This window comes from Mobula hypostoma, chromosome 1 (assembly GCF_963921235.1).
Source record: "Mobula hypostoma chromosome 1, sMobHyp1.1, whole genome shotgun sequence".
NCBI lineage: Eukaryota > Metazoa > Chordata > Chondrichthyes > Myliobatiformes > Myliobatidae > Mobula > Mobula hypostoma.
Genome location: NC_086097.1, coordinates 155,633,809 through 155,705,897, shown reverse-complemented (window position 1 = coordinate 155,705,897; position 72,089 = coordinate 155,633,809).

Below are 72,089 nucleotides of genomic sequence, written 5' to 3'. Positions count from 1 at the left end.
CAGAAGCCTCAAAACAACAGAAGGACAGCTGACTTTTGAATTCAGCTCGGCAATGTTACGGGACAGTTGGTTACTACAATCCTTTAATACTGCAGTCCTGCCTCGGCATAAAAGATGAACACTCTTCCTCTCTCACACACATCCACAAGGAACAACAAAGCTTTTCCAAACTCTGATTAAGCTTAAATGATTAAATGGATTTACTTCTCAAAGTGAATGAAAAAACAAATATTTAATGGGGATACAATGCAATAAAGAAAGCATTAATCAGACTGACTTCAAGGCACAAGTGTAATAAAGTTAGCTTTAATCTTTATTTATTAACATGCGAGTCTTTAAATAGTAATGTATAGTCATTTTAGGGTAGTGATGAGTGAACCTCTGAATTCCCTCCTATAATTTGTTATGAAGGATGGCTTCTAACCCTACTGTTATAAGACTTTTCTAAATCCACTGTTATAAGTTTCAAAAAAAGCTTTAATCAACATGTTACAAAAATTACCGGAAGTTTGAAAAATCAATTTTCATGCCATCAGGTTGGAAGCTACCCAGGCAGAATATAAAGTGTTGTTCCTCCAACCTGAGTGTGGCCTCATCACGACAGTAGAGGAGGTCATGGATAGACATATCAGTGTAGGAATGAGAAGTGGAATTAAAATGTGTGGCCATTGGGAGATCCCGCTTTTTCTGGTGGATGGAGCATAGGTGTTCGGCGAAGCAGTTTCCCAATCTATATCCGGTCTCACTGATATACAGGAGGCCACACTGGGAGCACCGGACACAGTATATGACCCCATCAGACTCAGAGGTGGAGTGTTGCCTCACCTGGAAGGACTGTTTGGCGCCCTGAATGGCAGTGAGGGAGGAGGTGGCAGGTATAGTGCTTGTTCCACTTGCAAGGAGGGAGATCAGTGGAGAGGAATGAATAGACAAGGGAGTTGCGTGTGGAGCAATTCCTGGGGAAAGCAGAAAGTGGGGGGTGGGGGAGGGAAAGATGTGCTTGGTGGTAGAATCCCATTGGAGATAGCAGAGGTTACAGAGAATTGAGTGCTTTCACAGAGGCAGGCGGGATGATAGGTGAGAACAAGAGGAACCCTATCATAGAAACATAGAAACATAGAAAATAGGTGCAGGAGTAGGCCATTCGGCCCTTCGAGCCTGCACCGCCATTTATTATGATCATGGCTGATAATCCAACTCAGAACCCCACCCCAGCCTTCCCTCCATACCCCCTGACCCCCGTAGCCACAAGGGCCATATCTAACTCCCTCTTAAATATAGCCAATGAACTGGCCTCAACTGTTTCCTGTGACAGAGAATTCCACAGATTCACCACTCTCTGTGTGAAGAAGTTTTTCCTAATCTCGGTCCTAAAAGGCTTCCCCTCTATCCTCAAACTGTGGCCCCTCGTTCTGGACTTCCCCAACATCGGGAACAATCTTCCTGCATCTAGCCTGTCCAATCCCTTTAGGATCTTATACGTTTCAATCAGATCCCCCCTCAATCTTCTAAATTCCAACGAGTACAAGCCCAGTTCATCCCTGGCAGGGTGCAAGAAGATGAGGTGAGAGCAGACATGCATGACGTGGAAGAGATGCATTTGAGGGCAGCGTTGATGGCGGAGGAAAGGATAGATCAGTGGATAAGCTGTCTCCAGAGACAAGGACAGTGAGATCAAGAAAGGGGAGGGAGATGTCAGAAATGGACCAGGTAAATTTAAAGACAGGGTGGAAGTTAGAGGCAAAGTGGATGAAGTTGACAAGTTCCATATAGGTGCAGAAAGCAGCACCAATGCAGTTGTTGATGTAGCGTAGTAGAAGTGCGGGACGGACACCAGGGTAGGTTTGAAACATAGACTGTTCCACATAGAAGACAAAAAGGCAGGCATAGCTGGGACCCAAGCGAGTGCCCATGGCTACACCTTTTGTTTGAAGGAAGTGGGAGGAGCTAAAGGAGAAATTATTAAGAGTGAGGAAAAGTCACGCTAGGCAGAGCAGAGTGGTGCTGGAGGGGAACTGGTTGGGTCTGACATCCAGAATGAAATGGAGAGATTTGAGGCCTTCTTGGAGGGGGATGGAGGTGTAATGGGACTAGACCTTGTTACGTACCCCGTAACTGGGTTGCCAAACCAGCAGAAATGGATCACTCAGTTGGAGTCTGGAGTACTAGAACTAAGAAAGTTTTATTAAAGAAATAAGCAACACAGTAATCGAAAGGATAATAAATGCAACAGTTCAGCAATGATAACCACACATGTGCACAGAATTAAGATAACAGCATCAATCAAGCTCTATCGTTGTCTAGGGGTAAATGACCAAATTTCAAAGTGACTCAAAGTTCAGTCCAGTTTAGTAGTTCAGTTCGCAGTAATCGTTGCCATGGCGATGGACAACGTGGGGGGAGAGAGAGAGGGAACAGGAACAACTGATCATTCAGACACGGCTTCACTCACAGACCGACGATATGGCTCACAAGCAACTTTTGGGCGGGTCCTTGGTGATGTCACCTGAGGTCACCGACTGTGACCCCTCCTCCAGATGCGGTCGATCCTCTGCAGTGAACCCGGCACCCAGGCAAGGGCGGACACACACCGGGTTCCCGCTGATCGTACCTTTCCACCCTGGCCGTTGTCTGGTACTTCCCACCGACTCGTGAGAAGCATACCGCTTCCAGGGTCTCGTTACCTCGGGTGGCGTGTGTGTTGCCTTAGCGAACTGGTCCCTTTTTATCCCCCTGCTGGGGTATCGCCTGTCCATCACTTCAAACAGTTCAAGGTTCAAAGGGGGGAGCCACTCCAGACAGCTCTCTCTCCCCCGTCCCTTCATTACACATCTCCAGACACTGCTCCATTGTTCCTTATCTCTCCTTCCCCTGAGGGCAGGTGGCAGACCACTTGCTGATGTCACTGATGCTAACCCAGGCCAGCAAACATCTTAATTTTATGTGTATTCTCGTCACAACCTCCATAGTAAAAATAAGATGGTGAAGGCCTGGGGACCTGAAATCATTGAAATGTGTGAAGTGTCACAGATATAGGTAGGAAGGGACTGAACAAGGGAGAATAAAACAGGGTCGAGGTATGCAGATATGAGTTCTTGATTCTGTTTGTCCTGCAGAAATACAAGCTAATTAAGAAATGAAACAGCTCATTCATAGAACATAGAACATGAGTACAGTACAGGCCCTTTGACCCTTCATTATGTAACAGCCCTTTAACATACTCCAAGATCAATCTAACCCTTCTCTTTCACATAACCCTCCATTTTTCTATCCTCAATTATCTATATTTGAGTCTGTTAAGAATCTGTGATATATCTGTGTCTACCACCACCCCTGGCAGGACGTTTGAAGCATGTTCATGCTTTAGTCTCATGAAATCTCTGTGTAAAATAACCTCCCTCAGACATTCCTCCCCCCCCCCCCCAATTCTTTCATCCTGTCATCTGAAAATACATCTTCCTGATTCAGCTATTGACACCCTGGGAAAAAAGGTGCTGGCTGGTCGCTCTATCTATGTCCCTTATCATCTTAACACTCCATCAAGTCTGTTCTCTTCCTCCCTCACTCCAAAGAGAAAAGCCCTAGCTCACTCAATCTTTCCACATAAGTCATGCTTTGTCTTAGGTTATGGGTGAGGTTATGGAGTACTTGGTGAGGCAGGATAAAATAAGACAAATTCAGCATGGTTTCCATAACAGAAAGTCTTGCCTGACAAACCTGTTGGAATTCTTTGAAAAGACTACAAGTAGAATAGATAAAGGGGATGCAGTGGATATTGTATATGTGGACTTTCAGAAGACCTTTGACAAGATGCCACACATGAGGCTGCTTTCCATGGCATTGCAGGAAAGTTACTGGCATGGTTAGAGCATTGGCTGATCTGATAGGAGGCAGTGATTGGGAATAAAAGGATCCTTTTCTGGTTGGCTACCAGTGACTAATGGTGTTCTGCAGGGGTCGTTGTTGGGACAGCTTCTTTTTATGCTTAATATCAATGATTTAGATAATGGAATAAATGGCTTTATGCCAAGTTTGCAGATGACACGAAGATTGCTGGAGGAGAAGGTAATGTTGAGGGTACAGGCAGTCTGCAGAAGGAATTAGACAGATTGGGAGAATGGGCAAGAAAGTGGGAAATGAAATATAATGTTGGAAAATGCATGGTCATGCACTTTGGTAGTAGAAATAAATGTGCAGACTAATTTCTAAACAAGGAGAAAATCCAAAAATCTGAGATGCAGAGGGACTTGGGAGTTCTTGTGTAGAACAGCCAAAAGGTTAATTTGCAGGTTGAGTCGATGGGGAGGAAGACAAATGCAAAGTTAGCATTCATTTCAAGAGGTCTAGAATACAAGAGCAGGGATGTGATGCTGAGGCTTTATAAGGCACTGGTGAAGCCTCACCTTGAGTATTGTGAACAGTTTTGGGCTCCTTATCTAAGAAAAGATGTGCTGGCATTGGAAAGGGTTCAGAGGAGGTTCACAAAGATGATTCCAGGAATGAAAGGGTTATTATACAAAAACATTTGATGGCTCTGGGTTTGTACTCACTGGAATTTAGAAGGATGAGGAGGGATCTCATTGAAACCTTTTGAATGTTGAAAGGCCTAGACAGATTAGATGTGGAAAGGATGTTTCCCATGGTGGGGGTGTCTAGGACAAGAGGGCATAGCCCCAGCTAGAGGAGTGTCCATTTAAAACAGAGATGTGGAAAGATTTCTTTAGCCAGAGGGTGGTGAACTTGTGGAGGTCAGGTCATTGGGTCTACTTAAGGCAGAGCTTGGTAGTTTCCTGATTGGACATGGCATCAAAGGTTATGGGGAGAAGGCCCAGGAGTGGGGCTGAGGAAGGCAAAAAAGGATCAACCATGATTGAATGGTGAAGCAGACTCGATGGGCCAGATGCCTATTTCTGCTCCTATGGTTGCCACAAGAGGACACAGGTTTAAGGTGCTAGGGAGTAGGTACAGAGGAGATGTCAGGGGTAAGTTTTTTTACTCAGAGAGCGGTGAGTGCATGGAATGGGCTGCCGGCAATAGTGGTGGAGGCAGATATGATAGGGTCTTTTAAGAGACTTTTGGATAGGTACATGGAGCTTAGTAAAATAGAGGGCTATGGGTAAACCTAGTAATTTCTAAGGTAGGGACATGTTTGGCAGAACTTTGAGGGCTGAAGGGCCTGTATTGTGCTGTAGGTTTTCTATGTTTCTATGTCTTATGTTTTCTAATCCAGGCAATATCCTGGTAAATCTCATCTGTACTCTCTCCAAAGCCTCTACATCCTTCCTAAAGTAAGGCAGCCAGAACTGATTATAATATTCCAAGTGTGGTCTGTTGTGTGAAATCAGGTTTGCAAGTTCAGTGAGTGGGGCAGAAGACACTCACCACCGATAAGTGAGTTAGCTATTTACTTACAGGACAAGGTAAACACTGTGTATATAGTGTAACTATTCAAATTACACCCATTTATATATATATATATATCTGAAGTGTTTTCTTGGGTGCTCTCTCACTGCTGCTCATCTCCACTGTCCCTGTGGCACCAGTCATGACCAGTCTGTTGGTGAACCATTGAAGCAAAGAGACCGAGTGGTTTTAGTGCACTAGATTTATATGCTACTAGTACCACGACTTCATCAGCCCGTACACTATGCCAAAAGGCAACCAATGGAAAGGCCACAACGCTCATTAAACAGGCCAATTCCTAGCTAGCACTGGGGAGGAACTTCTGACAAACAGATAAGTTTAACATTTATTGCAATACAGTTTAACATGTGTTTTATAGAACTATAACACTATCATCTAGCTTTTGAAATGAATCCTTGACTAATGAAGTCCAACAACCATACTTTTTAACCACCTTATCAACTTGTGTGGCCACATTGTGGAGTTTATGGCCGTGAACCTCAAGATCCCTCTATTCTTCATCACTGAAGTTATTAATCAGTTATGAGTCTAATTAGATTCTTTCTACAATATTGGCTTAATCATACAATGCAGAGGTGTGTGCAATTTGTCAAATGCCAAGACTAATAAGATGATCTAGAAAGTGAAAAATAAATTACTTCATCCATGCCAGTTGTTAATAATACCTTAAAATTGCCTGTTCAAGATTCAGGATTGCTTATTGCCATATTTCAGTACACAAGTGTAAAAAAAGATTAAATTATCTACACTTTGGATTCAATGCAGCATAAAAAGAACAATAAGCGTAAAGAATACAATAAAAAAACCCACCATAAATATAAACATAAAAGCAATCCTATAAAACACAACATTCAAGTAACTATTACATACATAGACTGATTGAATGTACATAATGTAATGCTAGGTGATGTGTATGGCGTGGTGTTAATGGGTGGTGAGGTGGGACAAAGGGTGGAGCTGTTGATCAGCCGGATAGCTTGCAAGAAGTAACTGTTTTTGATTTGTAGGCCTGGTGTGGATGCAATGTAGCCTCTTCCCTGATGGTAGCTGGACAAATGATCAATAAATAAGGTGGGTGGGATTCTTCATGATGTTGCAGGCCTTTTGCTGACACCCTTCTGTATAGACGGTATGTCCTTGTTGATGGGGAGGCTGATGTTGGTGATGCATTGGGCAGTTATAACTACCCATTGTAAACCCCTCCAGTCCACCACAGTGCAGTTTCCATTCCATACCATGCAGTGATGCAGCAGGTTAGGATACTCTCCACCGCGTATTTGTAGAAGGCCAATGTGTAGACTGCTGACAGTATAACAGTTTAAGATGAATCTGGCACGTGGACTGCAAACAATAAGCACATCACCTCAATTTTTCAATAATCTTGGTGCATCCAAGTGGAAAAAAAGATGCCTTTAATGATAAATAATTTGTAGGCATTATATTGCATTATATTGTTATATTTTAGAGCTGTGAGGCAAGGATCATAATTTGATTTCTCTAATCTATAGGGTTTTTGCATTAACACTTTCACTGGCATTTAATACTTACATCCCATTTTGCAGTAGCAAAGTTTGAAGTAAGTTTATTATCAAAGTCCATACATGTTATCATATACTACCTTGATATTCATTTTCTTGAAGACATTTACAGGGAAAAATAAAATATAATAGAATTTTACAAAAACCACAACCAACATGCAAAAGATGGCTGTGTAAATAAAAATAATACTGAGAACATGAGTTGCAAAGATTTCTTGAGTCTGTAGGTCATAGAATCTGTTCAGAGCAGTGGTGAATGAAGTTATTACTGCCAGTTCAGGAGGCTGCTGGTTGATTTAATATCTAGCATCACTGATAGTTTAGAGAGCTATCCTTAAATGTCAAGAAGCAGAATTAAATTGGCTTAAAGTCTTCTTTGACGAGTAGGCTAGATGCAGCAGTTGTTATGAACTATGTCCCAGGTCTGATAAAACAGCATATTGCTCAAAACAGTGCAGTATTGCATTGTTCAGAAAGAGCCTGAGGAGTTCTCGTCAATTCTGAGACAGCAAACAATGTAGGGTGCAGAAAAAGTCCACCACAGCAAGCAGTACTGGTGAATGCGCAAACTTTGACAAATGGTTCAAGATTTTTTAATCTTATTTCTAGTACACAAGTGCCAAGGAGACTGAAATATAGTGGATTCTGGTTAATGGGGATACATAAAGGCCAATATAACTTGGCCCAGTTAAGTGGCTGCCCCAGTTAGCTGAAGTTTCATGGAAATAATTAAAAGGCGTAACAAAGATAAACTACTGTTTGACTGAGTAACAAGTTATGTATCTAAATGAAATACTGAACAAATTAGAGCACTACCAATTCTACTACAGTAGCATAAAACAGTGTATTAGTTCCTAATAATTATCAGCAGAGGAATTCATCTTGTGTATACATTCGTGTCCTTTTGATTGACTGGAAATAAACAAAATGAGTGCAGATACCTAGCACATACAATGGACTGCTTTCATTGTCTTCCTGCATAGTCAAAATAAAAAAAATACAAAATCATCAAAAATCACTGCTTTTTGAATCGGTGTCCAATGTCGATTTGTCGATTTACTTTGTTCAGTTTATTTAAGGATGTAAAGAATTTTTTTAATTTACCAACCTTTTGGCCACACAAACTTTCACAACGCAAGAAAGTACATTACTTCATAGTGTTAACAATTGTTTTCTTTACTTTAGGCAATGGTACACAAATAGGGCTCAATCATACGGCTTCATTGACATGCTCAGGAGCCAGGAGCAGTGCGTCTGAATGCATTTCCATTATATTAATTCCTGAGAGTTGTACCAGTAATTACTTGTTGAGACAGCACTTCAGGTATGCTCAGTCATTCCATTCTTGCTCTATAACTGTCAGTGCTTTAGAAACAGCTGCAACAAACATAATTTTATGACATGAAAGTGAGCAGGATACATAATTGTAAATACTTCCATTGTTAAATATGTAAATGTTTTATTTAAATACAAGTACAATATGTTGGGTATACATCGTGCTTTCCTACTAAGTAAATTTAGTTGCAGGTAAATTCAGTGTTTCAGCTCCACTGGCTAACCAGAAGTAACCTACACTCGTCTTTTGGCTGCGAGAAAACAAATAAGTTGCAATGGTCAAGACGGCGCCTGCGTACAATGCTCCCTCAGCTGACATCTTCTGGATAGATCATGAAACCATACATTTCACTTTTTTATGTATTTTATGTTTGTTTTTGTCTTGGATGTGATTCTGGAACTGTTGGAGTCTGTGATTTGCCATTTGGAGATCTTTTGGGCCATCTAGTTCTCTGCAGTCTCCAAAAGGATTCTGGGAGGCAGAGGCAGCATGCATGAACCTCATTTTCAAGCAGCCACAGGACAGGGTGCAAACCAATGTTCGACTTCATTTCGTCAATTAAAGCTTCCATATCTCACTGATTAAAGTGATGAAGAGATTGAAACATCCAGGCGAATGCAGAAGTTTGGAGATCATTTGGGTGCTTCAGCACTCTGCAGTCTCCAAGAGGATTCTGGGAGGCAGAGATAGTGAGCACAGACCTTATGGTGGCAGGCTGCAGGACAGGGCACGAGCTGATGTTTGACTCTATTTCGCCGATTAAAGCTTCCATTGCTCATCGGTTAAAGCGATGAAGGAGATTGAAACATAAAGGCAAACGTGGAAGGTGAGTGCCAACTGCCTGCCTTTTGATCGCTGAGAATCATTCTGTCATGCTACCGGAGAGGGGAGAGCCTGTCACTCTGGAGAATATCACCCAGGTTTTCTGCATTTTGGATATGTACTTGGACTACAGACTATTTTTCAATCTTGCAGTTTTTTTTTATATTCTGTAATCTTTCTCATTTTTATGCGGAGTGGGTGTTTTGGGGCTGATGTGCCTGTTCCATTTTTGCTCACTTTTTTTTGTGTGGTGAGGGGAGATTTGGGGGCTGTTGATCATGGTGCTGTTCTTTTTCTTTCTTCATTGTATGGCTACCCAGAGAAGAAGAATTTCAGAGTTGTATGCTTTGATAGTAAATGAACCTTTGAGCTACCGTATTACCTGCCATTATTTTTGATATGTCTTCCTATTTCCACAAATGGAAACTCTCCTTGATAATTGAACAAGTTCTCAACCGTGTGTCCTCCATTCTGTATGTCCCTGCACTCACCCTTCCCTCCTATTCTACATTAACTTCCTCAATTATTTTAATTAGGGAGTCAAATGAGTCAGGGATCCTTATTTGTTGATGATCCAAGGCTAGACGACAGCGTAAAAGGGATGCAAGAGGACTGCAGGGGGATATAAAAAAGTTTGGTCAATGGGTAAGGGTGTACAACATTGAAAATACTATATGAAAGTGTTAAAAAGTGGCAACACAGAACCTATTTAATGATGACAAAATGAAAAGTGTTGGTGTTCAGAGGTGTCTGCATATTCTTGCACACAATGGCTGAAAGTTAATATGCAGGCATGGCAAGCAGCTAAAAAGGCAATGATATCTTGGTCCCTCGCACCTTAGAGTTGCAGAATGATACAGCATGGAAACAGGCCATTCAGACCAACAGGCCATGTCCATGTCATTAAGTCCGCACACATCCATTTAATCCCATCTTCCATCACCTGACCCATTGTCTCCACTCTCTAGATGCTTTAAGTAATCATCTAGATACTCCTTAAATGCTGATAACAATAATAAAATAATAACTTATTTATAGACTACTTTTCATATAAACAATGTAGATCAAAGTACTTTAAATGGTATAAAGTTCAACCATAAAGATAAAAGATAAAATGAAGTTATCTAAAAGAATGTTTAATTATATAGGCTTTAAACTAGACTAGCACTTAAGAGCATTAACTGAGTCTGTATCCCTTATAGTTTTAGGTACTGAGTTCCTCAATTTAGGAGTGTAGTTTAAAGAAAAGCTGATCTGCCAATTTTCTTTTGAGGGAGATTGTTTAAATTTTAGAGTCTTGTGGAAAAAGATCCGAGAGCTCAAGCAGTATTATAAAACAAAAACAATTCTGTGATGTACTTCAGTCCCAGACCATGGACAACTTTGAAAACAAGTAAGGGAACTTCAATATAATTTCTAAAAGATACATGAAGCCAATGCAGTGTAGTTAGGATGGGAATGATATACTTCCTCATCCTGGTTTTAGTTAAAATTTTAGTAATGGAGTTCTGAATGATTTGAAATTTGTCAATAGATTGCTTTGAAAGGTCAACGAAAGGGCATTAATCTACTCTATTCATTATAAAGGCATGAATTATTTTCCATTATCATTATGTGAAAGAAACGCATGTACCTTCACAATATTTCTTAACTGTAGAAATGCTGCTCTGGTCCCTTTCTATATGTGGGTTTTAAAATTCAAACCCGAATTAAGAACAACACCCAGGCTTGTTACTTCTGATTTTACTAAGGGAAGCCAAGTTCCAAAGTTTATCAAGAAGATTATCTTTTTTGGCTTTGGGAGCAACTAAAACTGTTTCAATTTTATCTTTAAACAACAGGAATTCTGCAGATGCTGGAAATTCAAGCAACACACATAAAAGTTTATTTTTTATATTGATAAAAGTTTATCAATTTTATCTTCATTTAGTTTTAGGGAATCCATTCATTTGTTTATTGCAGTACTGTCAGCATCTCCAAAGCAGAATATTCCAGGTACATGATATTCTCCAGGTGAAAAAGGTATTGAATCCCCTCTAAATTGCTAACATATTACCCTAAATCAAGATCCTCAAGTCTTATTACAAAATGGTTGCAATACTGGAATAGAGACGTATGCTCAATTATGTAAAGTTTAGTGAGATCACATCAAGTATGCACTTCTCATCTTGCTTAAGGTAAAATACTGTAGATTTACGTCGTCAATGTTTTGAAGTTTCACCATATTGATTCCTGGGATGGTGGTTTTATCACTGGAGAAAAGTTTAACCTGACAGAATTTATATTCTCAGAAGAGTGGAAGATTCAGAGGTGAACTCATTGAAACAAGCCAAAATCTTTTGAGGTTTGACGGAGTAGAGAGAGGATGGTGTTTTTGATAGCTGAGGTGTGTAGCCCCCTTGGCCACCCTCAGGGTCGCTCAGCTCGCTGTCGTCTAGGGAAACAGCCTCGGCCCCGCCAAACTGGATAATTCCTTTGTGTGGATGCTGTGTGAGGTACCCCACCCCGCCCAAATATCAGACAATACACCAGATGCAATTAAATGATTTACAGTTTATAGATATTACTGGAACTATATAATTAAAAGAGAATAAAATATAAAAGGAAAATAAAAGGCGCCACACTTATCAAAGTTCAATCTCTTCGTGCACAAAAACCGTTGGAGCTCAAGGACCTTCTTCTTCACCCTGCGACCCCCTCGGACCACCTCGACCGGCCGCCTGGGACCAACAACGGTGGTCGACCAGACGCTCCACATGAGTCCGTCTCCTCGCCGAACGTCCCGCTCGGGGTCCGACCCCGTTAGCAGACTCACAGCACCTCGTCCATCCTCTGTCTTGCTCTCCCGCCTTCTGCCCCAAAACCCCGCGCATACAGTATCTTCAAATACACCAAAACCATAACAACTATCCCAATTAGTTAATAACGTATTTCTTATCACCCTCTAAACCACAATAAGCTGCTAGCGCAAACTTTCTCAGCGCTTAACACAACAAAGCCGTATTCCCCAGATTAACATAACAAAGACGCCATTTTAATTAGCCTCCGCAGTAACATAAAAAATCGAAACCCCCTTACAGGTGTTCTTGAACCAAGGCTCACAAACTCAAAATAAGCAATTCATCATTTGGGACCGGGTTAAGAAGAAAGTCCTTCACAAGGGGTGTAGTGAATCTTTGAAATTTTTGATATAAAAATTTGATAAAAAGGCATGATCTGAGTATAGACGTGAGAGCTTTTTTTTAAAAAAAAGGTATGAATAGTACAAAGTAGCAGTGCTGAGGTAAAAGATCACCCTGAACTTACCGAACAGCAGAGCAGATACAGAAGGACTAAGGACCTCACTTGTTTCCATATCCTTTGTTTGTCTACCACTGTCAATCACATCTTCCTCTCTTTCTTCTTTCTGGAAGCAAAATCTCCTTCCTATCACTCTGGTTCATTCTTCAAATGCCACCATATCCTCTCCTCCTCCCAATGCACATCCCAATTCAAATGCAAATCCTGAAATGTTCCTTCTCTTACAGCATCATAGGAATATGTACAACATTTTAGTATTCTGTACTCAGTAAACATGATTCAGTCATTCCTACACTGGGGAGACTAAAGGCGTATTGTGTGATTGCTTTGTCGAGTTCCTCTGCTCAGTCTGCAAATGTGGCGCTGAGTTATGGGTAACTTAGCATTGCAGTTCTCTGTCTCACTCCCACCATCTTGTTATAACATTCCAATGAAATTCATTGCAATTTCAGGGAACAGAAAGTTCAAGTACAAATTTAATAGTCATTCAACCTTACACATGAATACAGCCAAACAAAGCAGTGTTCTTCTGGGTGTCACAACAACCACCTCAGACTCAACATCAGCAAGGCCAAGGGATCGATTGCAGAGTTCAGGAGTGGGAAGTCTGGAGAACTCACACCAGTCCTTATTTAGGGGTCAGCGGAAGAAGGGGAGATAAGCTTCAAGTTCTTGTGTGTTTGTGTCAACATCTTGGAGGATCTATCCTCGGCTCAAAACACTGAAACATTTAAAAGAGTGTACGCCAGTAGCTCTATATCATAAGGAGTTCAAGGAAATTGAGTATAGAAACATAGAAACATAGAAAATAGGTGCAGGAGTAGGCCATTCGGCCCTTCGAGCCTGCACCGCCATTTATTATGATCATGGCTGATCATCCAACTCAGAACCCCGCCCCAGCCTTCCCTCCATACCCCCTGACCCCCGTAGCCACAAGGGCCATATCTAACTCCCTCTTAAATATAGCCAATGAACTAGCCTCAACTGTTTCCTGTGGCAGAGAATTCCACAGATTCACCACTCTCTGTGTGAAGAAGTTTTTCCTAATCTCGGTCCTAAAAGGCTTCCCCTCTATCCTCAAACTGTGGCCCCTCGTTCTGGACTTCCCCAACATCAGGAACAATCTTCCTGCATCTAGCCTGTCCAATCCCTTTAGGATCTTATACGTTTCAATCAGATCCCCCCTCAATCTTCTAAATTCCAACGAGTACAAGCCCACTTCATCCAGTCTTTCTTCATATGAAAGTCCTGCCATCCCAGGAATCAATCTGGTGAACCTTCTTTGTACTCCCTCTATGACAAGGATGTCTTTCCTCAGATTAGGGGACCAAAACTGCACACAATATTCCAGGTGTGGTCTCACCAAGGCCTTGTACAACTGCAGTAGTACCTCCCTGCTCCTGTACTCGAATCCTCTCGCTATAAATGCCAGCATACCATTCGCCTTTTTCACCGCCTGCTGTACCTGCATGCCCACTTTCAATGACTGGTGTATAATGACACCCAGGTCTCGTTGCACCTCCCCTTTTCCTAATCGGCCACCATTCAGATAATAATCTGTTTTCCTATTTTTGCCACCAAAGTGGATAACTTCACATTTATCCACATTAAATTGCATCTGTCATGAATTTGCCCACTCACCCAACCTATCCAAGTCACCCTGCATCCTCTTAGCATCCTCCTCACTGCTAACACTGCCACCCAACTTCGTGTCATCTGCAAACTTGGAGATGCTGCATTTAATTCCCTCATCCAAGTCATTAATATATATTGTAAACAACTGGGGTCCCAGCACTGAGCCTTGCGGTACCCCACTAGTCACCGCCTGCCATTCTGAAAAGGTCCCGTTTATTCCCACTCTTTGCTTCCTGTCTGCTAACCAATTCTCCACCCACACCAATACTTTACCCCCAATATCGTGTTGAGTATGTCACCCAACACCCTTACAAATTTCTATAGTGGAGAGCGTACTGAATGGTTACATCAGTATGGGATGATGGCTCCAATGCACAAGAATACAAGAGGCGGCAGAGGTTTGTAGATTCAGCCAGCTCCATCATGGACACAATGCTCCTCACCAATCAGGACAGCTTCAAGCAGTGCCTCAGAAAGGCATGATCCATCACCAAGTTACTTCACTATCCTGTACATGTCTTCTACTAACATCAGGGAGGTGATACAGGAGCCCAATGACCCACACTCAACAGTTCAGAAATAGCTTCTTCTCCTCCTCCAATAGATTTCCAGATAATCCATGAACCAATTGTTAATACCTCATTATTCCATTCTTCTATGGACAATTTCTTTATTTCTGTAATTTATGATAAATTTACATGCTGTACTGCAGTTGTAAATCAATAGAATTCACATCATACATCAGTGATAATTAATCTGATTCTGCGTCAACATTCAATTAAGGCACATAACAGCCTACAGATTCAAGAGAATTCAATAAATATAGACCGTGTCATTGAGTCACAGAACAATAAAGCACAGATATATGATTTCTGGCCCAACCAGTCCATGCCAAGCCCATTGTCCAGCCAGTTAGTTCCAACTTCCTGCATTTGACCCATATCCCTCCAAGTGTGATGGCACTGGGCTTGCTGACTTCGAAGTTCTAAACTCAGACAAGTACCTCAGGCCCTATCAGATATAAAGATCCACAAGTACTCTCAATAAAAGATTATACTGCAGCTACCCAATCTTCAAAGAATAGTTTACTTCCCTATTTATTCTTCATGGCAAGTTTAGCTGCTGTACCCACTATTCGAGCAGGGGGTGTCATGGTCTTGGTAGGCAGCCTATTTTTGGCACACCAATTCCCCAGAGTATGGTTAGCTGCCATTGTCCTTTAAGACACAGACTTCCAATTATTGCCTACCATATTCCTATATGGAAAGTATGTACCTAAAAGCCTTAAGCACTCAGTTTTCGACTGTCAGAGTTCAACTTCTAGTATTACTGTTTGTGATTTCACCTTTGGATTTCATTTGAGTGGTCTTGTTTATTTCGAGTCTGAGTCAGAGTCTCTGCCTGAGTCTGAGTTTGAGCTAGTTCTAGACCTCATTCTGCACTAGGGGTCACCAGCATCCATAGATCTCTCGTTACGTTGTGTCCCATCTCCCTAACAAAGAGAAGATGCTTCCCACTAGTTTAAAACACAGTTCATTTATTTTCAGTAATATACGTTTAAATCCAAACAACATCCTTAGAACACATTTAAAACTGTCAAAGGATTACTATTGTAAACGATGTCCAAAATACAACTACAATTCCTATAAACTAAAAAGACATATTGATGATGTGGATGAACAAATCATCTGTCACAGAAATCAAAGCCATTTCTACCCTTTATCTTCCACTCGGGTGCCTTCATAAGCATTTGATATTTCTTCAGATATCCTTTTTTACACAAATGGCCTAAAAACCTTTTGGAGGCATAGTTCTCAGCTACCTATATTCAATGGTATAAAGCTAACTTCTGAGTAAATAAACCTTCCAACACTAATAGATCATTTACTTAATATGTTGAATGATATTATCCACCTGATCTGCAAGCTTCCTTGAATCTTAATCAGTTTGTCTGTTTATAAACAAGCTAAACTAAATAACTATCATCTTGTATGGCAACTCTTTGAGCAGCAATAAGCCACGGATGGTAAACTACCTCCCGCTCTGCAGACAGAGCTTGTTTTAACATTAAACTGATAACTGTTTTCCATTTACATTTTAACAACTGAATACTGACTCCGTTTATGACCAAAAGTTATACCATTAGTTGATCTTTACAAGTGGTAGCTGCAGTGTTTAGAAAACAAGCTTTGCAAAAAACCCGGAGGCCGACGAGTCCAGGAAGCAGATTTCCATCACACAAATCCACCCCTCTATATACTGATCCAAATGCCTATTAAATGATACTATTGCACCTGCTTCAACCACCTCCTCTAGCATTTACTTCCCTGTATTCACTAACCTCCGTGTGAAAAGCTTACCCATCAAGTCCCTTTTAAATACTTCTTCTCTCAATCTAAACCTATGTCCCATAGTTTTGGCCTCTTCTAATCTAGAAAAAAGACTTATCATCCACCTTATCTGCGCCTCTTATAATTTTAAAGACTTCTACAAACTGTCACCCCTGATTCTTCTTCATTCTACGGAAAAAAACCTAGCCTGTCCAACTCAGGACAAGCTAATCCTGACAATGTCTTTGTAAAGCTTTTCTGCACTCTTTCCAGTTTAACCATGTTGTTCTTTTTCAACAGAGAGTGACCAAAACCATACACATTATTCCAATTTCAGCCCAACCAATCACTTACACAATTGTAACATGATGTCTCAGCTCCTATAATTAGCGGCCTGACAGGTAAAGGCCAGTGTTCTAAATGCCCTTTTCATCATCCTGTCTATCTGTGACACTTTCAATAGACTATGTGTTTGTTCTCCTATGTCCCTTATGCTATGTCCATTACACTCCCTAATGCCCTAATCTTCATAATACAAGCCCTATGCTCACATAACGTTTCAATATGCATCACCTCACACTCACCTGTATTAAATTCTATTTTCCATTCCTCAGCTCACTTCTCTAATTGCTAAATGAATACCAATCTATGATTACTTTCTTCAGTCAGCAATCAGGTCTGATTCCCCATACTTTCTTCCTTTCCAATGCTTCCTCCTACATATATTTTAGATACTATAATTAACCTTAATCCATGTCAGAAAGGTGCATCGGCTATGATTTATAATATTATTATGAAACTTAGGAAAGCTCCATTTGATAAGATTAGGGTAGATTGGGAACAGGAATTGAGTTCTATCATTTCCGTGGATGACTGGGGGCAGATTTTACAATTAGTCAATACTTCCTCTATCTGTGCTAAACATTCCCTAATTCAATTTAAAGTTGTTCACAGAGCACACATGTCCAAAGATAAAGTAGCTCATTTTTATTCTCATATTAATCCTTTTTGTAATAGATGTCCGGGGCAGATAGCCTCTTTAACTCATATGTTTTGGTCTTGTCCTATTCTGGAAACTTTTTGGAGAGACATTTTTAATATTATCTCAAAGGTATTGAATATAGATATCTCTCCTCACCCTATTACTGCTATCTTTGGATTACCTAAAATTTCCAGTAATCTTTCTCCTTCAGCCCGTAGAATGACTGCATTTCTTACTTTAATGGTGAAAGGATGTATCTTACAACATTGGAAAGAGTTTAATGCTCCAACTACCTTTTTTTGGTTTTCTCAGACGATATTATGCTTGAATTTGGAGAAAATTAGAAGCAATCTCTATGATTCCTCACTTAAATTTGAACAGACCTGGAGATCTTTTATTCAATATATTCATTTAATGTAATTTTTTTTCTTCTCTTTTTTCCTCCATATTTATATTCTCTTCTTGTTTTTTTTTACTGTTTTTAATGGAGGTCGGGTTTGAGGACGTGATTTTAAGTTCTTTAACACTACTTGGTTCCAAGTTAGCCCATTGCTTTGCTTTGCTTTTAGTTTAGTTGCACGGTGGGTTTTTTTTGGGGGGGGGGGTTGGTTTTTTTTTTCTTTTCTCTATTGATATATATATATATATATAAATTAGTATACTATTATGTTACCTTATTATGTTATGTTTAAATTACATTGTTTGTATCATTTTTTTATCTGTATTAATATCTCCTGTAATTTTATTATATACTAACAGTGTATTAGTGCCTATATGGCTTACCTTTTTGTATACTTATTCAATAAAAAGATTTAAAAAGAAAGAAGAAAGGTCTGATTCCCACTGCTCTCTATAAGTGTTTGTATGTTCTCCCCATGACCACATAGGTGTCCTCCAGGTGCTCCAGTCCCAAAATATCTACTGTTAGGGTTAGCGAGTTGTGGGCATGCTATGTTGGCACCAGAAATGTGGTGCCCAGTATAAACCTAGCCAATTTGATATGATGCCAACAATGCATTTCCCTGTATGTCTCAATGTACATGTGACAAGTAAATTATCTTTAACAGCTCCCAATTAACTTTGTTTTCCTCTCCCCAAATATTGCCTGGGCTGCTGGTTGTTTTATAAAATTTTCATGCAGAAAATTGGAGAATTCAGAGGAAATTTAAGCCATGCGGATAAAATTGGAGGCTTCTCCATTGCAATCACTTTTTGATCAGCAGTGAGATTGAACATTGAACTCAGTGAGTACTCGTGGATTGTTTGACTTTCAGGAGTTCAATCCAGACCTTAATTGAGATTTCAAAGTAAGTGTATTCTAACAGGGAATGCAGCTGCTGGCAATTGAAACACTGATTGGTTTCTTTCCCATTTTTAATCCAAGATTAAATGTAACAACAGCACAGTTTTAGCTGACATCTTCACACTGCACACAGAGTTACTAATGATAACTGTGGACAAAAGTTGAAACTATTTGTTTAAAAAAGTGTCTATCCATTGACTCCTGTAAAAGGAAAACAGACATTTATCAGGTGAACATGTCTCGTACTGTATACTTGCACTAAAATCAGCAACCATGATTCTGCAGTTTTTGGTCATATCTCACTGCACAACTACTCCAGAGAAATTGCAGCCACCTTGTGGAATTGACTGCCACCTAGTGTAATGAATACTAACACCATTAAAACATCTCCAAGCAAACTCCATAATTTTGAAATTATACTGAACTAAAAGGATATCATATTGCTGTCTTAAGAGATCGACAGTGTTCATTGTATTTAAAAAATGACAATTGTTGTCAATATTATATTCTGAAAAACTTGTAAATTTTTGCAGATGACAATTTTGTTATTATAAATTTGTTACACAAATAATTGGAGAATGTGAGTTTAAATCCAAAATGGCAGATTGCAAAATAGAACTACAGTAGGTTCCGGTTAATTCAGCCATCAATTAATCAGGGTAGTCACTTATTTGGGACAACTTTTAAAGAACAAAAATGCTTTGAAAGGTAGGTCCTGCCTCACCAAGGACCTGGACCCACTGCAATTTGTCTATTGCCACAATAAGTCCATAGCAGATGCAATCACAATGGCTCTTCACACAGCCCGAGAACATCTGGACAATACAAACAGGGTGCTGTTCATTGACTATAACTTAGCATTTAACACCATCATTCCTACAGCCTTGATCGAAAAGCTACAGAATCTGGGCCTCTGTACCTCCCTCTGCAATTGGATCCTTGACTTTCCAACCAGAAGACCACAATCTGTGCAGGTTGGTAATAACATCTCCTCCTCACTGACAATCAACACTGGCACACCTCAGGGACATATGCTTAGCCTCCTGCTCTACTCGCTCTATACCCACGCCTGTGTGGCGAGGCATGGCTCAAATGCCATGAGTTTACTGATGATTCGACCATTGTTAGCAGATTCTCAGGCGGAGACGAGAAGGCATACTGGAATGAGATATACCTGCTAAATGAGTAGTGCTGCAGCAACAACCTTGCACACAATGACTGTAAGACTAAAAAGCTGATTGTGCACTTCAGTAAGGGTAAGACAGGGAAACATAAACCAATCCTCATAGAGGGATCTGAAGTGGAGAGAGTGAGCAACTTCAAGTTCCTGGGCATCAATATCTCTAAGGACCTAATCTGGTTACAACATATCTATGCAACTATAAGGCAGGACAGTGGCTATATTTCATTAGGAGTTTGAGAAGATTTAGTTTGTCACCTAAAACACTCGAAAACTTCTACATATGTACCGTGGAGAGCATTTTGACAGGCTGCATCACTGTCTGGTATGGGAGTCTTCAGCATGGGACTGAAAGAAACTACAGAAAGTCAACTCCATCATAGGTACCAGTCTTCACAGTATCATATATATTTTCTATATTTATCATGAAATGCATTGTACTATTGCCACTAAGTTAACAAATTTCACAACATATGCCAGTAATATTAAACCTCATACTGATTCTGAACAGAAACTAAACAGCCAGGATTCCCTTCATTTAATGGGACACTATGCTGCTTAAAGTGGATAGATTTGACAAATAGTTTCTAACTAGCATCATCTGTGTGTTTGTGATTTTGCCACTGACAGTTGGTGGGAAATAAGCAGAAAGAGAATTCAGAGTCATTTTGCTCACTGCAGTTTCAAGCATTCAGGTTTGGAAATGACTGAAATGGCCAGGTGTGAAACTGAAATTACCTCACTACTTCAAAGCTTGAGGAACTGTGAAGAATTTGAAGGTGTTGGCGATCATGAATGTTGCTTATGGTTCCCATTCAGCTTTCACCGGTGGCTACAAGTAACCAATGGCATGCAACCATGGCCACAGCCCAGTACACCACTTCCACCAAGCTGGCTAAACAAGGTAAAGGTAGCCAGCGAGTCTCATAGCCCTGTAAAATAGGGACATGCCAGTCCTAGTATGCTAAGTCAACACTGGCGGATTGGGTTGGTGAGATCTACAATGGACATCTAACAGCCAGGAAGGCAGTTCTGCGTCATTCAGTGGAGAGAAAAGTGCATGACAAGGCACAGAAAAAGCTATGGTCATCCACTACTAACAAGCAAGAGCCCAGTTATGACAGCTATTCTACCACTGGGCCCGGTCAAGAGAGTGGAACTGTCTCAGTGCAATGGCTTTTCCACTGTAGCAACCCTCCCTCCCAAGTTTTTCCTGTCATCATCAGATGCCACAGACAACCATTAGTATTGGTGGTGTACTCATTTGTTCTGTATTTCACTTAAGTACAGAATTTGTTACTCAGTTGAAAGGTAGTTTGTATTTTTATGCCTTTTTAACTATTTCTATGAAACTTCAACTAAATGGGGCAGTCACTTAATTGGTACAAAATGTATTGGTCCTGATGTGTCGCAATTAACCAGAATTCATTGTATTAAAAATAATGAGAAAATAATGAACTATTATCAAAGAATAAGAGTTTGAAACTATCAGAATATTGCAAACCTAACTATATCATTATTGTTCCAAAAGGGAAAACATTGAACATTATTCGCTCTCTGATAATTCAAAATCTTCACCGAAGTGCTGGGCTTGTACACTATGAAAGCACACGGAGAGTTGAGATTGAATTAAACGCTTTCGTTGCCAGCAACACATAAAGCCTATGTATGTGAGTTTCTATCATATTTCTGGCAAGATTTAGGTGAAGGGGTCACAACAGTGAATCATAGTTATCAAACAGCTACTTTTTGGATTATCTGGTCATTATTTTACACAACCCGCAGGACTTTGAGAGTTTCAAGGTTTCAAGAAATTGAATAAATATCAGAAAGAATTTATAAAAATTGCATTGGCAGTAGCTAAGAAGACTATAGCAGTTACTTGGAAATCTGATTCGTATTTAAGTATGGATCGTTGGAATAATGAAATGGCTAGTTCTATTCCACTTGAAAAAATTACTTATAATTTAAGAGATAATTATGTAACATTCTTGAATATTTGGCGCCCTTATTTACAAAAGATAGGATGTCATATTTAAGTGCTCCGACAAAGAATTTGGTTACTTGGGGAAAGTAACGAATAATTATACCAAATTTATTTTGAATCCCATGGAGCATGTGGAAACCTTCCAATACCCAGGCGGCTCTTTTTTTTTCTCTTTCTTTCTTTTAGGTAGGACTATATATATGGGGGGGGAGGGTTAAGGGGAGGGGGGGTGGATAGATTTTATCTTTTCATGTATTCTTTTTGAAAATTTAATAAAAATTATAAAATAAAAAAGATTTGTGGCTGATTAGAACTTGATTAATTGGCTTTAAGGATCTACAGTATATTAAAATCGTAGCCTAAACTGAGAGGACAGTGGATTATTCCCTATTTAGGTTACCCTCCCACCTTCATGATCTGCCAACCGCATCCCCCTTGCATTCCCTATATTCCAAAGTCCACTGTACCCTCTAATAAAATTTCTTATTCTGCAGCCATTTACCTCTTCCACCCATCACCTCCCAGTTTTTTTAAACATACCTCCTATCATCAATCCACACATCTTGCCCCTCATCTGATCCCTCCTATCACCTGCCAGTTGTACTCCTACCCTCCCACACCTTCTTATTTCAAATTATGCCCCTTTGCTTTCCAGTCTGATGAAGGTCTCAGCCCAAAATATCAACTGTTTTCCCTCTAACAGATACTGCCAAACTTGCTGAGTTCCTCCAACATTTTGATAGTGGCTGAGGGATTGGAGCAGGAGGCAGGGATTCAAGTTTTTGGATCATTGAGACCTCTTTTGGCACAGACGTGACCTGTACAAAAAGGACGGGTTACACTTGAATCCTAGGGGGACCAATATCCTGGCAGGGAGATTGGCAAGGGCTACTGAGGTGACTTTAAACTAGAATGGTTGGGGGGTGGGAATCAAATTAAAGAGGCTAGGCATGAGGAGGTTAGTTCACAACAGGGGGATGGGAACCAGTGCAGAAAGACAGAGGGGTGTAAAGTGAGGGTAGAAGCAAAAAGTACTAAGGAGAAAAGTAAAAGTGGCAGGCCGACAAATCCAGGGCAAGCATTAAAAAGGGCCACTTTTCAACATAATTGTATAAGGGCTAAGAGAGTTGTAAAAGAGCGCCTGAAGGCTTTGTGTGTCAATGCAAGGAGCATTCGTAATAAGGTGGATGAATTGAAAGTGCAGATTGTTATTAATGATTATGATATAGTTGGGATCACAGAGACATGGCTCCAGGGTGACCAAAGATGGGAGCTCAACGTTCAGGGATATTCAATATTCAGGAGGGATAGACATGAAGGAAGGGGAGGTGGGGTGGCGTTCCTGGTTAAAGAAGAGATTAACGCAATAGAAAGGAAGGACATAAGCCGGGAAGATGTGGAATCGATATGGGTAGAGCTGCATAACACTAAGGGGCAGAAGATGCTGGTGGGAGTTGTGTACAGGCCACCTAACAGTAGTAGTGAGGTCGGAGATAGTATTAAACAGGAAATTAGAAATGTGTGCAATAAAGGAACAGCAGTTATAATGGGTGACTTCAATCTACATGTAGATTGGGTGAACCAAATTGGTAAAGGTGCTGAGGAAGAGGATTTCTTGGAATGTATGCGGGATGGTTTTTTGAACCAACATGTCGAGGAACCAACTAGAGAGCAGGCTATTCTGGACTGGGTTTTGAGCAATGAGGAAGGGTTAATTAGCAATCTTGTCGTGAGAGACCCCTTGGGTAAGAGTGACCATAATATGGTGGAATTCTTCATTAAGATGGAGGGTGACATAGTTAATTCAGAAACAAAGGTTCTGAACTTAAAGAGGGGTAACTTTGAAGGTATGAGACGTGAATTAGCTAAGATAGACTGGCAAATGACACTTAAAGGATTGACGGTGGATATGCAATGGCAAGCATTTAAAGGTTGCATGGATGAACTACAACAATTGTTCATCCCAGTTTGACAAAAGAATGAATCAAGGAAGGTAGTGCACCCGTGGCTGACAAGAGAAATTAGGGATAGTATCAATTCCAAAGAAGAAGCATACAAATTAGCCAGAGAAAGTGGCTCACCTGAGGACTGGGAGAAATTCAGAGTTCAGCAGAGGAGGACAAAGGGCTTAATTAGGAAGGGGAAAAAAGATTGAGAGAAAACTGGCAGGGAACATAAAAACGGACTGTAAAAGCTTTTATAGATATGTAAAAAGGAAAAGACTGGTAAAGACAAATGTAGGTCCCCTGCAGACAGAAACAGGTGAATTGATTATGGGGAGCAAGGACATGGCAGACCAACTGAATAATTACTTTGGTTCTGTCTTCACTAAGGAGGACATAAATAATCTTCCAGAAATAGTAGGGGACAGAGGGTCCAGTGAGATGGAGGAACTGAGCGAAATACATGTTAGTAGGGAAGTGGTGTTAGGTAAATTGAAGGGATTGAAGGCAAATAAATCCCCAGGGCCAGATGGTCTGCATCCTAGAGTGCTTAGGGAAGTAGCCCAAGAAATAGTGGATGCATTAGTGATAATTTTTCAAAACTCGTTAGATTCTGGACTAGTTCCTGAGGATTGGAGGGTGGCTAATGTAACCCCACTTTTTAAAAAAGGAGGGAGAGAGAAACCGGGGAATTATAGACCAGTTAGCCTAACGTCGGTGGTGGGGAAACTGCTGGAGTCAGTTATCAAGGATGTGATAACAGCACATTTGGAAAGCGGAGAAATGATCGGACAAAGTCAGCATGGATTTGTGAAAGGAAAATCATGTCTGACGAATCTCATAGAATTTTTTGAGGATGTAACTAGTAGAGTGGATAGGGGAGAACCAGTGGATGTGGTATATTTGGATTTTCAAAAGGCTTTTGACAAGGTCCCACACAGGAGATTAGTGTGCAAACTTAAAGCACACGGTATTGGGGGTAAGGTATTGATGTGGATGGAGAATTGGTTAGCAGACAGGAAGCAAAGAGTGGGAATAAACGGGACCTTTTCAGAATGGCAGGCGGTGACTAGTGGGGTACCGCAAGGCTCAGTGCTGGGACCCCAGTTGTTTACAATATATATTAATGACTTGGATGAGGGAATTAAATGCAGCATCTCCAAGTTTGCGGATGTCATGAAGCTGGGTGGCAGTGTTAGCTGTGAGGAGGATGCTAAGAGGATGCAGAGTGACTTGGATAGGTTGGGTGAGTGGGCAAATTCATGGCAGATGCAATTTAATGTGGATAAATGTGAAGTTATCCACTTTGGTGGCAAAAATAGGAAAACAGATTATTATCTGAATGGTGGCCGATTAGGAAAAGGGGAGGTGCAACAAGACCTGGGTGTCATTATACACCAGTCATTGAAAGTGGGCATGCAGGTACAGCAGGCGGTGAAAAAGGCAAATGGCATGCTGGCATATATAGCGAGAGGATTCGAGTACAGGAGCAGGGAGGTACTACTGCAGTTGTACAAGGCCTTGGTGAGACCACACCTGGAGTATTGTGTGCAGTTTTGGTCCCCTAATCTGAGGAAAGACATCCTTGCCATAGAGGGAGTACAAAGAAGGTTCACCAGATTGATTCCTGGGATGGCAGGATTTTCATATGAAGAAAGACTGGATGGACTGGGCTTGTACTCGTTGGAATTTAGAAGATTGAGGGGGGATCTGATTGAAACGTATAAAATCCTAAAGGGATTGGACAGGCTAGATGCAGGAAGATTGTTCCCGATGTTGGGGAAGTCCAGAACGAGGGGTCACAGTTTGAGGATAAAGGGGAAGCCTTTTAGGACCGAGATTAGGAAAAACTTCTTCACACAGAGAGTGGTAAATCTGTGGAATTCTCTGCCACAGGAAACAGTTGAGGCCAGTTCATTGGCTATATTTAAGAGGGAGTTAGATATGGCCCTTGTGGCTACGGGGATCGGGGGTATGGAGGGAAGGCTGGGGCGGGGTTCTGAGTTGGATGATCAGCCATGATCATAATAAAAGGCGGTGCAGGCTCGAAGGGCCGAATGGCCTACTCCTGCACCTATTTTCTATGTTTCTATGTTTCTGTGTTGCTTGAGTTTATTATAATCTGCACAAGTACATATATGCACAGATGCAATGAAGAACTTCCTTGCGGCGGCACTGCAGGGCATATAGCATCACACAAGCAGCATTCACATGAAAATGCATGTTAAACATAAATACAATTTTTAGAAGGAGAAAAACAGAGAAAAAAAAATCGAAGTCCATTTTAGTTCCAGGTGTTCAAAGAGATCAGAGTGTTGCTAAAATCTAATGATTAGAGTTGTGCCTGTTGGTTCAAGAACTGAATGGTTGAAAGGAATTAGCTGTTCTTGAACCCAGTGGTGTGGAACTTCAAGCCTCTGAACCTCACATCTAGTAGTAACTGGGAGAAGATGACATGGCCCAGATGGTGGAGATCTTTAATAATAGATGTTGCCTTCTTGAAGCAGCACCTCCTGTTGATGCCCTCAGTGGCAAGGACAAATGTGCCCCCTACATTGGGCACTACCCTCTGCAGCTGCGCAAGTTCCCTGTGCATTTGCACTGCTACATTGGACTATGATGCAACCAGTCAGGATATTGTCAATTGTATATTTCTGGAAGTTTGTTAAAATGTTCAGTGACAAGTTGAATATCCTTAATCTCCTAAAACAGTAGACACTAGCTTTCTCAGAATTCTTTGCGCTTTACAGAAACAATATCAAATAATGGACACTGAGCCAAATGAGAACTAACCACAAACTTGGTTGCATAGCCTTGTACAAAATATCCAATTAGAAGTCTCGGATTACATCCAGATATTGTTTTTCCACAAGTAATCAATATGAAACCATTAGAATGGGATAAAAAGAAGGTTCTTTGTCAAAATGCAAGCAGAAAAAGAACTGCAACATTATCAAATAGCTCTTGATTTACAAGTGATTTTCGTTTAGTTTTACACTTCATTGATTTAGCAGCACAATTGTTTATTTAGTTTGTTGATAACATCCTTCTAACCTGCTTCTTTCTAAGAGGCTGAGGTTACTTATCTGTTTGTCATTTAGTGAGTACCAGTAGATTTTGGCACACATTTCTTCATGGAATAATCCACCACAATTTGTAACTGTAAAGTCATTATGGTTATTAAACAAATAATTTCTACATTCAGGAGTTTTATGAAGTTGGTTAATGATATTGTCATTCTAGCCTAACAAAGGAAGGAAAAGGAGTTGCATCTACCACTTCCTCTGGCAGCATGTTCTATATCCCCAACACTCTGATTGAAAAACTTGTCCCTCAGGTTATTTGTAAACAGAGTGGTAAGTTCTTAGAATGCACTGCCAGGTGTGATGGTTGAGGCTGATACATTAGGGACATTTAACACAGACACACAGATGAGAGAAAACTGGAATTTTGTGGAAGGAGAGGTTAGATTGATCATAGAACAGGTTTATGCAAGTCAGCACAACATCATAGGCAAAAGGCCCACACTGTGCTATATTATTCTATGTTCTATATTTTTAAATCTTTCCTCTTTCGTCTAAGATCTATGCCATTTAGGTTTGTGCTCTCCTGTGAAGAGACTTTCAATCTTTTGCAAAGTGAAAGCTGAGCTGATTTGTACTGAAATTTACTGAAGAATTTTGTTAATGAGGATCTAAATTGTTTCATATGAAAAGATACAAATTAAAAACTGCACTGTCAAGTTCTTAAACGAAATGTCTAACCCTCCTTTTGAATCTACATCTATAAGGTGATTTCTCAGAAAGAGATATTGTGAACTGATAGTAGCCACAGTCAAGTAATTTTGTCTAATACAAGGTAACACTTTATGAAAATTAAACAACCGCAGATGGCATAAATCTAAACTGAAAATAAAACTTGGGGCCAGCACAGTAGTGTAGAGGTTAGCATAACTTTATTACATTGCTAGCGATCATGGTTCAATTCCACCACTCTCTGTAAGGAGTTTGTGATTACGGGGAGAATGTACATGGGTTTCCTCGTTTTCTGGTTTCTTCCCACATTCCAAGGACAAATAGGTTAGTAGGTTAATTGGTCACACAAGTGTAATGGGAGGTGTGGGGTTGTTGGACCAGAAGGGACTGTTTACAATGATGCATCTGTAAATAAAAAATAAACAAATGTTCAGTATATCTGCAGCAGCTGTGAAGAAGGAAGCACTGTTAAGCTACAGATCACTGAATTTTGATCAGAACCAGAAGTTAGAAAGCAAATATGTTTTAGGTTACAGAGAAAGGATAGGACACAGAGAATGTCTTTTAAAATGGTGGAGGTCAAGAAAGACTGAATTATGCAAATTTTGATAATTTACGCTGAGAGAAGATGGTGACGGTTTGTTAACTGCAAATTATATGCCTGGAAGAAATGCAAATGGAGGGAGACGAATAAGAAAAGAGAAGAGACAAAAATTACATAAGTGATGGGACTCTGAAATGTAAAACACAGCAGTTGCTAAAACATCCAAACTAAGAGTCTGCTGAAAAGTATTTATAGAGGAAGTAAAATTGAGTTATCATTACAGATCAATGAACTTACAAGAGAAATGGCCAGTTCTGATACAAAAGAACAAAATATATAAAAATACAGGAACAGGTATAAGCCATCTGACCCCTCAAGCCTTGCCTCCTTGTCCATGCCAAATCCCCAGAGTGCTCAATCTCCTGATCTTTCAAAAATTTATTTATATCTACTTTAAGAACTTCTATCACCCTAGGGCAGAATTGTCAGAGATTCCTTTGGGTAATATGTCCATACTTTGGATTTAAATTACCAATCTCTTATCTTAAAATTATATCCACTCATTCTACATTTCCCATTAGGAAAGTATAGGCAATGAGATCATCCCCTCATCCTTTAAACTCCAAAGAATCCAGTTCCTGTCTGTTTAGCCTTTCTTGACAGACAATCCTCTTATCCCAGGAAATAGCCTGGTTAGTAGCTTTGAAACTGCCTTATCTGGGGGGGGGGGGGGGCGGGGGCGGGGGTGATATTTGACAAACTTAATGCACACTGCAAAACAAATCAAACTGCAATTGCTAGAATTGGAAATAAAAGCAGAAATGCAGGAGGAACTTATCCAGTGACGTATCTATGGAAAGAGAAAGCAGTTAGCACCTTGTGTCAATGATTCTACTTTGGAAATGGAGGGTGGGAGAGTGGAGCATTTGAAGTTTTCAAAGCAGAGCTAGGGAGGGATACAAGATATATCAGCTGTCTTCCCATGTCCAGTACCTTCCCATCTAAATCCAGTAGGCCCTATGTGCCCTTCATTCCATTTGGACTGAAATTGGTACAATTTGTCTTGCCCAGTAACCTAAAGAGGGCCATGATTCATCTATATATAATGCTCTTGCACTGATTTTAATCAATAAATTGAACTGGATGTAGTCTAAAACATCCTGCAGATGTACAATCACCCATTTTGCTGTGTACATACATCTACTGATGCCTCTGGACACATCTTCAGTGATGTTCCTGGAATCATTGGGTGTTTCGGGTCTTTCAACATCATACACCCTCCTCCAGGTGACCCAGCCAGGGCTGATCAGACCCCAGCTTGTGTCCAGAGGGCTAGCTACTTATGACTCCATGGCTCCCCTCTTTTGAGCCACAGCAATCTTGAGGCCCTCTCTGCCGCATTGGTGGTACTGCGGATGGCTCTCCTCTTCCCCTCTCCCTCGATGCCCAAATTGCTGAAGGCATTTGCTAAGGAACGGGCTGCAAATCCCCTACAACCAGCCTCCACTGGGAGACACCTTGCTCTCCATCCAGCCTGCTGACAGTTACTGACCAGTCCTGCGTACTTGGAGAGCTTCCTTTCAAGAGCCTCTTCCAAGCGATCTTCCCATGGGACTGTCAGCTCCAGCAGCACCACTTGCTTAGTAGACTCAGACACTAGGACAACGTCTGGTCGCAGGGTGGTGGCTGCAATATGGTTGGGGAACTTCAGTTGCCCTTCGAGATCCACCAACAGCTGCCAGTCCCTTGCAGAGGTCAGAATGCCTGCAGATGTTCTTTTGACGGGTATTGGCTGCTCCCTAGCTCTGACAAAGGCAATGGTCTGCTTGGAGGGTCGGGACCGCTTCACCCACTCAACTCCTGTGCTGACGGCTTCAGCGGTGGTCTTCAGGACCTGATCATGCCTCCACCTGTACCGTCTCTCACCAAGTGCCCTTGCACAGCCGCTGAGGATGTGCTCCAGGGTTCCTCACTTGGAGCACAGTGGGCACGCAGATGACTCTGCCTTGTCCCATGTGTGCAGGTTTGATGGGCTTAGAAGCACATCGTACACTGCCTGGATGAGAAATTGGATGCGGTGTTGTTCAGCTTTCCAAAGATCAGCCCAGGTCACTTGCCTCTCAATCGCATTCTCCCATCTTGTCCAAGCTCCCTATTGCTTCATTCCCACCACCATGCAAGTTCTCGTCTCCAGGGATTTGAAGGGCAGTTGCAGTTTGTGGTGGTGTCTATAAAGTGCCATGCTGCTCAGGTTCTTTGGTAGCTCCAGCCATCTCCTGAGGTGGTTGCTAACCCTCTTCTCTAAAGTTTCGACTGTCGAGATCAAAACTGCATAGATGAGGAGGGGCCATAGGATTCTGGGAAGAATGCCATGCTGATACACCCAGGCTTTAAACTTCCCAGGTAGGCCAGACTTGTCCACAGATTTCAGACAGCCATCTAACTTGGTGCAGGTCACCTGAATGGATGTCGTGCCCCTTAAAGAGCTGTCAAAAACCTTGCCTAAGCTCTTGACAGGCTTTTCTGTGGCCACTTGATCCGCTTCTTGTAGGCCTTATTACCAGAGTCAGTACCAAGTCGGCATGAGAGTTCCAAAAACCCTTTGAGCTAAGTGCAAACCCTGAGATATTTCAGCTTCCTTATTTTTTTTTTCTTTTAGGTGTTATCACTACTGGCAACCTCCAGACTCCAGAAAATGTCAAAAAGAAGATATGATTTCATTCTTGTGCAACGAAAGCAAGCTCAGATTTAGCGTTAAGTACCAAAAGCTAAAGTTGCTAATTCATTTACCAATTCATATTGAGTGAAATGGTTGTCTGGCCTGCTAAGCTCCTTGGAGCTTGTGATGATAAATGCCTTGAGCTGCCGGTTGGCACAGTCTACTTCCTCAAGCTTACCAGACTACATCTGTTCGTAAGATATCTAAATTGCTCTCAGAAAGGCTTGAAAAGGGTCATATTCCTTAGATAACAACCTGCATACGGAAATGACTGATTGCCACTTTCGTTTAAAGTCTGCATTCATTTATACATCATCCTTCTAATGCCTGAGTGAATAATTCTGTGTTAATTAGGATATCTTCCAACATTTTCTTTCTTCAACGAATATTGCTGTTAATTGAAGCATCCAATCATAGTGGAGCTTTGATCCTTCACTTGGGTTTCTTGATACAGAATCATGGCCAGCACAAGACCATTTGGCCCTTCAAGCCTGATCTACCATTTCAGTGCCATCATGGCTGATCCTTTAGCTTAAGACAATATGTCTGCTCCTCGGGCCTGATCCACCAACTCAATACCATTTTTTTGCTCTCCGCATTCCCTTCACACCTTTTAATTCTCGGTATATTTCTACTTCCTTAAATATATTTGAGAATTTTGCCTCCATGAGCAAAGACAAAACACTCTCCTCAGAAAGTGGAGAGTACGTGGAATAAGCTGCCAGAGGAAGTGGTAGATGTGGGTACAATTACAACTTTTAAAGATATTTAGCCAGGTGCATGGAATAGGCAAGGAAAAGAAAAGAAGGATATCGGCCAAATGCAGGTAAATGGGACTCGCTCAATTAGGCCTCTTGATCAGCATCCTCTTCATAATCTCACCAATTTTCTTACTTAGAAAAATTATAATATAGGGGATTATAGAATAATCCCTTACCCAAATCCTATAAATTGTGATTTGGAAATAAAGCTAAAATACTGCAGATGCTGGAAAGCCAAAATAAACACATGCATACAGAATGTTGTAAAAATCATCACACAGATAACACATAAAGTAATATTATCACAAATAAATTAGGAGGAGAAGATGGCGACACGACGCAGCGTGTGTGGCTGTTCTGAATGATATCGATATGTGTTAACTAGGGGGCCGTGCACAATCCTGATTTGATGGAGACAGCCGTGAGAAGCACAGAGGAACATCTGGAGAAACTTCTGAAATGCTCGCTTTGCTGCCGCTGCTACTGTGCAATCAAGAATCTCTGGAGGGAAGGCCCCAAATCCTCGGCTTTGCCTGTTGCCTGTTGCCGGGGCCGGGGCCGGGGCCGAAGCGCTCGGCAGAGATGGTGCTCGGTGTCGGAGAGCTGGTCGGAGGCTCAGAGTTTTCAGACGGACTTGGAGTCAGACTGTGGTCGGATGCTTCCAGGATGCAGCATCGGCAAGTTTGGTTCACCATCTGCGTGAGATGATGGGACTTTCGAGAGACTTTGAGACTTTTACTGTGCCCATGGTCTGTTCTTATCAAATTATGGTACTGCTTTGCACTGTTGTAACTATATGTTATAATTATGTGGTTTTTGTCAATTTTTAAGTCGGTTTGTCATGTGTTTCTGTGATTTCATTCTGGAAAAACATTGTATCATTTCTTAATGCATACATTACTAAATGACAATAAAAGAGCGCTGCGTTTTCTCATAATCTAATCTAATTCTAATCTAATTAACAAATAATAATGTGCATATATGATGCAAGTTAAATATGCTACTGGTGCTTCATAGGTGATAAGACCTGAATAATGGGAGGAAGTTCAGTCATTTTACAGCCTGGGGCCAGAGGGAAGAAGTTGTTTCCCATCCTAACAGTTCTTGCCCTAGTGCTACAGCACCTCCTGCCTGATGGTGGGGGCCGGGGGGGGGGGTTGGTTGTCAAAGAGATTTTTAGACAGATGGGAGGGATCAGTGGCTAAGAGCCCTGCGTATGCATTTCTCCTGATAAATATCTCTAACGGGTGGAAGAGAAACCCCAATGATCCTATCAGCAGTTCTCGTAATCCTTTGTCGGGACTTGCAGTCAGATACCTTGCAATTCCCATACCAGACAGTGATGTAGCTGGTCAGCGCATTCTCGATGGTGCTCCTGTAAAAGTTGGCTAAAATGTAGAGAAGTGCCTCACTCTTTGGTGTCAGCATTGCATACCCACAACTTACTAACCCTAACCTTTACAATGTGGGAGGAAACTGGAGTACCAAAAGTTTGGAGACAATTTCTCAGAACTGAAACATAACTCTATATTTTCTCTTCCTCCAACAGATACAGATCATTGAACCTAAAACAATACAGCACAGTACAGGCCCTTCAACCCAGAATGATGTGCCAACCCTTTAACCCACTCCAAGTTCAATCTCTCACTAATGCTCCATTCTCTCCCTTTCTTTCACACGTATCCCTCCACTTTCCTTTCATCCAATGCCCAAGAGTCTCTTAAACCAGATTCAGGTTTAATATCACTGGTGTATGTCATGAAATTTGATTTTGCGACAGCAGTACATTGCAATACATAATAATATAGACAGAAATTACGATAAGAAATATATTAAAGTAAATACGTAGTGCAAAAGGAGAGTCAAAAAATAAAATAGTGAGGTAGTGTATATGGGTTATTGTCCTTTTAGAAATCTGATGGCAGAAGCTGTTCCTGGAATGTCAAGTGTGTGTCTTCAGGTGCCTATACCTCCTCCTTGATGCTAGCAATCAGAAGAGGGCATGCCCTGGGTGATGGGTCCTTATGACTAATGCCACTTTGAGGCATTGCCTTTTGAAGGGGTCCTCGATGTTGGGGAGGCCAGTGGCCATGATGAAGCTGGCTGAGTTTGCAACTTTCTGCAGCTTTTTTATGATCTTATGCAGTGGCCCCTCTATACCAGATGGTGATGGTAAATTTGCGAGAGTCTTTGCTGACATACCAAGTCTCCTCAAGCTCCTAATGAAATATAGCCCCTGAAATGTCTTCTTTGTAATTGTATCAATATGTTGGGCCCAGGATAGATCTTCAGAGAAGCTGACACCCAGGAAGTTGAAACTGCCCTGCCTCTTCACTACTGATCTCTCAAAGAGAACTGGAGTGTGTTCCCTCGACTTCCCCTTCCTGAAATCCACAAACAATTCTTTGCTCCTACTGACGTTGAGTGCAAGGTTGCTGTGACACCACTCAACCAGCTGACCTATCTCCCTTCTGCATGCTTTCTCACCACCATCTGAAATTCTGCCAACAATAGAAGTCTTATTGGCAAATTTATAGAGAGTAGAGCAGTGGGCTAAGCACACATTCTTGAGGTGCGCCTGAGTTTATTGACAGCAAGGAGGAGATGTTATTTCTGATCTGCACAGACTGTGGTCTCCTGATGAGGAAGTCAAGGATCCAGTTGTTGAGGGAGATACAGAGGCCCAGGTTTTGGAGTTTGTTGATTAGGACTAGAGGGTATGATTGTGTTGAACATTGAGCTGTAATCAATAAAAGCAGCCTGACATAGGTATTACTGTTGTCCAGGTGATCCAAGTCCGAGGGGAAAGCCAGTGAGATTGCATCTGCGTAGCCCTATTGTGAGAACAGGCAAATTACAGTAGTCAGGTTCCAAATGTATCTCTTAAATGTCCGTAACGTATCCAATTTCCTGATATGTCATGACCCACTGAGAATTTTCTGCATTTTCTTTTTATTTTAGGTTTCCCAGCATTTTGAATCAGTAATATTTTGGGCCCTAGCATTGACTGCTGTGATACCCCACATGATACCACCTCCACTTACACCCTTTGTCTGGATATTGTCAACCAATTATCAATCCATGCAAGTGTATCAACCTACATTTTAAATATACATATTAACATCTTTTGTGAGACTTTTTAAAAACTTCTGAAAATCTAAATAGAAGATTTCCACTGGTTCTCCCTTTTCTAATTTATTAATAACGTCCTCAAAAACAAGCCTAAAAATATACTGTAAGGGGCAGGGGGTCCCAAATATGACTCTTCTTTTATAAATCCATTAGGTCCAATTCTCATTTTAAAGTCCTAAATTGATGGAAGGCCGATTTTGTTGTCATTAGACAGCAACTCTCAAAAGCTGATCAGAAGGGCTGTTGGCATGTAAAATGAATTCTGGCAAATGGGAGGTTTTTAAATGTGTGGTCTGAAGAGTTCAAAGCCAGCATTAGAGTGGAGACAAATGCAGGCAAGACTGGGGTAATTTGAGGTTCTGCTCAGGAAAAAGGAGGTATATGTCAGGCATAGGCAGCTGGGATCAAGCAAATCCCCTGCAGAGCACAAGGCATGTAACAGGGAAGTATATTAAGAGGGAAATCAGGAAGATCAGAAGAGGCCTTTGGATATTCCTAGCAGGTAAAACAAGGGAGAAACAAAAGAACAGATTGTGTCAGTATGTTAAGAGTAGAAGAGTTGTTTGTAAGAGATTAGATGCATTTAAGGATCAGTGCGGTAATCTATGTGTGAGGTACTGAAACTGGACAAGGGCTTAAATGAATGCTTCTCATCTGTATTTCCTATGGAGAAAGATAAAGGCTAATAAGCTGGAGAGGGAACAGAAGATCAGACGAGTGTTGCATATTGATGAATTAGCGGTTTGTACTGTAGATCAACTAAAATATGGGCAAGGGAATGGCAGGTGAAAATTAATTCAGACAAGTGTAAAATGATACAATTTTGGAAGTTAAACCAGGGCAAGACTTACTCAGTGAATAATAAATCCATGGGAGTGTTTGAAAGTAGAGGGCTAGGATGTCATGTTATACTGAATAATGTTAATTAAGCTGCATTTGGAGATCACCATACTACAGAAAAGATGTAATCAAATTAGATAGGATGCAGAAATGTTTCACAAGGATGTTGATTGAATTTGTAAGGGGAGACTAGATAGGCTGGGTCTGTTTTCTTGGAGTATAAAGAAGCCAAGCATTGGCATGAAAGGGATATACAAGACAATGAGAGGTACAGATAGTATAGATGACAAGAGTCACTTTCCCATGGTAGGGCATCTAAAACTAGAGGGCAAAGGTTAAGGTGAGGGAGAGGAGGTTATTGTAGGCTGAAGGGCCTTTTCCTTTTCTGCTCTGTTCTATGTTCTGTCAAGGGAGCAAATATGTGTGTATACTCAAGCTGAATTCAATTACTTTTCTCTTTACTCAGTCATGCAGTATCAATGTTATTGACAATGTCAGCATTCATTGTTCATCCCTACTTGCCCCTAGACTGAGAATCCATTTAAGAGGGATCCACATTTTTGGGTTTTCAGTTACATATAAAATCAGATCTGATAAGACCATAAGACAGAGGAGCAGAATTAGGCCATTCAGCCCATCGAGTCTGCTCCATTATTCCATCATGGCTGATCCCAGATCCCACTCAACCCCATACACCTGCCTTCTCACCATATCCTTTGATACCCTGACCGATGAGGAAACAATCAACTTCTGCCTTAAATAAAACGCATGGAGTTGACCTCCACCGCGGTCTGTGGCAGAACACTCCACAGATTTACTACTCTATGGCTAAAAGTGTTGTTCCTTAGTTCTGTTCTAAAGGGTTGCCTCTCAATTTTGAGGCTGTGCCCTTCAGTTCTGGATACCCCCACCATCAGAAACATCCTCTTCATGTCCACCCTATCTAGTCCTTTCAACATTCAGTAGGTTTCAATGAGATCCCCCCTCATCTTTTAAATTCCAGTGAGTACAGGCCCCAAACTGCCAAGCACTCCTAATATGTTAACCCCTTCATTCCCAGAATCAACCTCGTGAACCTCCTCTGGACTCTCTCCAATAAGAACACATCCTTCATGGGGCCCAAAACTGTTAACAATACTTCAAGTGCAGCCTGACTAGTGTCTCCTCAAAGCTCAGCATAATCTCCTTGCCTTTTATATTCTATTCCCCTTGAAATAAATGCCAACATTGTACTTGCCTTCTTTACCATAGATTCAACCTGTAAATTAACCCTCAGGCAGCCTTGCACGAGGACTCTTAAGTCCCTCTGCACTTCTGATGTTTGTACCTTCTGCTATATAGATAATAGTCTGCACTATTGCTCCTTTCACCAAAGTCCGTTATCATACGTTTCCCAAAACTGTATTCCATCTACCACTAGTTTGCCTATTCTTCCCGTTTGTCTAAGTCCTGCTGCGATCACATTGCTTCTTCAGCACAACCTACCCCTCCACCTATCTTCATATCATCTGCAAACTTTGGTACAAAGCCATCAATTCTATTTTTAAATCATTGACAAACAATGTGAAAAGTGACGGTCCCAATACTGACCCCTGAGGAACACCATTAGTCACTGACAGCCAACCAGAAAAGGCCCCTTTTATTCCCACTCACTGCCTCCTGCCTGTCAGCCATTCTGCTATCCATGCCAATATCTTTCCTGTAACGCCATAGGATTTTAACTTGCTCAGCAGCCTCATGTGTGGCATCTTATCAAACACCTTCTGAAATTCCAAGTAAGTGACATCCACTGTCTCTCCTTTGTCCACCCTGCTTGTTACTTCCTCAAAGAACTAACAGATTTGTCAGGCGAGATTTCATTATACAGACACCATGCTGACTTTGACTTAATTTTATCATTAGTCTCCAAGTATCTCGAAATCTCATCCTTAATAATGGACTCCAACATTTTTCCAACCACTGAGGTCAGACTAAATGGCCTATAATTTTCTTTCTTTTGCTTTCCTGTCTGTATAAAGAGTAGAGTGGCATTTACAATCTTCCAGTTGTCCAGGACCATACCAGAATTAAGTGATTCTTGAAATATCATGCCCAATGCATCTGTTATCTCTTCACCAACCTCTTTTAGGACTCTGGGATATAGTCCATCTGATCCAGGTGACTTATCCATGTTAAGACCTTTCAGTTTGCCTAGCACTTTCTCCTTTGTAATAGCAATGGCACTCACTCCTGCACCATGACTCACGGACCTCTGGCATACTGCTAGTGTCTTCCACAGTGAAGACAGATGCAAAGTACCCATTAAGTACACCAGCCAATTCTTTCTCCCCCATTACGACCTCGCCAGCATCATTTTCCAGTGGTCCAATATTAACTCTCACCTGCCTTTTATTCCTTACATAACTGAAAAACTTCTGGTATCCTGCTTTATATTATTGACTAGTCTTCCTATTTTGCCTTCATATAGCTTTTTCAGTTGCCTTTTGTTGGATTTTAAAAGCTTCCCAATCATCCAACTTCCGGCTCACTCTTGCTTTCTTATATGCCCTTTCCTTGGCTTTTATGGGGACCTTAACTTCCTTTTTCAGCCACGATTGCCTACCCCTGCCATTTGAGAACTGCTTCTCCTGTGGTACATATCTATCCTGTGCCTTAAGAACTGATCCCAGAAACTTCAGCCATCTCTGCTCTGCCATCATCCTCGCCAGTATCCTCCTCCTATCCACCTGGGCAAGTTCTTCTCTCATGCCTCTGTAATTCCCTTTATTCCATTGTGATACCAGTACATGTGAGTTATGCTTCTCCCTCTCAAACTGCAGTATGAATTCAATCATATTATGATCACTGCCTCCTAAGGGTTCCTTTACATTAAGTGACCAAATAAGATCTGGGTTACTACTCAACACACAATCTAAAATAACCTTTCCCCAAGTAGGCTCAAGCACAAGCTATTCTAAAAATCCATTTCACAGGCATTCAACAAATTCCCTCTCTTGCGATTTGACACCAACCTGATTTTCCCTTGCATATTGATGTCCACCATTAACATTATGTCATCATCCTTATTACATGCCTTTTCTAGCTCCTTTTGCAATCATAACCCCACATCTTGGTTACTATTTGGAAGCATATATGATTCCCTTAATGTTTTTTTTTTACCTTTGCTGTTTCTTAACTCCACCCACAAAGATTCAACCTTCTCTGACCCTATGTCACCTCTTTCTAAAAATGGAATTCCATCTCTTAACAACAGAGCCACACCAATGCCCATACCTTCCTGCCTGTCCTTTCGATACAAAGTATATCCTTTGATGTTAAGCTCCTAACTATGGCCTTCTTTCAACCACGACTCAGTGATGCCCATAACTTCATACCTACCAATCTCTAATCACGCCACAAACTTGTCCACCTTATGTTGAATGCTACACACATTTAAATATAGCACCTTCAGTCCTGTATTCTTCACCCTTTTGAATTTTGCATCTGTGGTACAATTTAACTCTTTGCTCTGTCTGCATTGGCTTGTCTTTCCTTACATTCATGTTACATCCACCATCTACTTGTAAACCTGCTGGCTTGCTGGCTCATCCTCCACTCTGTCATACTGGTTCCCATTCCCCTGCCCTATTACTTTAAACCACTCCCAACAGCTCTAGTAATTCCGCCTTAAGGGATATTGATCCCCCTTGGATTCAAGTGCAACCAGTCCCTATTGCACAAATCAAACCTGCCCTAGAAGAGGTTCCAATTATTCAGAAACCTGAATCCCAGCCCCCTACTAATTTTTCAACCACACATTTATCTGCCACCTCATTCTATTCCTACCCTCACTGTTGCGTGGCATAGGCAACAATCCCAAGATTACTTCCCTTGAAGTCCTACTTCTCAGCTTCCTTCCTAACTCCCTGTATTCTGATTTCAGGATCTCCTCCCTTTTTCTTCTTATGTTGTTGGTATCAATATGTACCATGACTTCTGGCTGCTGTCCCTCCCTTTTCAGGATATTGTGGACGTGCCCAGAAACATCTTGGACCCTGGCACCTGAGAGGCAAACTACTATCTGTGTTTCCATATCACATCCACGGAGCAGCCTATCTGTCCCCCTGACTATAGAGTCCCCTCTCACTGTTGCCATCCTCTTCAGTTTCCTACCCTTCTGAGCCACAGGGCCAGACTCACTGGCAGAAGCTCAGTTGCTGTTACTTCCCCCAGGTAGGTCATCCCACCCAACAGTACTCAAAATGGAGTATTTATTGTTGAGAGGGATGTCCACAGGTGTGCTCTCTACTATCTGATGCTCCTCCTTCGTTCTCCTGACAGTCACCCATTTAACTGTCTTCTGTAGCCTTGGGGTGACTATCTCCCTGTAGCTCCTGATTATCACTGCTTCACTTTCCCTAACAAGCGGCTCCAGTTCCCTAACATGGTCTCTAAGGAGGTGCATCTCAATGCACCTAGCACAGACGTGGCCGTGGGGGGGGGGGGTCTCCTGGAAATCCCACATCTGACTCCCAGAACAGAACACTATCTTTGTAGACATACCCCCTACTCTCTTAAGATTTAAATTAGAAATAAGGAATGAACTTACCTTGCCTCCACCTGTTCTCACTGAAGCCCTGTTGAGCCAAAGCCTTACTACTCTGCCTCAGACTACTCCAATGATAACCGCTCCACTAGATGATACCTCTCTTTTATAGAGACTAGGTTGCCCATCAAAAATCTTTGTTGAACCTGCACAGGAACACTTCTGTTGTGTCTGCACAGTACTCCCATCAACAAGTCCTGATAAAAAAACTTGCTGCTTTTCAAGCTCCTTGTCAAACCTGCACAGTACTCCCATCAGCGGCAAAAGGATGGTAGATTTTCTACCTGAAGGATGTTATTGAATCACAAGGATCCTTTAAGAAATATGTTGTTTAATTGAAGCTAGATGATTGCTTCCAGATTTATTTAATGACCTAAATTTAAATTCCTCAAATGCCATGTTAGGATTTTAATCTCTGGATCAATGGGTCAAATCTGGTAGCTAGTTTAATAACTTGAATGTGATTTTACTGTTCTCCTTTTGCCATACTAGCATTTGACTGTTACTTTGGCCTCTTGTATTTTCACTATTCAAGCTGGAGAATATATACAGGAATGCTCAAAGTGAAGCTCACATATGAGCTCTTTACTAGGAGAGAAGAAATTAATTTCCATGCTTGACTAAAGTTGCTATTATTCACTTCAGCTGGAGAACATGCGGCAGATCAAGTTTGTGGATGTTTAAAGCTTTTAATCTCAACTATTTTCTGCTTGAATTATTCAATAGATGGTGCTTCCTACTCAGCAACAGTTCCCCTCTGTTGAATGGAGTGTGAGCCTAAATCATAGATTCTTCAGTTTGTCATGTCAGGACCCAAAGACACAGGCTCATTGACTTCTCAAGGCTCATCTCCTGCTTCTTGCAAGTTTCCCAGACCTACTCCTGATAACCTATGTTGTTGACTGATTGTCTTACAATTTCAGTGATTTAATTACCATTAATTGCCAATTGTTAGATGCTTTAGTTGCTTTCAGCTGAATAACTGTTGAAGATAATTGCATTTAAGATTGAACTTTTTGGACAACTGCGACTGAAAGAAATTTGCTAGTGTTATGGTTCAGCAAGAACAGAACACAGAAATGCCTATTAAAGTAAATATATGGATAAAAACAAAATTCTGGTATTAGGGCAACTGTGCAAGTTTTCTCACATAGACCAGATGAACAGGAGCATAAATCCATGCATTTTATCCTCAATCATTTTCTCAGTATTCCTGCAGAAGTAGCAAGCAGGAACTTCGTGAATCTCCTTCTGCTGCCTCCTCATACCCCTTCTATTTCCCTTCCCTTCCTTCCTTTCTTGTGCACCATCCTCTACCCATTTGTTTGCTCCCAAGGTGAGACTGTTTCCTGGCCACCAGACCACCTCCCAGCTCTCCAGGTATCACAGCAGCCACAGTACACCGCAGCCTAACGTGGACCACCTCCCTCCAATTTATTGCATAAAACAACCTTCAAAAAGATGCAGATAACTATACAATGGTGCCTGCTGTCTGCAGACTATGTCCTCACATTGTAGGGGCTGTAGAGAGGTTTTTTTATTTCAGACTCATGTGAGTACAAGGTGAACAAGCAGGATGAATTCTTTCCAAATCTGTGACTCATCAGCAAGTTCTCTTTTTAATGTGAAACACAATTCAAGAATATGCTGCTTTAATGAAGTCAAGTAGGGGAGAAAGTAACTTAAACACATAAGATCTTGTTTGGGAGATAATGAGGCTACCACTGAGTCACAGCTCACAGTAGAAAACCAAGATTTTCCACTAAGAGTGGGATGTGAAGAATAGGATGAACAGTGAGATACTGGAAGATGCCAGAACCTATTAAACTGGAGATGAAGTGAATAAGGTAGGAACCTTAAAATAGTCAGGTTCTATGTTTGAAATATCAATCTTACTGAACACTGTTGCAAAACATGTTAAAGGCTGTATTCAGAGAACCCAATGTAAATCAATAAATAAATCAAAAAACTTTTAAATGCTATTATTGGGATCTCCTATGGGAAAGGTATGACACCTGAACAAGAACCAATGCCCTTGTTGGCATGCTTGTAGAACTTTTGGGGAGGGTTTAAACTAATTTGGCAGGTGGTTGGGAACTAAAGTGATACGGCTGAGGATGAGGCAGCTTGTATACAAGTAGATGCAGTGTGTAGTGAGACTGTGAGGAAGGAAAGACAGACGATAGAGCAAAATATCAATCAGTGGGATCAGTTAATGTGTAACAGGTGGCAATAAATGAAGGACTGAAGGTGTTATATTTGAATGCATGCATTATGTGGGATAAGGTAGGTGATCTTGTAACACAGTTAGAGATTGGCAGTTTTGATGTTGTGGGCATCTCAGAGAGTGGCTGAAAAAAAAATCATGGTTGGGAGCTTAACATCCAAGGATAGACATTGTATCGAAAGGATGGGTGGGGTGGCTCTATTGGTTAGAAAGAGGTGATATAGGAGTAGAAGATGTAGAGCTCTTGTGGGTAAAGTTAAGAAACTGCAAGGGTAAAAAGAAACTCGTGGAAGTTATATACAGACCTCCGAACAGTAGCCAGGATACAAATTACAACAGGAGATAGAAAAAGCATGTGAAAAGGACAGTGTTGCAATAGTTATGGGGAATTTCAATATGCTGGTAGATTTTGAAAATAGACTACCTAAGAGATGGCTTTTTAAAGCAACTTGTGGCTGAGCCTGTTAAGGAATAGCAATTCTGGATTGGATGTAATGTAATGACCTTAAGGTAAAGGTGCTCTTAGGAGCCAGTGATCATAATATGATAGAATTCACCCTACAGTTTGAGAAGGAGAAGATAAAATCAGATGTAACAGTATTACAGTGGAGTAAAGGGAACTACAGAGGCGTGAGAGAAGCTGGCCAAATTTGATTGGATGGGGACACTAGCAGGGATGAAGGCAGAGAAGCAATAGATAGAGGTTCTGAGCAATTCAGAAGGCACATCCCAAAAAAGGTAAGGCAACTGTAGCTGACAAGGAAAGTCAAATACAGCATAAAAGCAAAAGAATATAGAAAAATTAAAATAAGAAATAAGCTGGAGGATTGGGAAACTTTTTGTCACCCAGTACGGATATGGCCCAAGTGCGGAGTGAGAGAAACTGAAGTGGGTCGATCTTTCACAGACAGAGAAAAAGAAAACAATAAACGCTAGGCCTAACAGGGCCATTGACTAAAACACTCAAATTGAAAATGTAGCCTACGCTGTGGCTGAAAAGAACAGCTTAGAATAAAACGAATACAGCTAGTCTTCAGAGTCAGTTGACTCGACAGTCCAATTTCTCAGGGAAGGCGGAATGCAGATAACGAAACGTAGCTATATCCATGTCCAAATCTCAACAAATACTACGATGGAATGAATGGAATTAAATACTATCACAATGAAATAATAATTAGCTGACACGTGCATATTCACGAGTGCAATTTCCGTATCTGCTGCGCTGATGAACCGTGATTGTGACACTTCTAAAAACCAACAGAAGGCATCTAAAAAGCAATAAGGAGGGAAAGGACGAAATGTGAAGGAATACAAGCCAATAATATAAAAGAGGATTCTTTAAGTTTTTTCCTGATATATAAAGAGTAAAAGAGAGGTGAGCGTGAGTATCATACTGCTGGAAGGTGATACTGAATAGGTAATAATGGGGGACAACGAAATTCCGGACACACTCAATAAGTATTTTGCATCAGTCTTTACCATGAAGACACCAGTAGTATGCCAGAACTTTAATAATGTCAAGGTGCAGAATTAAGTGTAGACACTAAATCTAAGGAGAAGATGTTGGGGAAGCTAAAAGGCCTTAAGGTAGATAACTCACCTGGACTATGCCTTAGCTTCTGAAAGAGTTGGCTGAAGAGATTGTTGAATGGTTCTGGAGGACCAAAAAATTGCAAATGCCACACCATTCTTTAAGAAGGGTGGTAGGCAAAAGAAAGGAAAGTCTGAGGATAGAGCAGATGGATTAGACCTAACTTCAATGGAGAACAGAAGAATAAGAAGGTATATTCTTCACATAGAATAGGGGAGACCCAGTTGAATTCTTCATCACTGTATGCCAAGTAATCAAATGCATTTTAGAAAGTTATTTTTTTTATACTGAAGATATGAACAGTTTTGAGGTAAAGAAAGGATCAAGACAAATAATGTAGGTGATCAGCCATGATCATATTAAATGTTAGCACAATCCCAGAGGGATAAATGCTTTCTTCTGTTCCAATTCATAGCCAGATTTAGACTACACAGAGACTGTCTCTTCAGCCCATTTTATGTAAAGTTGCCTACCCAAGCTAGTCCCATTTGTCTATGTCTGTTTCGTCCATGTCTCTCTAAACCTTTCCTATCTATGTAGTTAGCTTAATGACTATGTTTCATGGTGATCTAAACTGAATCTGTACATTTTATGTCAGAATTGGCAATACAGTGTATTAACAGAAAATGCTGCCCTTTTGAGTTCAAATTTATTGTCATCCAACCATATACATATATCCTGCCAAACGAGACAATGTTCCTCCGGACCAAAGTGCATAACACAATACATGTAACTCACAGATATAACACATAAATTAATATCACCACAAATCAATTAACAAATAATAAAGTGTATATACAAGTTAAAAAGGAAACAGTGTAACACTACTGACACGTTATGAATGATAAGACATTGGTGGTGGGAGGGAGTTCAGTAGTCTTACATCCTGGTGGAATAAGCTGTTTCCCAACCTAACAGTTCTTATGCTAATACTACAGTACCTCCTGCCTGAAGGTTATTCAGTAGCATTTGCATCCATCATGATGAAGTATTTTGAGAGGTTGGTTATAACCGTATCAACTTCTGCCAGAAGAGTGACCTGGATCCGCTCCAATTTGCCTATAGTCACAACAGGTTAACAACAGATGCCATTGGCTATGAAACCCCATTGTCTCTACTCACAATGCCCACAGCCACCCAATGGGATCCCAATGAAATTGGAACAGATACTTATTTTACACTGTGCCTGGTTTTAGGTTATCATTATTCCAATAAATCTAGCAGACCTAGATGCAACAGAAGTTTCTGCCAACTGCTCTTCGCTCAACTCTAAAAGACATGGAATACAGCTCAGCATTCAACAATATCATCCCCTCAAAACATCATTAAGCTGTGGCAGAGAAGAATACTCTACAACGGTAAAGGGTAGTCAAAACAGCGCAAAGCATCTTTGGCACAAGACTACCCATGATCATGAAAGTCACCACACACCCTGCATATGGGGACTGCTTGTTCCACGTCCATCAGGGAGGATGCTACGGAGCATCCATGCCGTACCACCAAACTCAAAATCAGTTAATTTCCCCAAACAGTAAGGCTGAGTAACACCTCCACACACTAACTCACCTGCTACATTATTATTTCCCACTGATCACCTGCTACATTATTATTTCTCACTGTTCAGCCTATCTTTACTTTACGGACAAACAATTAATCTATGTATATAAGCTATCTAGTGTATTCATATTTATTGTGTGTTTTATTATTATTGTTATGTTCATTATCTTTATGATTTTTGTGTTGCATTGGTCCAGAGTAACAATTATTTTGCTCTCCTTACACTTATGTACATGAAATGGCATTAAACAATCTTGAATCAATTCCACATGGTTTATGACATATTTGCTGGCGTTCTTTGAGGAAATAGCAAATAGAGCCCATGAATGGGAACTTGTTGCTGTAATATATTTGGATTGTCAGAAGACATTCTATCAGCTACTGGATAAAATTATAGTGCACAAAATAACATCTGACTTCGTTGGGGTTGACGTACTAAGATAGATTGAAGAATACTTTGACTCAATATTTTCCTTAAACTATTTTGTTAGCCACAGACAGGTTATCTTGCTTATAAATCCTTCCTTCTGATTGGGATAATTTTCTGTTAAGTTTTTTGAAATGTTGTTTAAATATCTACCACTGTTTCTCTCCTGGCTCTTTCTTTAGTCTTTTACCCCCAGTTTGCTTGAGACACCTCACCTCACCTTCAACCTCCATACCTTTGTAGTTAGCTTTATTTAAATTGGTTTGAAAACTGAGATGATTGCCTTCAAGCTGTTTTTGGAATTCCACTATGCTACGATCACTGTTCCATATAGGATCGTTAATCATAAATAAATATGCAGTATAATAAATTTGAGATTACATTGGGAATTTATCCAGTAAAATCTCTTACTGCTGGAATGGATAGTTGACTGATATCAACTGTAACTTTCAGTGAAGATTGCACTGGATGAAGAAACTGAGATATTCTATAAATTTATTGTTGGGTGACAGTGATTACTTAATATCACACACGCAAAAGTTAGTGGTTTATAATAGATTATTTTCTGTTTTTAAAAGGAAAATTAGCATAATGTATATAAAAACCAATGTGGCAAGTCTTTAATACATTTCTGTATCATATCTTTCCATGAGATTAGAAACTAAAAGGAATACTATGGACTTTACAGCTATAGGGGAAGGAAAAGACAGCAATTACTGTATAATCTGAAGTATCATTACAGATTAACCCAAATCAGTATATTACTACACAAAAATTAAACAAGGTAATTATTTTCTCCAAAGAATTGAAGATGGTGCTTAATCTCCACATGAACGACATCTCATTTGTTTGTTTGCAAACACTTTTGCTCCTTTTTCTTCCCTAACTGCACCTTAAATATGGCAAAATCTCTGTTTCAATTACTATATCCACCCAGTGTGAAAAGAAAAAAATCCCTCTTGGCCCTAGATACTTCACAATATCTCCACTCAAATAGCCACAGGAGTCAGTTTCTATCTATTCTGCCATTTATTAAATTCAAATGCCTTGATGTAATGATCCCATAATTTCTTATGCGCTAGATTAATTTTCTCAAAGTACAGAAGGCTTTCTCATTTTCCAAGAAACAAATGGCATTCTCTTAAGGCCAAAAAGTATATTGAGTTGAATTAAACATAACTGAACTCCCCAGTGAATTTGGACAATCGCAATTCATTACTCAGCTTAATGCAATGAGATAGAAAATGGACAGATGAAGCAGGCAGATAAGTATTCATTGACAGGAAACTGCTTCTGCAGAATGAATGGCAGTGCAACAAAAATATTAAGATGTTCTTTAATGTTGGCACAAGAGCTTACTTGGCAAAGTAAAAATGTAACTGAGTTTTAAAGAAAAGGATGAGATATGCACAGTGTTTGGTTTGCAAATGCACTGCTTTCTATCAATTCAAACTAAAACTGGCATTGTTCTTTCTGGGATTACAGGGAAAGTCTTATTAAATCATTGAAATGAGGGCTTCTGGAGATTCTACCTCACTCAAGGGGTGTAACATAGGTATTGACAGTGTATGGGATCTGAGTCAGTTTTTATATTACCACAGTTGAAAACCAAGACAGGGGAATAATAGAATTGGCCCACTATGAAAACACACACAATGGTCTTTGCTTGATAGAGCAGAGGGTACAAACTGAAGAGGAGAAGTGCTGTGCACTCTTGCAATTGCGGGTAGGGAGGTGATCGTGATTAATGAGGAAATTCTAAAATGGTTGGTTTCAGTGACAAAGTTGACGAGTGAAGTACTCAGGGATACCGAGAAATGATTGCAGGCAAAATCTATGGAGACGTTCAGAATGGACGGAGGAATTGGGCATGAGACTCAAAGTGAAACAGAATGGACACTGAGTATTTCAACAGAAAGAGGGTTAATGGTGGGATCACTATAATTTACACAGCAATTTTCTTGACTGATATCAAGCCTTGGCCTCTCCATTAGCTGATCAGGTAGTAAATAGTGAGCAATATTCACTTGCTCATTGCTTAACAAAATAATGCTTTGCACAACAATTTTAAGTTTGAGATTTTGAAGAGATAGTTACTCTTCTATGGCTTACTTTAAGCTATTTCTTCAGCCAGAGAGTGATGAATCTGGGGAAATAATTACCGCAGGTGACTGTGGAGACCAAGTCATTGGTATATCTAAAGTGGAAATCGATAGGTTCTTGATTAGTAAGTTGTGTCAAAGGTTATGAAGAGAAGGGCAAAGAATGGCATGAGGAAGATAATAAATCAGCCATGATGAAATGGTGGAACAGACTCAATGGGCCGAATGGCCGACTTCTGCTTCAATGTCTTATGTTCTAAAATATCACATTAACTTATAATTAGGTATTTGGGTTGGTAATTAAATAGCTGCTCAAATTTATTGTGCAGCAACGAGTTCCAAAGGGGATCTTATGCCCAAGCATGATTTTTATGCAGAGTGAAGTTGATATCCGGAATGTGCTACCAGAAGAGTCACAGAGCCGTACCAAATGGAAACAGACCTTTTGGCCCAATTAATCTGTAAGACCACAAGACAATCTCTTCAGCTACCTCTTTTAGAACCATGGGTTGTAGTCCATCTGGTCCAGATGACTTATCTACCTTTAGACCTTTCAGCTTCCCAAGCACCTTCTCCTTAGTAACAACAACTACACTCATTTCTGCAGTCTGACACTCTCGAATTTCTGGCATACTGCTGGAGTCTTCCAGAGTGAAGACTGACACAAAATACGTATTAAGTTTGTCTGCCATTTCCTTGTCCCCCATAACAACATCCCCAGTATTATTGTTCAGCAGTCTCGCCTCTCTTATACTCTTTATACTTTCTATCTGAAAAAACATTTTGTATCTTCTTTTATATTCTTGGCTGCCTTACCTTCATATTTCATCTTTGCTCTCTGTATGGCTTTTTAGTTACCTGTTAGTTTATAAAAGCTTCCTAATCCTCTGACTTCCCACTACTTTTTGCTGTGTTATATGGCCTTTTTTTTGTTTTTACAGTATGCTGTCTTTGACTTTCCTTGTCAACCATGGTTGTGTCATTCTCCCTTTAGAATACTTCTTAGGAATCTATCTTTCCTGCACCTTCTGGGTTGTTCCCAGAATCTCCAGCATTTGCTGCTCTGCCATTATCACTGCTAGTGAACCCTTCTAATCAACTTTGATCCATGCCAACAAGATGTCTGTCCGAGCTTTGCCAACATTTGGCAAATAACCTTCTGAACCTTTCCAAATATCTTTCAAAAGTTGTTATTTTACCTGCCTAAACCACTTCCACTGGCAGCTTATTCAACACGCATATTATACCTTTTGTGTAAATAAGACACCAGCAAGTTTCTATTTAATCATTTCCGTCTCATCTTAAACCTATCCCCTCTAGTTCTTGATTCCTCCCCTGGGAAAAAGACTGAGTGTATTCTATGCTATCTATGCCTCTCATGCTTTTATAGCACCCTTAGTTTTCTACAGCCCACAAAATAGCTCTCCAAATTCCTCCTATTACTCTGTCCCCTAAGTCCTGGCAACACCCTTGTAAAGCTTTTCCGCACTCTGAGAAGTGGTGAAATCAGTTCAAGTTCAAATTTACGATTGTAGCCATTTATTTATTTATTTTTTGGGGTATCGTGCAGAATAGGCCCTTCGAGCCATACTCCCCAGCAACCCCTGATTTAACCCTAGCCTAATCATGGAACAATTTACAATGACTATTTAACCTACTTATCAATACATCTTTGGAATTTTGGAGGAAACTGGAGTAACTGGAGGAAATCCATGCAGTTATGGGGAAAATGTACAAGCTCCTTACAGACAGTGGTGTGAAGTAAACCCAGGTCTTTGGTGCTGTAAAGTATTGCGTTAACTACTAACAGGATATTCCCAGTATAAATGCCATGAGAAATAGTTTTTGCAGTAAAGAGCACAGTATATTACACACATGACAAACAAAGATTAACAAGAGGAATTTGGACAGGCCCTTATAGTAAATGGGCAAGGGCTAAGAGGATACACTTTTAAGCTAGTAATTGGGATTAAATGGGCCAAAAGTTCTGCATGAATATTGTGGGCCGAAGAGCCCTTGTTGTGCTGTACATCATTGACTGCGATTCTATAACCATTAATGTGATGTGCCAGAGTGCTCATCGGGATGAGAAAGCTAGAACTGTAGAAACATCCCATAATTAAATCAAAGGGGTAATTTTTTGCTACTGGTTTGAGTAACAGGAAACTGTGATAGGATCAAGATAGTGTCCAAAGTTAGAATGTTAGTTTACTCTTTCTTAATCTCAAAGGTACCTTCTTAGTAAAAGAGATGAAATATACATTACACTCAGCTTGGAAAATCACTAAAACAGCTGATTCTTTTGTAAGTGCATTCATCAAGGAAGCTGTTTAATAATTGGTGAGTGGTTTTGACCTAATACCCTCCTTCATTGGAAATGTGTGGGAGAAGCCAACAATGACAGCAAGTATATTGAAACTAATCACCACTTGCATGCTAAATCCACATCCATCTCTTGTTAAGCACTTCCAGGCAAATTTCATTTATAGTATATAATTAACAATTAGATCCAAAATGACATGTTAAAAATCTACCTTGAGATAGAACTATTTTCAAAGGGACACTGAAAAATTACAACTCAAAAGGAGGCTATCAACCCAAGTTCTATGCAATAGCAAACTAATTAGTTCCACTTCACTGTCCTCTTTCTACAGATCTGCATTCTAATTTTCCTTTTAAGTGCTTTAAATAATTCTACTAACACCTCTCCTGATGGAGAGTTTCGACTAGAAGCATCAATAATTCCTTTCTACCCACAGAGAATGTTCAACCCACTAAGTTCTTCCAATAGATTGTCTCTTCCTCTACATTCCAGTATCTGCAGTTTATTGTCCTTACACTTCAAACAATTGTGGCAATACTTCATAGACCACTTATTAATATATTCTTTAAATTATAAACTGATAGTTCTTTTTTTCCTTCCCCCTCCATGAATTCCTTTATTTCCAGCTCTGCAATATTCTCTTTAATTAATACTTCTAGCCTCCACACTCCTTGACGTTTTGTAACCTTTCCTACTTTTCATGAGCAACTTGTTAGAAGTGATATGAATAACTTTTCTTGAATTTCTTTTAACTGGAGCTCCGTTATTTCCATAGTATCATACTCCCACATGCAGCTCTCCAAAGCTTTTTCATAATTTTCACGTTATGTAACACTTTCTCGAATTTATTTTATTTGATCCTATGTAGCATTTTATTTTTATCTTTCCAAATTATTTGTGCACTTTTCTTCTCCTTCTCAGTGCTACCACACCATTCCCATCCCTCTGCTAAAATACTTCAAGCTTACACCACCACACCTGCAGTGCTTGTGAATCTCCCAATAAAGACTTCAGACCCCATTCCAATGAGGTGCAGCCTATTTTATCTGTATAGGCCCTACACACTCCAAACCTGGTCCAAAGCACCAGAAATTTTAACCCCTCACTTCTGTACCATGCAATCATTAATACTATCCTCTAATTTTCTTTTGTGGCATTGTAAATGCTGAATATAATTTCTTTTAACATCTTGCTTCTTAAGCTCTTTCTTAACTTCCTAAAATCTGTAGGATTTCATCATTTTTTGCACATAAGATGTTGATGTCAAAAAACCTTAACTTTTAACAGTTCACAATTCACCTCCAAAATATTTTGCGGTGACATTGTGCACTTTGGCATCCGTGTCTATCTGTTTCCTTTAACCCTTTCAGTTTGGTTTTTCTAACCTTCTCTCTACCTGTCTGAGTCACCCATACTACCATCTTCTTAGCTTCTGACTAAACTACTCAGAGGAACCCATTCCTTCAGCAGTATTGGTTGAAGATCAAAATGCATAGAGGGATCTCTTGAGCTATCTGTCTGCTCTTTTTGTATGTATGCCAATAACTAACCCACTGTTTTCCCTCTGCATCAATACAGACACCAAAGTTCAGTTTAATTTTATTCTTTATTTGTACTTGACAGTAAGTGTGCAATCGTGTTGATCGTTCTGTTGCTGTTGTATCCCTGCAGTCCCGTGGCATCCACTGGGTCCTAAACTTAGCTGATGTACTTGTGTTGACTTTATTATGCCTTTCCCACCACATATGGCAGAATATTCCATTTCTTTAGTAATGGGGACATTTAAATGTGTATATGCTGTTTGTGTACTATATTTAAGGTAGATTTGTTGTTGTTGTTCAGTCCTTAAGTTGAGTCCGACTCTTCGTGACCTCATGGTCTCTTGCATACCAAGCCTTCTTCTTGGAAACTGCCTCTCTAAGATCTCCCAAGGTCATTCGCATTGTCTGAGTAATATTATCTATCCATCTTAGCCTCTGTCGTCCTCTCCTTCTTTTACCTTCTGTTTTTCCTAACATGAGAGCCTTCTCCAAGGAATCCTGTCTTCTCATGATGTGGCCAAAATATTTGAACTTTTGTCTCATAATCAAGCCTCCTAATGAGCACTCTGGCTGTACTTCTTCAAGTATTGACGTTGGATCTTTTTGCTGTCCAACAAACTCTAACACTTTCCTCGAGCCTCCAAATTCACAGGCGTCGATTCTTTTGTATTCAGCCTGACTAATAGTCCAGCTCTCACAGCCATACATCACAACTGGAAGTACCACAGACTTGACTGTACAGATCTTCGTAGATAATGCTATGTCTTTGCTCTTCAGTATTTTATCTAAATTTGCCATTCCTGCCCTCCCCAAAAGTAGGCACCGTTTAATTTTGTGGCTGTACTTACCATCTATGAAGACAAAATCTGTCACTGCTTCCACTTCCTTTACACTTATTACCACAGAATTAATAGGACTGGTCGACATAATCTTGTTTTTCTTAATATTAACAACAAATCAGCTTTTGCACTTTTTCTTTCACTTTGATTAGAAGCTTCCTCAGATACTCTGCACTTTCAGCCATTAGAGTAGTATCATCTGCATATCTGAGGGTGTTAATATTTCATATGGCAATTTTGATTCCCACATTTGAGTCCTCTAGACCAGCATTCCTCATGGTGTGTTCAGAATATAAATTAAATAAGTAGAGTAACAGTATGCAGCCTTGTCGTACTCCTTTCCCAATCTTGATCCAGTTTGTTGTTCCCTGTTCAGTTCTAACTGTTGCTTCTTGATTTTCGTACAAGTTTCTCATAAGGTGGATCAGATGTCCAGGTATCCCTATTTCTTCAAGGATTTGCCAAAATTTATTATGGTCCACACTGTTGAAGGTTTTATAGTAGTCAATAAAACATAGAACAATATATGTCTGGAATTCCCCTGACTTATCAATTATCCAGTGTAGGTTAGCAATTTGATCTCTGGTGCCTCTCCCTTTTCCAAAACCAACTTGTACATCTGGCAGTTCTCATTCCATATATTGCTGAAGTCTTGCTTGCATGGTCTTTATCATTACCTTATTAGCATGTGAAATTAGTGAAATTGTTTGGTAATTTGAACACTACATTTCCCTGCTTGGGAATTGGGATATAAACTGAGTTTTTCCACTCTAAAAGCCATTCTTAGGTTTTCCAGATCTGCTGGCAAATTGCATGCAACACTTTTACTTTTAAAGTTTTAAACAATTCAGCTGGAATCCTGCCATATCCTGCAGCCTTATTATTGGCAATGTTTTCTATCACCCATTCAACTTCACTTTCCAGAATGTCTGGCTCTAGATCGATGAGGGAGTCATTGCAGGTGTCTCTGCTGTTGGGATCATTGCTGTACAATTCTTCTGTCTATCCCTGCCATTAACGCCATCATGAAGGTAGATACAGTACTTCTGTTTATTTTGTCATCTGATTGTAACTACATTGAGGGGTGCATCGTATTCTAATTCATGTGTAGTCTTAAGTTAACTTTGTTGGTATTTGAAGATGGTGTGTCCCAGTGCCAAATAAAAGAAGCTCATCACCCTTAGTATGTGAGTGAGATGGGGGCTGCCAGGATTTCACACTAGAAAGTACGTACGAGCTATTATTGTGCTTTCCCTATTTTCGCTAATTTTTGTAAGTTTACTTTTGATGCACCTAATAACAACTTTGTGCTAAAGTGCTAAGTGACTCCAGCCATATTTTCTTTTGGTCATAATCCACGTTTCTAACACTACGTCTACCTGAGTTCTCTTGTGGTGTTGAGGTGACCACTTCCTGACACATATTATCCACTCAGCCTTGAAGTGCCTGGATAGAATACAGTGATGCCTGCTGCCACTCAAGTTCCAATACTCAGAGTTCAAACTCCTTCTGATGACAGTTCATTCGTATTTATGGTGGGAGAAAACACATGCAGCAACTGGGATTCCTTTAGGGCAAAGAGTACACATTCTGAGAACCTCAGGTAACCTGTCCTTCATCTATTTATTACATTAATGTAATTAATTGAAATGAACAAAAGAATGTAAATAAATAAAACAACCATTCACCAGCAATTCATTTTCGCTTCAGCAACACACAAAAGAGCTTGAGGAACGCGGTGAGTCAGGCAGCATCTATGAAGAGAAATTCACAGTTGACATTTTGGATTGGTTCCCTTCGCCAGGGCTGGAAAGAAAGAGGAAACATTGCCAGCTGAGTTCTTTGAGCTCATTTGTGGATTGCTCCAGATTTAAAGCATCTGCAGTCCCCTTTGTCTTCATATTAGCTTCACTGTTTAAGCTACAAGTTAGTTAGGGTACTTGAGTGGCTGTTTTAATGCATCTATTTTAATGCTTTATTCAGGTAGCACACATTTAGCTCCTGTTTTCACACGTAAATTGAAATTCCTTGATGAGGTTCAATAGTACAGGAATTATAGGATTTCACCCTTATGAGATTGAATTTCCAAACTGTGCATCATTTGTACCACATTCTGCTGTTAGGATAAGCTTCATTAAATCTTGAGTGGGCAATTATTGAGGCATTTTGCAGTAATATGGGATTGTTTCATGAGACGGTGGCACTCAAAGTGCTATAAACCTATTCAGTGAACAGCACTATCAGGATTGACAATCAGAAGAGCACCTTAAGCTCTCTTGCTGTGTCTCTGGTGCTGAATGATAGCTTCAGAACAATTATTGGCTGCATTAAGCAGCTTGTACATTCTCTCTGAATAATACGTCAACATACCCAGAGAGTTGTAGGCTGCCAACTATGAAAGGCACTTTCAAATGGCAGATGCCAGAATCTGTTTATGCATGGTAGCAGCACTGCAGAGAAATGCCTAAAGAACACCCTCATGCCACACAGGTAACCAGCAGTCTGATCCAACCATACATGAGGAGGGTATGTGCTTCTTATGAGGATTAACACCAGGGGTTATTGCAAGCATGAGACCATTTACCAATACTTACGACTGAGAAATTGACAACCTGCAAAATGCTAAAACACCTTCATATCGATGTCGGCTTTGCGAGGGGAAATGAGGTTATAGACAACATCTTAGACCAGTGGTAATAGCAAAAGATGAACAATGCAATATCTTTGGTCTGCTTGTAGATGGTCTCTGCACAGTTCAGGATCTAGCCGAGGTCAGCTTGGGAGCCCTGCATCAATGGAAAGATCTATCACTTTGGGGAAGAAAGGCAGAAAGAAGAAGATTTGCTGTGAACTATAGGTTAGAAGAATGAGAAATACTTGGGGATTCTGAGAGGCACTATGTCTTCTAGCTGGAGAATCTAGAATTCATCATCTCAGGTAAAGTCTATTTTGTCTATTTAGGAATTTGGTCAAAAGAAATCTCTTTATATGGAACATTGTAAATCAAAAAGTTGTGAATACTCAGTTCAAAGTTAAATAATGTTTGAATAAAACGGGGAACAATGAGCCATAGGGATTCAGAAGCAAAAAAGTGAGGTATCGGATCAGCTACGAAATCTTGTAGAAGCCTTGAAGGACCATGTGGATTTCTCTACTGCATACCTAACATCAACCCAAAGATTTGGATTAACCTAAGAATTACTTAAGAATGAAGTTTTCTAAAATAACATTGGACAAATAGTGTTAGAGCACATCTAGCTGTTAACCCTCAGCTGTGTTTGGACTGTTTTTTTACGACTTGTGTTTTCCACAAAATTGTAAAATAACTCACGCAACTTTCCTGATGAAAACATTGCACTTTTTTGAAGGGGAGATGGATTATACGTTTACTATTTATCAGTTTATTGAATAGGACTTCTTTTCTTTTGCATTCAAACACAAACACGTACCTTGCAGATTAGTTTTACTGGTCAGTCAACTTACAGCCAGAAATATAAGTTTGTTAAATCGCACAGATGTTATAGATACTTAGCGAGTTAAACAAAATCTGTAGATTTAAAAAATATTACTCTTCCAAGCCAATGCCTTTTTGTTGGAATGATTTAGTGAAAGCTTTGTTCAAACTAAAAGCTAAAATTCTAAGGGATGCCCTATGTTTGTGAGAGTTGTTATACTAATATATTATTAACGCAGACATTGGCTTCAGGTTCTGTATAATCACATATATTTAAAGATCGAGATAATTTAATTTTAGGATGGATATACTGTAATTCTATAGTATAATGCATGGAATTGCACTTTGCAATAGAAGCAATGTCACTATAGCAACACACACAAAATGCTGGAGGAACTCAGCAAATCAGCCTGCATCTATAAAGAGTCTATGTTTCAGGCTGAGACCCTTCATTGGGACCACCTAATTTCATTATAGGTAGGTTATTATAACATTATAGACAATGAATATAAAACAAGACTTGATGTAAATAGAGCCTTTCAGATCCTTGCAAAAACTTCCAAATTGTAATTGTTCATCAAATTGAAAGGCAAAGGAACCAATTGGCATAAAATCTGATGAAACGATTCATGAAACTAAGTTTTGTGGAGTACATGCACTCAGTCCATAATGACCACCCGGAGCTTTCGATTGCATGTTATTTTAACTCTTCTCTCCACTCCCATAACAATTTACTTGTCATCACTTCTCTACATTGCTGTAGAGAGGCCAAATATAAAATGGAAAAAAAAATCTCCTATGCTTAAACACGAGGAATTCTGCAGATACCAGAAATTCATGCAACTCACATGAAAGTTGCTGGTGAACACAGCAGGCCAGGCAGCATCTCTAGGAAGAGGTACAATCGATGTTTTGGGCCGAGACTCTTCGTCAGGGTCTTCGAGGGGGAGGGGGAGGGGGAAAAAAAGAAAGAAAAAGAAAAAGAGATTGCCTAGGTGCAGAGGCCTCAACAGTCACACTCACTGTCTTGATTGTGGTAAACCATATATATATGTTGTAACTGGGTTACCTGTCTGGACACACCCCTCTGCTGACTGCTCCTGTGGCTCTTCCCACAGACCCCTGAATAAAGGCGATTGTACCATTGCTCCTCCTCTCAGTCCAGGGGTAGATACTCAGCATGGTGGAGGTCACATTTTACTGCTAATAAAAGCCTTCCAGTCTTTTAGAGTTATTGATAGTGCATCATTGATATTCTGATCTCCCTGATGTTCCATTTGGCAAAACTGGCGATGAACTGAGTCATCCACAGGGGACTCCTGGGGGTGCAACACCCAAAGGCACATCTCTTCCAGGCCACTCCTGGAGACAGTAAAACCGCTAGGCTGCTCAGCGAGCTCCAGAATCAGGAACCTAATGCCTTGTGGAACTGCAGTTTGAGTGTAGCTGCCGATCACTGACTCCAACAGGACCCCAACCACATTGAAAAGGAAAAAACAATAGACATTAAAGAGAGGAATTTAAGGTGTTTCACAGATGAGCTTGAAAAAGTCACCTTCAGGTTCCATTTTAGCTTCCCCACACTTTCCCTCTATATTGTTCAATCTACACATCATCCACTCCTCTTCTGACTCCACCTATTACCAACCAGCCTCAGCCCCACCCTAAACCCTAGTCCTGAAACAAAGCTATACTCTGTTTACCTTTCCTGCTTTGCCACACTGCTGATACAGGATCTCAATTTGAAAAGATGTTCCTTAATAATGCTTGCCTGCTCAATTCTTCCTGGGTACTATTTTGGTCTTATTCATCAGTTAGCTGGAATACAAACATAATTGAAAAAGTGTCATACTGCTAAAAATATAGATTTTATGATACAAAAATAAATAATTGCTTATAAAAACTGCACTCAGTGGCCACTTTATGGTGTAGCTGCACATTTGCTCATTAATGCAAATATCTCATTAGCCAATCATGTGGCAGCAACTCAATGCATAAAAGCATACAAACATGGTCAAAAGGTTCAGATGTTGTTCAGACCGAACACTGGAATGGGGGAGAAAGGTGACCAAAATTACTTTAACTGTGGATTAATTGTTAATGGTTGATGTTTGATAGTTGTGGAATGATGATTGGTGCTTTGAATATCTCAGAAACTGCTGATCTCCTGGGATGTTCACACACAACAAACACTAGAGTTTACAAAGAATGGTGCAAAAAACAAAAAGGAAAGATCCAGAGAGTGGCAGTTCTGTGGTTGGATACACCTTGTTAATTAGAGAAGTCAGAGTGGAATGACCAGACTGGTTCAAGCTGACAGGAAGGTTACAGTAACTCAAGTAACCACATGCTGTAAAGTATTGCACTCTCTGCTATGCCTTTTATCTTAGATCTATGTCCTCTAGTTTTAGACGCCCCTGTCCTGGAAACAGATGCCAATTAACTACCCTATCTACATATTTCATAACTTTATCCACTTCTAGACACATAACATCTCAATAAACTGTAACATTCAATTAACTTTCCTAATTACCTTCTGCACTTGAATGTTGTGAATAACATCCTTGGAATCACAATTACCTCTGCTTCTTGGAGTTCTGTTATTTCTCTACATTTAGATCAGAATTATCATTTTTTTAGTTTTCCTTGTCAAGATGGATAGTTACAAATGTTCCCACTTTATACTCCATTTGTCAAATCCTTGTCTATCCACTTAACTTCTCTATATCTTTCTATAGTTATCAGACACTCAGCGGACACTTCATTAGATATACCCATACACCTGCACTTTAATGCAAATATCTTACCACTCAATCATGTGACAGCAACTCAATGCATAAAGCATGCAGACTTGGTTTAGAGGTTCAGTTACTGTTCAGACCAAACATCAGCATGAGGAAGAAATGTCTATGTGACTTTGATTGTGGAATGGTTGTTGGTGCCATACAGAGTGGTTTGAGTATCTCCAAAACTGCTGATCTCCTGGGATTTTTACTCACAATAGTCTCTAGAGTTTGCAGAGAACAGTGCAAAAACAAAAGAAAAAAGAACCTCCAGTGAGCAGCAATTCTGTGGGTGAAAATGCTTTGTTAATGAGAGAGGTCAAAGGAAAATGGCCAGAATGGTTCTGTTATGATATACTTGTACATGCACTCATGAGCAGACGATTAAAGTTGGTGCACATGCACCGTTGTTTTCGTCTGAAATATTTGTCTTGAAACAGTTTAAACTGACCAATGGTGACAATAATTCAAGTAAACCATGCATTATAACAGTGGTGTACATCTCTGAATGCACAGCACATCAAACTTTGAAGTGGATGGGCTATAGCACCCGAACCTTAACCCTAAAACTATAGTTTTCTGCTACTATAACCCATCTACTTCAAGGTTTGATATATTGTGCATTCAGAGATGCATACCACTGAGATGCAAAGAGATGAACATACACTCGGTGTCCGCTTTATTAGGTACAGGAGTAATGTAATAAAGTGGCCACTGAATGTATTGTAACACGCTGTAAGATTTCACTGCTAATGTAATGTCCTCTCTGTAATGTTTCACTGCTGAGGTAATGGTTTCTCTGTAGCAGCAATGTTTGGGTTATGACTAGAGGGTGCTTTGGAATGTATGCTAGCCAATGAGAGGGATATTGTTCTTTCTTCTGGTTTGCGAGCAGGGATTTTGCGGTCTTTTGTCAGCGAGATATGAAAAGAGAAGATGTGAATGGAAAGAGTTGGTAGACCGCTGGACAGACTGGACTTGGAGCGAGGGTCCAAGGGTCAGTGACGCTCAGAGGAGGCCGATGGGGGATGAAGGGACGATTCTGTGAGCTCCAACATGCACTTTAGACTGTTTCATTAAAATGGGCCCTTTTTCTTGTTGCTTTCTTTACTAACCCTATAGTCAGATTAAAATTTATAAAGTTCAATCATTTAATTGCATGCGGGTACTGTCTGATATTTGGTAGCTCAGATTTGTAACCGGGCAACACATCACACAGCATCCACACAAATGAGATTTCTCAGTTTGGCTAGGCCAGAGGCTGTCTTACCCTAGACAAATGTATGCTGGCTGAATCTCAGGGTCACAGTATATATGCAAAAGATTGGCATTAATTTGTTGGCTCATGTAGACAAAGCTATTGACACACATTGCTAAAATGAACATCTCAGGGCTATACCGATCCATAAATTTATGCAAATATAATGAACCCAATCATTAAGTGAAATATTTGTTCAGACAGCTATCTCACGAGGTAATAGTCTCACTTGATTCAACACCATCACTCTCTTGGGGGTGCTAGATAGAGTAGGTCACAATTTTTAATGGAGGTGTTCGGCTCTGATGCTTTTTTCTTGATCGTGCCCACCGGTCTTTAAGAGCTAAACCCCCTAAAGAGTTAAAACTCCGACCTGTGATACTCGGATTTCACTATGTGCATACTAAGGAGCATTTAATTCGATTGCTCTTCGGAAATATTGCACATAGAGATCTCAAATTTTGTCTGGTTGAAGACTACAGTCTTGAGTTAATGCAACAAAGATCGCTTTTTAAAATGGTGATGACTGAGTTATATCAAAGAAATTTTCCACAATCCCTGCTATTTCCAGCACGCCTAAGGGTTGTTCTGCCTGACAAATCGTGTAAATGGTTTAAATCCATGGACGAAGCATATCAATTTCTTGAGGATCAAAGTTCGAGCTCTGATGTCTAATAAATTTACTGTTTTTTTCATGTCTGTATTCACTTGTTTATAAGTTAATAACCTGTTCATAGATTTGGACTTTTAAAGTTTAAAGAAATTTGCTCTTCGTTTGACAATGCTTGTACCTTGTTTTGGAGTATGGATAATTATCATGCTTTTATGTTAAAGTTCCTTTTTTTCTCTCCCTTTATTATTTTACTTTATTATTTCAATTCTTTGTTTTTGAAAATAATTAAGAGTCTGATTTGGTGATTGATTTTTCTTTCTTGAAATATTAATAAGATGTATTCTGTTTCACTTTCCAAGATCTTGCCTTTCAAAATGTTTTGTTTTTAACATTTGTTTTGGTTTTTTTTATGGTATTCTCTTTTCAATGTTATGACAGCAGGTGGTATTTTGAATTCCTTTTCATCGGAGACTGGCCTTCAAGAGAGATGGAGGTAGGGAAGTGTCTAGTTAGTTATCTGGCTGTCTATTGGCCAGTTTTCGGGTCTTTCTGGGTGGGGGTGGGGCATTTTTCGTTTGATTTTTTTTCTATCTGGGCTGATCTGAAACTACAAATATGTCTGAATTGTCATAACTTCTGGTTCCTCTTTAAACCTTTTTCCCTCTTCCTGATTCATGAGTTTCCTATTCAGTAAGGTTAACCCTTTACACACCATATGGTTTATTCAAGTACAATGGATAATATTATTAATTTTGTTTAATGGAATATGAATGGTTTGAATCATCCGATTAAACGGAAGAAGATTTTTAGTTTTTCATAGGTTGAATGCTCAGATTATCTTTGCCCAGGAGACTCATGTAAGGAAGGAGGATAATCAGCGTATTTTTTAGGTTTTGGAAATATAAAAAAAATTACTCTAATTCACAGGCTAAGGTGAAAGAAGTTTCAATTTTTATAGATTCCTCGATTTCATTTGTTCACTATGAAACAACTTCAGACCCAAATGGTAGATTTCTGTTAATTACTGGTTTACTTTATAACCAAAAAGTTGTTATGGTTAATATCTATGCACCTAACACCAATTATCCTGAATTTTTAAGCATTTATTTGCAACTCTTCCAAATTTAAATGAATATACATTGAAAATGGGCAGAGATTTTACCTGTTGCCTGAATCCCTCCATGGACAGGTCTGCACCCAGTCAGGTACTTCCAAACAAATCCGCTATTTTTATTAACTCCTTTTTAGTTAACACAGGAATTTTAGGTTCGGAGGTTTTTACATCCTAACAATAAAGAGTTCTCATTCTTTTCTCATGCATATCATGATTACTCCAGAACTGATTACTTTTTCATTGACTCTTGATTAGTTTCATCTGTTACTGCCTGTGAGTATGATACAATTGCTGTCTCAGATCATGCGCCCCTGAAAACTATCAATCAAATTAACTGATGTAATTTTCAGCGCAAGACAATGGTGGTTCAATTCTATTCTGCTTCAGGACTTAAATTTTTTTAACTTTATTAAAGAACATATTGCCTTTTTCTTCTCAACTAATTTTACAGAAGAAATTTCCAGTGGGATATTATGGGATGCTTTTAAATTACATATCCATGGGCAAATTATTTCATATTCTGCTGAATTGAAAAAACAAAGTAATAATGAAGTACATACATCAGTTGATAAGATTAAAGAAATTGATAGAAAATATTCTGCTGCTCCTAATTTGGAGCTTTACAAAAAGAGAGTTGAACTTCAGGTGCAACACAGCTTGTTATTAATATCCCCAATTGAAAATCAATTACTTAAATCTAAGAGTCAATTTTATATACATGGTGATATATCGGGTAAATTACTGGCCAACCAATTGAAAGCTGGTTCGGCTAAATGTCAGATTATTAAAGTTCGTAAACAGGATGGTACTTTGTGGTTGATCACGATGAAATTAATAAATCTTTTCAAGAATTCTATACCTCTTTATACCAATCAGAATTTCCTGAAGATTCTACCACAATGCTTGAATTTTTAAGAAAATTGAATATTCTGAAATTACCACTTAATGAATGTTTAACATTAGATGCACCCATCACGGAAGAAGAAATAAAGAAAGCAATTACTTCGATGAATTATGGTAAAGCACCTGGCCTGGATGGGTATACAGTAGAATTTTTAAAATCTTTTTCAAGTCTAGTTTCTCCTTGGTAAGAAATTATATTAAATCATTAGAAAGAGGTGATATAGGATCGGAAGGTGCAGAATCTTTATGGGTTCAGCTAAGAAATTGCAGGGGTAAAAGGACCCTGATGGCAGTTATTTATAGGCCTCCAAACAGCTGCAGTGATGTGGACTACAAATTACAACAGGTCATTATACACCAGTCATTGAAAGTGGGCATGCAGGTACAGCAGGCGGTGAAAAAGGCGAACGGTATGCTGGCATTTATAGCGAGAGGATTCGAGTACAGGAGCAGGGAGGTACTACTGCAGTTGTACAAGGCCTTGGTGAGACCACACCTGGAGTATTGTGTGCAGTTTTGGTCCCCTAATCTGAGGAAAGACATCTTTGCCATAGAGGGAGTACAAAGAAGGTTCACCAGATTGATTCCTGGGATGGCAGGTCTTTCATATGAAGAAAGACTGGATGAACTGGGCTTGTACTCGTTGGAATTTAGAAGATTGAGGGGGGATCTGATTGAAACGTATAAGATCCTAAAGGGATTGGACAGGCTAGATGCGGGAAGATTGTTCCCGATGTTGGGGAGGTCTAGAACGAGGGGTCACAGTTTGAGGATAGAGGGGAAGCCTTTTAGGACCGAGGTTAGGAAAAACTTCTTCACACAGAGAGTGGTGAATCTGTGGAATTCTCTGCCACAGCAAACTGTTGAGGCCAGTTCATTAGCTATGTTTAAAAGGAAGTTAGATATGGCCCTTGTGGCTACAGGGGTCAGGGGGTATGGAGGGAAGGCTGGGTTCTGAGTTGGATGATCAGCCATGATCATAATAAATGGCGGTGCAGGCTCGAAGGGCCGAATGGCCTACTCCTGCACCTATTTTCTATGTTTCTATGTTTCTCTGAAATAGAAAAGGCTTGTCAGAAGGGCAGTGTTATGATAATTGTGGGGGATTTTAACATGCGAGTGGATTGGGAAAATCAGGTCGGCACTGGATCTCAAGAGAGAGAATTTGTAGAATGTCTTCGAGATGGCTTTTTAGAACAGCTTGTTGTTGAGCCCACTAGGGGATCGGCTGTACTGGATTGGGTATTGTGTAACGAACCAGAGGTGATTAGAGAGATTGAGGTGAAGGAACCCTTAGGAGGCAGTGATCATAACATGATTGAGTTCACTGTGAAATTTGAAAAAGAGAAGACGAAATCCAATGTGTCAGTATTTCAGTGGAGTAAAGGAAATTACAGTGGCATGAGAGAGGATCTGGCCAAAGGTTGACTGGAAAGGGACACTGGAGGGAAGGACGGCAGAGTAGCAGTGGCTGGAGTTTATGCGAGAAGTGAGGAAGGTGCAAGACAGGTATATTCCAAAAAAGAAGAAATTTTCGAATGGAAAAAGGATGCAACCGTGGTTGACAAGAGAAGTCAAAGCCAAAGTTAAAGCAAAGGAGAGGGCATACAAGGAAGCAAAAATTAGTGGGAAGACAGAGGATTGGGAAGTTTTTAAAAGCTTACAAAAGGAAACTAAGAAAGTCATTAAGAGGAAAAAGATTAACTATGAAATGAAGTTAGCGGATAATATCAAAGAGGATACTAAAAGCTTTTTCAAGTATATAAAGAGTAAAAGACAGGTGAGAGTAGATATAGGACCGATAGAAAATGATGCTGGAGAAATTATAATGGGAGATAAGGAGATGGCGGAGGAACTGAACGAGTATTTTGCATCAGTCTTCACTGAGGAAGACATCAGCAGTATACCGAACACTCAAGGGTGACAGGGAAGAGAAGTGTGCGCAGTCACAATTATGACAGAAAAAGTACTCAGGAAGCTGAATAGTCTAAAGGTAGATAAATCCCCCGGACCAGATGGAATGCACCCTCGTGCTCTGAAGGAAGTAGCTGTGGAGATTGCGGAGGCATTAGCATTGATCTTTCAAAAGTCGATAGATTCTGGCATTGTTCCAGAGGACTGGAAGATTGCAAATGTCACTCCGCTATTTAAGAAGGGGGCAAGGAAGCAAAAAGGAAATTATAGACTCGTTAGCTTGACATTGGTGGTTGGGAAGTTGTTGGAGTCGATTGTCAAGGATGAGGTTACAGAGTACCTAGAGGCATATGACAAGATAGGCAGAACTCAGCATGGATTCCTGAAAGGAAAATTCTGCCTGACAAACCTATTACAATTTTTTGAGGAAATTACAAGTAGGCTAGACAAGGGAGATGCGGTGGATGTTGTATATTTGGATTTTCAGAAGGCCTTTGACAAGGTGCCACACATGAGGCTACTTAACAAGATAAGAGCCCATGGAATTATGGGAAAGTTACATACGTGGATAAAGCGTTGGCTGATTGGCAGGAAACAGAGAGTGGGAATAAAGGGATCCTATTCTGGTTGGCTGCCGGTTACCAGTGGTGTTCCACAGGGGCCGGTGTTGGGGCCGCTTCTTTTTACATTGTACATCAACAATTTGGATTATGGAATAGATGGCTTTGTGGCTAAGTTTGCTGACGATACAAAGATAGGTGGAGGGGCCAGTAGTGCTGAGGAAACAGAAAGTCTGCAGAGAGACTTGGATAGATTGGAAGAATGGGCAAAGAAGTGGCAAATGAAAACAACGTTGGAAAGTGTATGGTTATGCACTTTGGCAGAAGAAATAAATGGGCAGACTATTATTTAAATGGGGAAAGAATTCAAAGTTCTGAGATGCAACGGGACTTGGGAGTCCTTGTACAGGATACCCTTAAGGTTAACCTTCAGGTTGAATCGGTTGTGAAGAAGGCGAATGCAATGTTGGCATTCATTTCTAGAGGAATAGAGTATAGGAGCAGGAGGCTCTATAAGGCGCTGGTGAGACCTCACTTGGAGTACTGTGGGCAGTTTTGGTCTCCTTATTTAAGAAAGGATGTGCTGACATTGGAGAGGGTACAGAGAAGGTTCACTAGAATAATTCCGGGAATGAGAGCGTTAACATATGAGGAACGTTTGTCCGCTCTTGGACTGGATTCCTTGGAGCTTAGAAGAATGAGGGGAGACCTCATAGAAACATTTCGAATGTTGAAAGGCATGGACAGGGTGGATGTGGCAAAGTTTTTTCCCATGATGCAGGAGTCTAGTACGAGAGGGCATGACTTAAGGATTGAAGGGCGTCCATTCAGAACAGAAATGTGAATAATTTTTTTTAGCCAGAGGGTGGTGAATCTATGGAATTTGTTGCCACGGGCAGCAGTGGAGGCCAAGACATTGGGTATATTTAAGGTAGAGACTGATTGGTATCTGAGTAGCCAGGGCATCAAAGGTTATGGTGAGAAGGCCGGGGGTGGGACTAAATGGGTGAATGGATCAGCTCATGATAAAATGGTGGAGCAGACTTGATGGGCCAAATGGCCGACTTCTGCTCCTTTATCTCATGGTATTATGTAAAATTTTTAAGGATGCCTTATCTGTAGGTAAATTACCACAATTTTTTTATGAAGCATCTATTTCTTTAATTCCTAAAAAAGGTAAAGACCCCACTGAATGTGCATCATATAGACCTATACCCTTGTTAAATGTGATCTCTAAAATTCTTTCCAAAATATTAGCAATTAGATTGAAAATGTATTGCCACAAATTGTTTCTGACGATGAGACAGGATTTATTAAAAATCGTTATTTGTATTTTAATGTTAGGAGGTTGATGAACATTGTTTCTACTTCTTCATTTAAAACTCCAGATTGTGTTATTTCACTTGATGCCGAGAAGACGTTTGACAGAGTTGAATGGGAATACTTATTTAACATCTTTGAGAAATTTAATTTTAGCCCAAGATCCATATCTTGGATTAAATTGATATATCATATACCTTTGGCTTCTGTACTTACTAATAATCAGAGATCTCCCTTTTTTAGGCTTTTTCAAGGTACTAGACAGGGCTGTCTTTTAAGCCCTTTACTATTTGATATTGCCTTCGAGCTCTTGGCAATCACTCTTTGTGATTCACCCAATATATTTGGCATTATTCGTGGGAATGAGACACATAAGTTATCATTATATGCAAATGACCTGTTACTATGTATCTCTAATCTGGAGAAATCCATTCCTGCAATAATATTACTACTTGCTCAGTTTAGTAGTTTTTCTGGTTATAAATTGAATCTTAATAAGAGTGAGCTTTTTCCATTAAATATGCAAGTTCCAATCTATAGACAATCAGGTTACTGATTTGACAGGTTTTTGACAGGTTACTGATTATTTTAGTTATTTGGGTGTTAGAATTACTAAGAAGCATAAAGATCTATTTAAAGTTAACTTTTTACCCTTAATTGATCATATTAAACAACTGCTTACTAAATGGTCCCCATTGACCCTATCATTGACTGGTCGAATCAATGCTATTAAGATGATTATTTTACCTAAATTTCTGTATCTATTTCAAGTGGTACCAATCTTCATCTCTATATCCTTTTTTGATATTATTGATTCGAAAATTTCTTCATATATATGGCAGAATAAAAATCCCAGATTAAGTAAGAAATAATTACAGATATCAAAAAAGGATGGTGGTTTGGCATTGCCAAACTTTAGATTCTATTATTGGGCAATTAATATTCGATACCTAACATTCTGGACACAAGATCTGGGTGAAATTCAACGTCCACGATGGGTGAACCTCGAGTACGAATCTGTACAGGGGTTGTCATTGGCTTCTATTTTAGGGGCTTCACTTCCCTTTGCATTTACTAAACCAAATAAACAAACTATTAATCCAATAATTAAACATACAATACAAGTATGGTTTCAATTTTGTAAATTTTTTGGACTGAATAAATTTATCTTATCAAGTTCTATTATACCCAAATTTTTCTTCCAACCATCCAGAACTGATCAAGCTTTTCTTTTACGGAAATTTGAACAGTTGTCTAATAAATATAATTTGCCTAGATCACATTCTTTCAGATAGTTACAGATTAGAAACTCTTTGAAGGTTATTTTACCTACTTTTCCAATATCACATCAAACTGAAATTACAGAAAACTTTTTAGGTTTAAACCCCATCAGAAGAGTTTAATAGCAATTGTTTATGATTTAATTATGAAAATATGTTTAGGTATGTCTGATAAAAGAAAGATTGAATGGGAAAGAGAACTTCAAGTATCCATACCCACAGAGAAATGGGAGAAAATTCTCCAACCACTCAACACTTCTTCAATGTTTTGATACAAGTTAAGGTGGTTCATAGGGCCCGTATGTTTGAGGATAAGTTAGCTCGTTTTTATGGTCATATAAATCCTGTCTGTGACAGGTGTAATTCTGAGGTAGCTTCCTTGACAGATATGTTCTGGTCTTGCCCTCTTTTGGAAAAATATTGGAAAGACATTTTTGATATTATTTCAGTAGTTTTGCATATTGATTTACAACCTCATCCTATTACTGCGATTTTTGGATTACCAATGATAGACTTTAGTCATTTATCCCCTTCAGCTTGTCATTTGATTGCATTTGTTACATTAATAGCCAGAAGATCCATTTTATTTAAATGGAAAGATTCCAATCCCCCTACTACATTTCAATGGTTTTCTCAGACTATAACATGTTTAAATTTGGAAAAAATTAGGAGTAGTACCATTGACCCTTCGGTTAAATATGAAGAAACTTGGAGGCCATTTATTCAACATTTTCATATGATGTAAGTTGACCCTTTCCAAATCTTTTTTAATAACTTTTTGTTTGTGTATAGAGGAGTGGAGTTAATGACAAATAATGATCTTAACCGATGAACTATGGCAGCCCAGTCTTTGTTTTGTTTTGCATTGGTTTTTTTAGTGTAGGGGGTAAAAACCTTTTTTTGATTCTTTTTCATGTTCAGTTATTAAGAGATTGGGAGGTTTAAATTAAATATGTTACTCGGAGTCTGTGCCTGTATATGTTAACTATTATTAATGTAATCCCAATCTGTTTGTATCATGATCATTGTTATGTTTATCAATTTGAAACTCAATAAAAAAGATTGAAAAAGAAAGATTCAACACCATAAACTAATAATCTTAGTTCCAAAATTTGCCGGTCACTTAGCGTCAGCCAGCCAAATGGGAGCAATTTACACTTCCACTCCAGAAAATCCCACTGTAACTGAAGAACCTGTTGAAATACAGAAATGAAAACTGCTAAATATGCTGAACTAAATGTTTTGGAGGCTTTTCAGTACTTGTATGCAGAATGCTAATGCTGAGAATTTCACAGAAGGATTCTCTCCTCCCTTTTCCCTTTTCTCTTTTCTCTCTTGTGCCTTCTGGGAGAAGATACATGAGCTTAAAAACTGGAGGATATTCCCCACTACTATTCGATTTTTAAACTAATCAAATCATTTACACTTCCTTCCAGGTGATGGTGCCATGTCCTCTTACTCTTAATTCTATCTCTCCTGGTAATTCCATTCTTGTCACTTTTGGAGCAGCTTCAGAATTGTAGAACAACCATTGCACCCTCCTGCCATACTGCGCTTGTGTTGTATTTATTGTTTTATATCTTATTAACAAATCTTCTGTGTACAATGTGAGATTCAAGCAAACAAAGAATGTCATTGATCTTTGGCATATATGGCAATAAACCAATTTGAATTTGAACATGTACATCATTAATATCAAGTGTGGATTATAACTGATTGGAAAGTTGTAAAGCTTACATTGTTGAAACACAATAATATCATTTAAATAAAATTTAAGTAGTGAACTGCCAGAGGTCCTGTACAATGTGTTTCTACAGGAGATGTATATTCCTCAATATGATGGGCAAGGATCAAAATAGATTTTTGATTGACATATTATTAAGACATATTATTACTACTCAGAAACTGAGACACAGCTGGTCAAGAGTCACCTAGTCATCATATATTATATTTGCATCTCACAGAAAGGAAGGCCATCTGACTTATAACCATATAACAATTACAGCACGGAAACAGGCCATCTTGGCCCTTCTAGTCCGTGCCGAACTCGTACTCTCACCTAGTCCCACCAACCTGCACTCGGTCCATAACCCTCCATTCCCTTCAAGTCCATATGTCTATCCAAATTAACTTTAAACGACAACATCAAACCTGCCTGAACCATTTCACTTTCTTCTGGAAGCTCGTTCCACACAGCCACCTGTCCTCTTGTTTGAATCTCCCCTATTCTCAATGGAAAAACCTATCCATGTCAACTCTGTCTATCCCCTTCATAATTTTAAACACCTCTGTCAAGTCCCCTCTCAACCTTCTACGCTCCAAAGAATAAAGACCTAACTTGTTCAACCTTTCTCTGTGACTTAGGAGATGAAACCCAGGCAACATTTTAGTAAACCTCCTCTGTACTCTTTCAATTTTATTGACATCTTTCCTATAATTCGGTGACCAGAACTGTACACAATACTCCAAATTTGGCCTTACCAATGCCTTATACAATTTCAACACTACATCCCAACTCCTATACTCAATACTCAGATTAATAAAGGCCAGCATACCAAAAGCTTTCTTCACCACCCTATCCACATGAGATTCTACCTTCAGGGAACTATGCACCATTATTCCTAGATCCCTCTGTTCCACAGCATTCTTCAATGCCCTACCATTTACCATGTATGTCCTATTTTGATTAATCCTACCAAAATGTAGCACCTCACATTTTTCAGCATTAAACTCCATCTGCCATATTTCAGCCCACTCTTCTAACTGGCCTAAATCTCTCTAGCAAGGCAGAGTTGCTAGTTCGATGCTCCACCCAGCACGAGTAGAACTTGTGCAAGGAGCCGGCTGGGTTGGAACTCTGAAGTCTGGTGTGGTTGCCACTCCACCACCAGCACAGAATAATGATCACCAGCGAAAGCATTTCTATACTATCACACCCAGCAGCATAGATGCAGTTGTGAAGCAGCAGGAGGAATCAGTCAGTAACAATGGTGAGTCTCCGAGCATTTTCGATAAGGCTTCAATAATAGAATGGCAATTCTACTTAATATATTAGGAACTGCATAGAAAATCAGTCATCAATTTTGAATGTAGATTCCTTGCACTGCAGCATATCTGTTAGTGAATTTTTACAGAGTATTGAAATCAGGCAGTGGGTCTGGTCACAATGGTCTTCAGTGGTGATGCAAGAGGTCGCTATTCCACATGTTTTGCGTGATCATTTCCAATACATCTTTTCAAATAATCCCAGCACAACACAATTTCACCAAACATTGTTGATTCCCTCCATTCCCTGACATTGATTGTTACCTATTCTGACTCAGCTCGCTGCCTGGGTTACTTAACATTCTGCAAATCCTTTCACACAGGGACAGAATGGTTAATTAAACACAATTAAGATAAAGTGATAGTCTGTCACCACAAAATTTTGTTTCAGTGTCTCTACTGAAAGCAAAATACAACCCCATAAAAACAGTTTTCCCAATACTTCATCCATAATGTTTCTTTCATTTAAATATATAATGATATTATGCTTCTCCAGCAAGGTTAATCTTGTCAGTGTAGATGTAATGTGGAGGTGTATGCATTTCCCATTTCAGTTTGATCACCTTGTCCTGGCTTCCTGCTGGCATCACCTCATTGACTTATTAAGTTGAAACTGATTCTCAGAGCATTATTATCAATTCCCGGCTTATTTCCCTGAAAACCATTTTCTCTCACCCCCTTTAACACCCTTTGATTATTCAACAACTAATGGATAACTTATAATTGAAGAATAATCAGCACACCTGAATATCTAGCAACTGTAAAATATTCAAATCTGCTGTCTATTTGGCAACTCCCCGGGGGAATCTACACAGACTCAGGGAGAAAGTGCAGCTCCTCACAAACAGCCCCCAAGGTCAGGATCAAGCCCGGAGTGTTGGAACGATGGAGCTGCAGCTCACCTAGTTACGTTACTGTACAAGATGTTAACTTTAGTGGGCAGAAAGGTCAGGCTGAGACATCATATACATGATGAGACATGAAACAGCAAGAATACATCTTACATTTGCTCTTCATACGTAGAATGGCAATAGACAAAACCACTTTCCAACCCCTGAACTGCCAATCGGCTGAAAAAGGTTGTCATTACTACCCATTTTTTCTTCCTCATACCTTGACAAC